Here is a 72,089-nt window from a genome sequence, read left to right as displayed (position 1 = left end):
AGTCATTTATTTGGAGCCCTGGTGGCACAGTGGTCAAGAGCTTGGCTGCTAACCAAAAGGTCTGCAGTTCAAATCCTCCAGCCGCTCCTTGGAAACCCTATTAGGCAGTTCTGTTCTGTCCTATTGGGTCACTACAAGCTGGAATTGGCTTCATGTCAGTGTTTTTTTTGGTCATTTATTTACCCACCAAGTGAAAGATGCTGGGGCTGCAAGTATAAACATGGCACAGCGTCTTCCTTGAGGAACTCCCAGTCTAGCTGGAGAGAAAAGCACATGCCTGATGATTTTTTCATGACATGATATGGGCCCGTTGGAGGTGTGCCTGGATGGGTTTGGGAACACTGATAAGGGAGAAATTCATTTTGTCAGGAGAAGACTTTGAGAAGGAGTCACACGAAATGTGGCATTTAAACTAGATGAGGCTGAGTGGCATATTCCCTGCTAGACAAGGACAAAGGGCACTCCAAAAAAGAAAGTTGTCAGAGAAATCCACAGAGATGCCACAACACATTTGGGGGAGTGGTGAACACATTAGTGTGGCTCTAGAACAGAGTTCAAGGTCAGAGAGTGCATCAGAATTACACGGGGTACTTTGGCCAAATACACCTGCCAGGACCTGTCCTCTGGAAATCCTAACTGGCGGATCCTGGGCATGTACATTTGAAAAAATTCCCTAGGTGATTCTGGTGTGAGCCCTTAGGTAAAAAGCAAAGAGTAGGCATGAGGGGCACTGGAGAAGAGATTGGGAATACAGGTTCCCCCGCAGTCAGAAAGCAGAGTGTTCCTATGAAAGCTTTTGTAAGCCAAGTAGTGTAAAATAAAGAGGCATTTACCATTAACTTATGTGGGAAAATTCTTGAGACCCCCGGACCCCCCAAAAACCCTACCAAATCATACAGAAAAACACATAAAGCCTAAAACAACGCTAACACATAGTGAAAGCAGGAATGATATAAACACATAGCTTATATAAAGTGGAAATAATGTATGTACAGTGCAATTTCATAGACACATTTCCAAGCTATGGCGGCTTGATGCTAAGATGCCCAGTGTAGTTCCTGGGGAAGGACCTTGGCAATGCCACTCTAGGTGCTTGGGGGCTTGCTGCAAAACAAACACTGAACGCTATGTCCCCTTTTTGCCTTTTTTCATAAAAGAGAAAATCCTCTTCGGATTTCTCTCAGTTAGGAAAATCGGGTATTAAGATAGGTCTTTCATAAAAGCGAAGTGGTATAAAGTGAACTTTCATAAAGCTGGAGACATCTGTATAGCCTGGGTTAGCCTATTTGGTGGTTTCAAAAATGTCCACAGACTCTTTGAAATTCCTCCTTTCAAGAGGTGGAGTTTAACCCTCTTCCCTTGAGTGTAGGTTGGACTTAGTGACTCATTTTTAATGACTAGAATAAGGCAGAAGAGACAGTATGTGATTTCAGAGACTAGGCCATAAAAAGGCATCGTGGCTTCCTCTGCTCTCCCTCTCGGAGCACTCACTCTGGAGGAAACCAGATGCCATGTCACGCAGAAGCTTAAGCAGCCCTGTGGACCAACCCATGTGTTGAGGAGCTGACGGTTCTTGCCAACAGCCATGTGAATGACCAAAGAAGTGGATCCTCCAGCCCCAGCCCAGCTCTTGACTGGAGCTCTGGCTGACATCTTGACTGCAACCTTGAGACGTCCTGAGCTGGACCCACCCAGTAGAGCTGGTTTCAAATTCCTGACCCACAGAGCCTGGGAGATAATAAATGTTTGTTGTTTGAAGCCACTGGGTTGTGCAGTAAATTGTTACAAAGCAATCGATGACTAATACAACCTGTGAGGGCCTAAAGCTTTGGAATTCAGGGAGACATCACAAGTTCGGGAAGGAGAACAACGTGCTCATGCTCCTCTGATGACAGTTAAGGGGATGACGAGAGAGCGAGTGGAGATAGAACAGACTATTGCACTGGATCCACCATTATTCTGGCCCCATATCCAAGTCTTACGCTCTTAGTTTGCTAACATGGAAACATTAGATGTTATAGTCTTAGCTTATAACTTGGAAAAGGGTGTACAGAGAACTGACTTTGACTGTTTTTATTGGTTATTTTCTAACGCTTTGTTTTTATCAATGCCTTTAAGGTAACTTCTACTTTCCCTTTGGGGGTCATCCCAAAGAAAGATGTCCAAAGAAACATAGACAAGTGTCCTGTTTCTCACCTTACTTCCCCCATCCCTGGAAGAGCCCAGAACACCTTGTGGCATTTTCTTTCCCTGCGGTTGTTTGCTTGGTTTTAGTCGGAGCCCTAGCGGCACTGCGGTTAACAGCTTGGCTGCTAATTAAAAGTTGAGTCCACCAGCCATTCCTTGGAAACCCTACAGAGCAGTTCTACTCTGTCCTATAGGGTCACTATGAGTTGAAATCAACTCTACGGCCTTTTTTTTGTGTGTGTGGTTCTTGCCTTGTTTGCTTGGTTTAGTACATCAGGAGACCCTACCTAAGGGTCAGAGCTAAATGCTTAGGGATGGGAAACATTCAGGATGCCCAAGTGGTGAGAGAGTAGGGAAATAAGACCAAGCAGAAGACGTGGAACCAAGGTTGATTTTGCTTGCAAAAAAGAAGTCCTGGGATTGACTTCATAGCCTTCTTCATGTGTATGAAGGGTTTACCCTCTGTGGAGAACAAAGGTGGGACCAGGCAATCACGTCTGTGGAAGAGAGAATAAGGTGAAAAAGAGTTAAGTTACTGCATGCAGGATTTAGCTTAGGAGCAGGGAATGATTTTATGATTGAGAGGGACTTACTTGCGGGAAGTAAGCCCACTCATCACTAACACAATCAACACCCATGGAAGCAAGAGTCAAGAAATCAAAAGACATGTTGCACTGGGCAAATCTGCTGCAAAAAGCCTCTTTGAAGTGCTGAAAAGCAAAGCTGTCACTTTGAGGACTAAGGTGCACCTGACCCAAGGCATGATATTTTCAATTTGCTTCATATGCATGCAAAAGCTGGACAATAAATAAGAAGGACTGGAGAAGAGCTGATGACTTTGAATTATGGCGTTGGCAAGGAATATTGAATATACAATAGACTGCCAGAAGAATGAACAAGTCTATCTTGGAAGACGTACAGCCAGAGTGCTCCTTGGAAGCAATGATGGGGAGACTTAGTCTTATGTACTTTAGACATGTCATCAGGAGATACCAGGCCCTAGAGAAGGACATCATGCTTGGTAAAGTAGAGGGTCAGCGAAAAAGAGGGAGATGCTCAACGAGATGGATTGACACAGTGGCTGCAACAATGGGCTCAAGCATAACGATGATTGTGAGGATGGCGCAGGACCGGGCAGTGTTTCATCCTGTTGTACACAGGGTCGCTATGAGTCCGAACCTACTGGATGGCACCTAACAGTGACAACACCCACTTTACTTCTTCTGTATCCTGCTCTTCTAAAGGTGTGTTCTTGTTATTAGGTGCTGTTGAGTTGATTTTGACTCACAGTGACTGAGGTGAACTGTCCCGTAGAGTTTTCTTGGCGTAATCCTTACAGAAGCGGATCACCAGGTTTTTCTCTCAAGGAGCCACCGTGTGGTTTCGAACTGCCAACCTTTTGGTTTGCAGCCGGGCACTTAACGTTTGTACCACTAGGGTTCCTTTCTAAAGGTATAACACCTGCGTAGTTTTAATGATTTCTTAAAATGTATTGTAGTATATAAGAAAAAAAAGCTGAACGAACTATTTCTAACAAAGATCAAAACCAAACACGTTGCCATGCAGTCTGTTCTGACTTGTAGTGACCCTGTAGGACAAAGTAAAATTGCCCCATAGGGTTTCCAAGGCTATAAATCTTCACAGAAGCTGAGTGCTATGTCTTTCTCCCACGGAGCAAACACCCTTGAGTTAGAGGGGTTGGGAGTGGGTGCCTTCCGATTTGGGGATAAATAACTCGATAGAAGGCATTTCTGAAGTGTGTGCTTGGGGCTTCAGCTTGTGCAGCTTTCCTCAGGCACCAGGGACTATTAGCTACCTCTCGGCTCCCACCCCTGTTTGCCCTGGAAGCTTGGAGGATGTCTGCTTTTGAGCCTAGAGACCACAACAACTTGAAAGCTGTTCCAAATTATTGCCATGTCATCCCAGAGCCAGAAAAAACGTTTATGAAATAAAATCCTTCTCCAAAACGCTTCTGTAACGGTCCTCTTCCTCTAGGTGGCAGCACACTCCAATTGGAGTAGGGCTGAGCCGGGAATGTCTGCCAAAGAAATGCCCTTTCTCAGAGTCTCAGTGGTGCTGCAGAGAGAGAGGTAAGACTAGGTCGCTGTCCCTGTGCCTCCTACCCTCATTCTTGTTCCTCCTGGTTTTCCAGTCCACCTTCCATTATCCCTCCCAGGTCACACACACCCACTCACACTCAAGTACACACACAAGCACGAACCCACCCAAACACCATTGCCAGCACCTCCTGTGGGTCACCCTGTTCCCTTCTAAAGGTTAACAAAATGGCAACTCTGGACTCCCTTGCCCTCAGGTCAGTCTTAATTGTTTGCTAATATCTTGTTAAAGACTCCTCAGCGTATTAAATGACAGGAGAGTACATTTTGCTTCCCCAGGGTAATCCCCAGACAAGAGGGCTCCAGTTTGTCAAAGTGACATCAGGGTGCTGACATCGGAGCTGCGTGCCCTGCACCTGCCTGCCATGTCTATATTAGGGGACGACTGCGTCCCCTGAAGCATGCTGTCTCCCGTGGCCAGGGCCTTGCAGCTCGCAGCTGGGATGCCCTCTTTGGTAACACACACAGAGTCCACAGGATGCCAGAAATGCCAACAACTCAATCAGTGCACTTGGCATCACACTTTGAACTTGCAAATGCCCAAAGCATGTGATTGTGGGCAAAGATGACCCAGGAGCCTCCTGGGTCCTAGTTCTTACAGCCGTTTATTGGATGGTAGCTGGTGCTGCTCTAAAGTGTCTCTGAGTACAGGGTCACCAGGGAACACTAAACATGTGGAATGTGTATAAGACCTTCATGGATCTGGGAGCACTTTGTTGTACTGGAAAGAGCCAGGGTCTGGGCATTGTGAGAAAAGCCTCCATGCCAGTCTCAGTGATGCTACCTCTTTGTAGAATAACTTTGGCAGTCTGAGCTTCACTCTCTGGAAAATGAGAGTTATAATGCTTTGTAAGGTTATGTGGTCTAGAGATTACGCATGACTGAAGGTTATTACTGAGTCTGTTGTCTACAGTGTTGTTACAGGTCCTCCAGGTTTGCTGGGCACAACAGTGAGACAGAGTCAGGTGAAAGCAAAAGAAGAAAGCTTTATTTGGTTGGCCAAGCAAAGGAGTACACCAAGACCTGCGTTGCCAAGATGGCTCCTTGACGGGCAGGCACAGGGGTTTATATGGAGAGGAAACAGAGTAGGGGTGGGCTCTTATTCAGGGCTTGTTTAGGGGCGTGGTCCATCAAGATTGGAGGACAGCTCCTGTTAGGATGCCAACATCGCTGGGTCAGCGCAGTTGCTCTGCAGCCATGATGGAAGGAAAATGGCAGCTTAGCTCCTCCCATTCGCCATCCAGTGACTGCCCATTTCAGTGTTTTGTTCAATACCAAAGCCACTGCCATCGAGTGGATTCCGACTCAGAGTAATCCTATAGGACAAGGTAGGACTGCCCCTTTCAGGTTTCCAAGGATATAATCTCTTTATATTTATTTTTTTAAATTTTATTGTGCTGTAGGTGAAAGTTTATAGTTCAAGTTAGTTTCCCATTAAAAAATTAATACACATATTATTTTGTGACATTGGTTGCAATCCCCACAATGTGACAGAATGCTTCTCCTTTTCACCTCGGGTTCCCAGTGTCCATTCGTCCAGTTCCTGTGCCTTCTTGCCTTCTCAGCTTTGCTTTTGGGCAAGTGTTGCCCATTTGGTTTCCTATGTTTGATTGAACTGAGGAGCACATTCCTTACATGTGTTACTGTTTGTTTTATAGGCCTGTCTAATCTTTGTCTGAAAAGTGGCTTCAGGAAAGGTTTCAGTTCTGGGTTAGCAGAGCATCCGGGGGCCATAGTTTTGGGGTAAATTTTGTAAATTTGAATTGTTTTCTATGTTTTTCTCCCACTCTGTCTGGGGCTCCAAGGCTGTAAATCTTTACAGAAGCAGACTGCCACATCTTTTACCGTGGAACGGCTGGTGGGTTCCAGCTGAGTGCTTTAACCACAGCACCACCAGGTTCCTTGTTCAATACTATAATAAACTATGTAAATAAAAGAAATAATAAGCTCTCCATGGGGCTGCCCACCAGCCTGTTCCCTGGGACCCGAGAACGTTCCTGGGACTGTGGAGAGCTCAACCTGGAGCCGGCCTCAGACACCTCACCTGCATTCCTGCTCCTCCGCCAGGTGAATTCTGTTTCAGGGTCGGCTCAGCTTCAATTTCCCTGGGACTCCTCAGAGGTTTGGCCCTCTTCTAGTAAGGCTGAAGGACCCTAAAGATGGGGTATGGAGTAGAACCACTTTTTTATTTTTTAAGAGTAGCTAGCTTTGTGTTGACCCAAGTAAAAAGCGGCCGTCTCCAGGACCTACCTCAGTCAGCCCAACAGTGCAGGACCTCTGCCCACTGACCTAGGGCTTGGGGGTCCAAGCAGCAACTCCTTGCCTCAGATCAAGTGCCACCTTAGTCTTCAAGAGTGTGGTCTGCAATTCAGCCCAGCCTCTCTGAATCCCAAACTGTAAAGCTCATCTTCAAAGTCAGTGGTTGCCTTCCTGGAGACACCCTGTTTTACTCACTTGTGGAGCCTTTGCCAATATGCAAAGTGTAGCATATAACCCCAGCTCCATCTCAACACTGGGAATCAGAGGGGGTGTCCCACGCTAGATTCCCACTGGTCTGTAACCTCATGAATATATATGAAAAATGCCTATTTTTATCAACCTTCAATTCTCCCCCTTGGACAATGGCTTCACAGAAAATACGGCATTTCCACATTTTCATCTTTACCAGGCATCTTTAACATAGGTTGTTACTTCCAGAATATACTTGTAAAATTACTGGTTACAATTGTTGTTGTACAGAAGGCTAATCCCCAAATTATATAGCAAGAGCAATAAGTACATCGATTAACCAGAACATAATGTCTAAATAATTTATACTGTTTTCTCTAAAAATCTGGTCTCGCACGTAGAAAGGATAAGAGCAAGTGATAATTAATTGGGAATTATTTACCATGTAGCTAATAAAACCCCAAAAACCAAACCCAGTGCTGTTGAGTCGATTCCAACTCATAGCAACCCTATAGGACAGAGTAGAGCTGCCCCATAGAGTTTCCAAGGAGCACCTGGCGGATTCGAACTGCCGACCCTTTGGTTAGCAGCCTAAGCACCTAACCACTAGACCACCAGGGTTTCCATGTAGCTAATAGGTTCCCTCAAACTCAACTCAATGAATTGTCATTGAGTTGATTCCGACTCATAGTGACCCTATAGGCAGAGTAGAGTTGCCTCATAGGGTTTTCAAAGAGCAGCTGGTAGATTCAAACTGTCAACCTTTTGGTTAGCAGCTGAGCTCTTAACCACTGCACCACCCCTAGACCTAAAATTTTCAATGCAATATGGTCTCCGAAAACAGAGTACTTAGTCTGAATCCCTGGCTTCATAATCTGCTAGTTTTGTGAATTAACCCATCTAAGCCTTAGTTTGATTATCTGTAAAATGAAATACTAATAGTATTTGTCTAATAAGTTGATACCCAACTCAGCTCTGAGGTAAATCCATGTAAAGCTTCTTAACATGTTCCGTGGCATGTAGAAACACTTAACAAATGTTAGCTATTTATTATTAATAATCTTGTCCATTAACAGAAATAAAGGATGAAAGCAAATAGTGTGATGGAAAAATCCTGAAAACTTGGGATTTAGAATTAAGTCTTTCACTTCCCAGTTGAGTTTCCTCAAAAAAGTTGTACAAGCTCTTCCAACCTCAGTCATCGCCTCTCTAAAATGAAGGTAATAGTGACACTTTTTCACATGGCTGCTATGAGTTTCCAGTAAGTGAAGAGATGAGAGAGGCTATCCCAGTGTTAGTAATTCCACATCTATTATATTCCAAACAAATAGATTGTTGTTGTTAGGTGCCGTCGTGTCAGTTCCAACTCATAGCAACCCTATGTACAGCAGAATGATACACTGCCCCGGCCTGCACCATCCTCACAATCGTTGTTATGCTGGAGCCTACTGTTATAGCCACTGTGTCAATCCATCCAATTGAGAGACTTCCTTTTTTTCGTGCTGTGTCTATCCATCTCAGGGGTCTTCCTTTTTTTTCTCTGACCCTCAATTTTACCAAGCATGATATCCTTCTCCAGGAACTGGTCCCTCCTGATAGCATGTCCAAAGTACGTGAGACGTAGTCTTGCCATCCTCAGTTCTAAGGAGCATTCTGGCTGTACTTCTTCAAAGACAGATTTGTTCATTCTTTGGGCAGTTCATGGTGTATTCAACATTCTTTGCCAATACCATAATTCAAAGGCATCAATTCTTCTCTGGCCTTCCTTATAGGTAGGAGAATTAAACATATATTTATTTTGTAGAATAAATGAGATCATGTATGCTGAAATGCTTCAAAGTTTGTCAGGCTTTATACAAAATAAGGCAACATGATGCTTACTAAATGAAGAAACTGAGCTAAAAAATTGTACGAGTGACTCTGAAGGCTAGGTCTTTAAAAGTAGGAGAGCCTGGACATGAACTCTAGACTTATGACTAGAGTCCTGGTGACTCATTCCTCTCAATTAAGTGCCACAATTGAGTAGTTATGCTTGTTTTGAGTAGAGTTACTTTGGGTCAATTGCTTCTGACCTCCCTTGGTGAGGGTAAAAGGGAACAAACACCACAGCAGTGCTATGTTCTGAGGAGGCTGGACTGGAACAGCATGGTCTCATTCTATGGCTCCTATCTGGTGGTTTCAAATATGACATCTAAGAAGTGGAAACAAGCTGGTACAGAGTGGAGTCTCCTGTTACGATGGCTGTATGCTTGGCCGGCCCAGAGAGGTCTTCAAAGATAAGTTTAAAGAGGGTACTATGTGGAGCTTTCCTGGGATACTGTGGGGAAAGATTTTTCTAAAATACTGTGAAAACTGTGTGTCAGGGTGTTGTTTCTGTCGTAGTTGCTGTTATTGTGTCTTGGGCAGTACATTACCAAGTTGGGAAAAAAATTCATAGAGGACATGTTAAACTACTATGGGAGCCACATAACTTGGGGGCTACCCTCTGAGAAGCAACAGCCACAGATGGGGAAGCTTTAACTGCAAGAGGTCGGAGCAAGGCAATATGGGGTGGTGAGTTGGATGGGTCCCCAAGCAGTGAGCAGGGTCCCTCCCTGAGGGACCTGTGGGTGGCCTTCCCATTTGCCCTGGCATACGCAGGGGACAGAAGCCTGCGATGTGGTCTCCTGAAGTTAAAGTGTAGTGCATTCAGAAAAAAGAAGACGCCAACTCTGCAATTATCTCCCTTCTCACCAAAATATGCAAACGGTTTAGTTCTGCGGCTCTCAAAGGGTGGTGCCTGGTCCAGCAACATCAGCATCTCCTGGGAACTTGTTAAAAAACAAAACAAAACAAAACAAATGATTGCCATCAAGTCGATTCTGACTCATAGTTACCCTATAGGACAGAGTAGAACTGCTCCATAGCCCGATAGGGTTGGGAGCTTGTTAGAGATAGGAATTCTAGGGCCCTACCCCAGACCTGTTGAGTTAGAAACTGGGGGTTGTGGCCCAGCAATCTGTGTTTAAGAAGCTCTCCAAGTGGTTTTCATGTCCACTCAAGTTTGAGAACCCCTGGTTTATTTAAACATCAGTCTGAAGACACAAATATTTATTCAAACCTTCATGGAGTTTAAACATAAATTTGTCTTTTATCCAGCTACTCCATTTCTAGGAATTTCTTTTCATTTCAAGGAATTTATTCTATGGATACACTTTTAGAAGTGTGCAAAGATGTGGATATGAGCTATATAAAAACAGAAATACCATAAAGGCCAATCAACACAATATAGTAGTCCCCCCTCATTCTAGGGTGATACGTTCTAAGACCCCCGGTGGATGCCTGGAACAACGGATAGCACTGAATCCTATATATACTATGCTTTTCCTGTATATACACACCTATGCTAAAGTGTAATTTATAAATTAGGTACAGAAAGAGATTAACAACAGTAACTAATAATAAAATAGAAGCACTTTACTGCTTCTCTTTGGCAAATCTGAGCAGCCAGCATCACTATTCTTGCACTTTGGGGCCATTATTAAGTAAAGTAAGGGTTACTTGAACACAAGTGCTTCAGACCCCAATTGACTGCAGGTAACTGAAACCAGGAAAGTGAAACTGTGGATAAAAGGGGACGACCTATAATGGTTCGAGCCCTGGTGGCTCAGTGGTTAAGAGCTCGGCTGCTAAGCAAAAGGTCAGCAGTTCAAATCCACCAGGCTCTCCTTGGAAACCCTATTGGTCACTATAAGTGAGAATCGACTCAACAGCAGTAGGTTTGGTTTTGGACTGTAATGGTTAAATAAGTTACGGTTTGCATATGCAATGAAATTAGAAGTTTTATTAAAATAATAAAGTACATGTATACCCAGTGCTGTCGAAATTACATGTATATATACTGGTTTATAAAGTTGCCTAGATATATTGTTAGGAAGAAAAAACAAAAGAACAAAAACAACCGAGTTGCACAACACTATATAGAATGTAACCCCATTTGTGTTTATGAAATGAGGCAATGTGCTCACACGCACAACACACACAACGATTCGTTTGTGTCTGGAAGAATACACGGCATGTGTTAATTAAATAATTAAAAAATTATCTAGTAAAAAAACCAAAGTTAAAAAAAAAATTGCAGAGAGAAAGAGAGCCCACAACATTTCTCCCAGGCATCTCCTCCCTTCTCTCCCCACCCCCACCCTCTGTACAGCTATTACTATCATTCTCTTCAGGCTAATATATGAGCTCATTTCCTCTTGTCTGTGCTCCATGGAAACCTAGATGTAAGGCTTCATGATGCTTGAAGACATTAAGCAGCCTCATAACCTTTATTTCCAGGCTAAATAGTTTAATCTCATTTCTACTCAGAAAACCTTAGTCACCTCTGAGGTTCTTCTGTGGAACTGCCTAGAGTTGTGTGGATTTGAAGGTGTCAGGCTGAGGCATAATTAGTTTCTCTAGGCAGTTTCATATCATTGGGATAGTTGTGAATCAATGGCTAATCCTGACTGCAATGCCCATAATAGTCATTTGCTGAAGGGTGATATTGGATTTATAGACCAACAGGGAATTTTAAAATCTGGTGTAACGAATGAATGTGAGAAACTAAGAAAGAGAGAGTTGTCTGAATATAAAACTTTTCAATTATCAGCCTCAACCAGGAAACGTGGCTGCAAAAGTACTTTGACAGAGAGAGACTGTGTATAAAGCTGATGTCCCAGGCCTTCTCAGGATGGCAAGACTAGGGATCAAAACACCCTGGTACAGAAGGACACATGCTGATAAAATACTAAGACCATCTGCTAATTTCTGACGTTGTGGGATTGGAAAGTATCAAAAATGCCAGCTGCCTCCACAAAGGAGTACTGATTACCCAGGCCTCTCTGTGTCCTGACTACAGACCTATGGAGGAGAGATTTGCAGGTGTATTTTATCAAAAGTGCCAGCGAAAGCAGCTCTCCATGCTCTGGGAATTTCAAGTCAAGTGTGCAGGAACAAATGCACGTACGTGTATCTATGTATTGTGACCGTGTATGTCGTTGTTAGGTGCTGTCAAGTCAGTTCCGACTCATAGTAACTACGTGGCCAACAGAATGAAACACTGCCCAGCCCTGTGCCATCTTCACAATCGTTGCTATGTTTGGGCCCATTGTTGCAGCCACTGTGTCAATCCATCTTGTTGAGGGTCTTCTTCTTTTTGACTGACCTGTACCTTACCAAGCATGATGTTCTCCTCCAGGGACCGGTCCCTCCTGATAACATGTCCAAAGTACATGAGGCAAAGTCTTGCCATTCTTGCTTCTAAGGAGGATTCTGGCTGTACTTCTGCCAAGGCAGACTTGTTTGTTCTTCTGGCAATTCATGGTATGTTCAATATCCTTCGCCAGCACCATAATTCAAAGGCATCAATTCTTCTTCGGTCTTCCTTATTCATTGTCCAGCTTTCACATGCATATGAGACAATTGAAAATACCATGACTTGGTGACAGTGAAAAGAGAGAGAAAATTGATAAAACTCAGCAATGAATAAATGTGTTAAAATTAGTATTCCAAGTCTGCTAGAGATTTTTCTTTATCATTCTTTCCTAAGTTATTCTATTAAAAACAGTATATTTACTTATTTAATTTGTGGGAGAAAAAAAAAAAAAGCGGAGCTGTCCAAACCAGGTACAATTCTCATTTGGATCCCAATTGTGTGACAAGTAGCTTGGCAGATAGTCCAATTTAATTGCATCTGGATGGGGTTCTTTAACTTGAAATTTTGTAAGTACAGTGAAAGAATTTGAAGTACAAAGGACCACTATAGGTGAATTACATCACAGCTTGATAGTAGGCTTGTAACCTACTTTAGGCTCATGTGAGGGTATAGAATCCAGGTGCCAGCTTCTCCTCCTTGGGGCCTCGTAAAACTTCTAACCACCAGCGGATGAGAGAATGTCTTATCCTTGGTTGTGACCTGTTCCTCCTTCGCGTCATCCTTTCTTAGTCTTCATGGTTTCTGTATTAGTTATCTATTGCTGCAAAACAAATTACACCAGGATTGGCAGTTTAACCACAAACAGCTGTTATCTCACCTTTTCTGTGAGTCAGGAATTGGGGGTGGCTGAGTTGGGTGGTGTGGTCTCAGCAACTCTTGTGAGGTTGCAGTCAAGATGTTGCCCAAGGCTGTAGTCATATGGAGACCTGGCTGGGGCTCACTCCCGTGGCTATTGGCAGGAGGCCTCAGTTTCTCACCACATGAACCCTCTTGTAGCGTTTCTAGATGTCTTTGTAGCATGGTGGCTGGCTTCCCCTGAGAGAAAAAAAAAAAAAATTGAACCAACCAAGAAATAGAGCAAGGAGGAAGCCCCAATGCTTTTCACGTCTTAAGCTCACAAGTCACGTGTCATCACTTTTGTCACATTCTGTTTGTTAGAAGTGAACCACTTAATGCTGTCCACACTCAGGGCGAAAGGGATTAGCCTTCCCTCTTTGAAGGAAGGGGTGTTGCAGAATTTGTGAACGTATTTTAAAACCACCTCAGCTTTCATGGGATGGTCACATTCACTCCATAACTTACTTGCTTACGCATCCATTTGTGCCTCTCTTCATTTATTCAACACATTTAAACATGTCTGCCAAGAACGCAGCACTATACTAGGTTTGGATTGAAGACACGGAAGACACACCCCTCCCTCCCCAAAGTCCATGTCTCATGGTTATACAGATACAGGTAAGAGTAGAAGGATTAGAAAATATTTTCTTAATACCTGCAGGGAAGTTTTTTATAGGGGTAGTGATGGTAGCAGTTTTTTTTTTTTTTTAACTTAGGAAATACGTGGATAGCCACTTTCAGTGGGAAAATAAGACCTTAAGGGCACACTACGAGAAGACTACAAAAAAAAAAAAAAAAAAAAAGGCAGGTAGTTAAGCTGTTCTGTGTAAGAAGTGAACATGGGTTGAGCCCTTTGCATGCAGTCCCTGGAGAGTGATGGCCAGCAATGTAATGGACAGCTGGGCTCTTTTGAAGAAGCGGACTAATGGTGGATACCACAGGGCATTTACAAGTAAGGAGTTCTGATGTTATAGCCTGAGTGATTTGTGTTGCTATGATGTAGCCGTTTCCCCCACCTTTTGCGCAGCTGTCCCCAATCTTTCTGTTTACACCCATGCCTTGTGTGAGAGGTTCTTGGAGCTGTGGGTCAGAATTGGGATTCCAGCTGAGGTTGGTGACTATGAATTTTTGACGACCCTGCTGGTCCTGGCATATTGTATGGTTTGAAAAATTCAGAGAAGCCAGAGAATTGAGCTAACTGGTGTTTTGTGAGGCACGTGGGGCAAAAGAACAACAACACAGGGAGCTGAGACACTGTCAAGTAGGTGGGAGATGAGTCTCGTTATGGACTCTCCAGAGAGAAGTAACTTGACTACTTGAAAGGAAGAAAGTAAATCAGTTCATGGATAGGACATTCAGAGGAAGTTGAAGAACTAGGACTAACTGAGGTAATGGCCTAGAAGGTTAGGTGATTATGACCAGAGTGACGTAAGTCTTAATTTGGGATATCAGAGGTGCAACTTTCCTGGGTGATTATAGGGTCTTAAGTGTGGCTGTGAAGTAAGAAGCTCAAGAGTGGAAGTGAAATTTGTTAGCGATGAGATCAAGTGAATGAGGGGAGTTAGGTGGAAAGATTTAAATAAAGAATATAGTGGTTAAGAGCTTGGCGGTTAACAAAAGGTCGGCAGTTTGAATCTACCAGCTGCTCCTTGGAAACCCTCTGGGGCAGTTGTACTCTGTCCTGTAGGGTCACTATGAGTTGGAATTGACTCAATGGCAGTGGGTTTTTATTGCTGTAAAAATATAAATAACACATTTGCCAATTCGGTATTTATAACATACAATTCAGTGACACCAGTTACATTAGTCACGTTGTACAGCCATCACCAATATCTGTTGCCAAAATGTCCATCGCCATAAACAGAAACTGAGTGCTTCCTAAACAATGATTCCTCCTTTCTCCCTCTTTCCGGCTCCTGGTGACCTCTGTTGAACTCTGGTCTCTGTGCTTTTGAGATGCCAAGTTTTTACGAGGGAGCTGAAGTCTCCCAAGAGCCCAGTACTACCTGAGCTGGATAGCAAGTGTGATCCAGTACAACACTGAATGCTTCAGTGAATAATGGGAGTAAATGGGTAGATGAACAACTGGAGGACTAAGGTGTGCCTGACCCAAGCCATGGTGTTTTCAGTCTCCTCATATGCATGCAAAAGTTTGAAAATGAATAAGGAAGATCAAAGAAGAATTGATACCTTTGAATTATGGTGTTGGTGAGGAATATTGAATATACCATGGACTACCAGAAGAACAAACAAATCTGTCTTGAAAGAAATACAGCCAGAATGCTCCTTAGAAGCAAGGATGGTGAGACCTCATCTTATGTACTTTGGATATGTTATCAGGAGGGACCAGTCCCTGGAGACAGACATCACGCTTGGTAAAGTAGAAGGTCAGGGAATAAAGGAAGACCCTTCATGAGATGGACTGACAAAGTGTGGGGAAAAAAAGGAAGTCTCTCAATGAGATGGATTGACACAGTGGCTACAACAGTGGGCTCAGACATAGGAAAGATTGTGAGGATGGCACAGAACTGGGCAGTGTTTCATTCTGTTGTAGATAGGGTCACTGTGAGTTGAAACTGACTCTGCCGCACCTAATAACAACAGTATTCCATTGTTTCTATGTACCAACCTTATTTATCAATTCACCAGTTCATTTACATTTGTATTATTTTCAGTTTTGAGCTATCAAGAGTAATTGCTTTGGATATTTACATAGAAGTCTTTGTGTACACGCAGCTTTTCATTTGTCTTGAATAAATGCCTAGGGCTGGCATTGCTCAGTCAAATTGGAAATGCATTTTTAAGTTTTAAGAAACTGCTGTACTCTTTTCCAGAGAGATTGTACCATTTTGTATTCCTACCAGCAGTGTATGAGAGTTCCAGTTCCTCCCCATCCTCATCAGCACTTTGTGTGGTCAGTCTTCTGAATGTGAGCTATCTCATTGTGGCTTAATATGCATTTCACAAAATATGTTAAACACATTTTCATGTGCTATTGGAAACCCTGGTGGCATAGCGGTTAAGTGCTACGGCTGCTAACAAAGGGTTGGCAGTTTGAGTCCTCTAGGCGCTCCTTGGAAACTCTATGGGGATGTTCTGGTCTGTCCTATAGCATCGCTGGGAGTCAGAATCAACTCGATGGCACTGGGTTTGGTTTGGTTGGTATACGATATTTGTGTATCATCACTGACGAAGTGAATTTTCATATATCTTGCCCATTAAAAAAAAATTGGGCTTTTTTTTTTCTTCTTGAATTGTAAGGGTTCTCCATTTTATTATTTTTTTTACATAACCTAGATACAAGTATTTTATTCTAATTTAAAAAATATTTTCTTCTAATCTGTAGCTTGGCTTTTTAATCTCTTAACAGCATTTTTCAAAAAATAGAAGCTTTTACTTTCGATGAAGATATTTAAAAATTTTAATGATTTTTGGTTTTTGTGTCCTAACTAAGAAATATTTGCTGAACTTCAGGTCAAAAATAAATATTTTTCACAAGGGGGAGAATCTTGAAACCTAATAAGCATCACTTTTTAAAATAAATTCCCTTGCTCTTGGTGCCCTATTCTAGTCATGTCTAAAAGAGTGCTGTGTGTAGTACTTGGATTCTATTTGCATTTCATTCTCATGCATAATGACGCTTTCTATCATAAATTCTTACATTAGTCTTCTGTCTTTCAACTTTGGTTTTTTACAGATTTATGCATTGTGCCTCTCTGCTGCGCTGAAGATACTCAACTCTTAATTCATTTTGTGTTGGGCTCAGATAGCTGAACATACTAAAGCATGCTCATTTTTGTGCTGCTTTTGTATCTGCATCTCGAATTTGTGTCTTCACCTTGGCCAATGTCTCTTACGGGTGATTCTCAGGTGTCCCAGTGGTCTAGGGTCTTTACACCTTGCCACATAGTTACAGAATCTATTACTTCCCTGGTCATTTCTTTCTGGTTGTACTGGTCTCCTTGGCTGCTACAGTGGCCAATAGGAGCAGTGTCTTGAGTGGTATTAATGTAAATATGGATGTCACCCTGATTGCCACTGTCTGTTCTGCCTCTCCCCCAGGTCTCTTCTCTCAGTGCCAAGAGAGTTTCTCCATTTACATGTAAATCATCTTCTATGGACGTGCTTCTCAAAGTATGATCTGTGGACCTGTGCTGATTCTTGAACTGTTTGCTATGACAAGATGTAAATAAAGCAATTAAGGGTAATTTAATAAATAAAAAAAAAAAATAAATAAATTTTTTTTTTTTTTTTTTTAATTTAGAAGTGTTTATAGTAATTTGACATTGCTACCACATCCAACCACGTGATCGGTTGATTGTATCAACATAGACTGAAGTAAAAAGTAAGAAGACTGAAGAAGGTTTTGTCAAATTTGTGTAGGAAGTTGAGTACAGTTTGCTCAGTAGTACTGCATATAGGTCCACGAAGGCTTGGAAACTTATAAATATGTAAATTTGTTGCTTTACCACAATTACTTTGAGAGGCACTGATCTATAGCTCTTAACGTGTTTTATAATATATATTTTTTTCTGACTCAGTCATTAATTAATGGCAAAGGAAGAAAAATAGTGGATACCAAATGAACATTTTCTCTTTATTATTAAATTACGTAGGTTCAGATTTTCCTATTCATGGTCCCTGGTTCCTTTAAAGATTCTGGTAGTCCAGTCCCCAAAAGTATGATTCAGTAGTTTTTGGATGGGGCCCAGGAAACTGAATTTTAATAAAGACCCCAGGTGTTACTGATGCAGGAGGTTGGACGAACCATACTTTGAGACAGAGACCCACAAGAAGGTGAACTCTAATGGTGGATTCTCGATTGGCAGGAAGTAGAGATATATTTGGGGATGAATAAGGGCATACCATGCATACTATGTTTCAGAAGGATAGAATCATGGGGTTTTCACTCTGCCTAGACTGAAGGCTGGTTCTGCTTGGAAACGGAAGAAGCTCCAATTGCAATCTGGAAGCCGAGACATTCATAACGTTTCTCCTGAACAGTTGACCTCATATCTGGAAAGAATGAGAGGCTTTGTGTAGTTCAATAGTAAATTTTTCCAAGAATAACGTGCCATGTTGGTAATGAGGTTCTTTTCTCAGTTATTGGTGAGCCCATTAAAATAAGGGGGAGGGAGGCATGCATAGCTCTTATTCCTCTTTTCTTTTTAGTCTCACTAGTATCTTGAAATGAGACTTATAACCATGCAGCTATTTGTAATATGTCATTTGAAACCGAAAACAGATTTAACAAGAAGATCTGGTTCTTTTGCTGTCATGGTTTTCCTAGAGCAAAACTGGAATCTAGTGAAGTCACTCTCTCAGATTATGTTGTCTCTACTGCCAATTTTAAATTTGCCGTAGAAATCCTCCCATTATTTGGAATTAAGATGACAAGAAAGCTCAAATAACCAGAGAATTGTTTGGGGGAAATTCCCCATTCCCCTTTTCTTTTCCTGTTCCTCCTGTTTTCATGTACTATTGAGACTTCAGTACATAAAGAGCACGTGGCCTCAAGACACAGCCCATTCAGCTGGGTTTACCAAATGCGTAGGAGGAGTCACACTGGTTTAGTCACTACAGGGAAGCCAAACAAACAAACAAACAAACAAACCCATTGCCATCAAGTCCACTCCAACTCATAGGGACCCTATAGGACAGAGTAGAACTGCCCCATAGGGTTTCCGAGGAGCAGCTGGTGGATCTGAATTGCCGACTTTTTGATTAGTAGCCGAGCTACAGGGAAGGAGGGTTAAATATCTACCCTCCCCTTGAGCGTTAATAGAAGGAGCAAACCCCCACCTTCCTTCTCCATGTCACAAGAGTCTTCCCTCTTATTTTCGAGAGAGGGAATCTTGGGAAATGGGAAGTCTATGGAATGAAAATCACAATAGTAACTCAATTCTAAGAAATGTTGTAAACAACTTAAAGGTATTAATTATTTTGTGTTTGGGTACATCTGTTTTTTGTTGTTAGCACTGGGTGGTTTCATTTCCTTTGGTTTTGGAAAAGTTACCTCATGTATGCGTGATTAACTTTCTTCCTTTGTAAAACGACAAGGAGTTGCAATTTAACTCTACCAAAAATGTTATTTGTGGAATGTTGTCTATGCGCTGGTCACTTTATATACCTTCTTATTTAATTAAATTCACGAAATGAGTACCATGATAACCATTTTGCAGACCAGCAGGAAGGCAGGTCGAGGAGCTTGGGAATGGCAGAGCTGGGACTAGAAGCCAGGTCAGTCTGAGTCCAGAACCTGTGGTTGTTCACCACTCTGCTGTTGTTGCTTATTATGGTGACAGGAGTGAGAAATTCGGTTCCCTTTTCACTTTCTTCCTGAAGCAAATTGCCTATGATCAGTCAGTACATTATGGTAGCAGCAGTATCCTGACTGTTGGTCATGCTTGTGGAAGGGAAAGAGACAGACAGGGAGAGTGGAGGCAGAAACTGAGGACCAGAGAGAGACAGACAGACAGAGACGGAGTGACAGACAGAGAGGGAGAGACAGACGGTCTGTATTAGTGGGAAGAAAGCTTTAAATTAGGAGCTGCAGCTGGGACACCTGGATTCAAGCCGAGGTTTTCTGTGCCCTGGACTAATCCTCTAGACTTTACCTGTTTTTTCTGTTTTTCATGTATAACAAGGAGTTGATTTCAATGTATCTAATTTCGTCACGAGTCTAATTTTCTGCAAATGAAGAAAAGATAGGAAATCCTGCAATTAAAGATAGAAATTTCCAGCACTGTTTTTGCTTTCTCTCAAAGGTATTGTGAAATTGTAAAGAAAGTAAAAAACAAAAACAAAACCAAAAAAAACACTATCCCGTACATTATTAGATTTAGGAGTTAGGTTTCAAAAAAAGAAGACCATAAACCTGCATTGAATTTTAGTTAATGATATGTAGGCTAAACCATTTTACGGGCAGAGTATACTTATGTTTGCAACTTACTTCAAATTTTATAGAAATAAAATTGATTAATAGGTGGATAAAAGCCCGCTACTGTTGAGTCAATACGGATTCACAGCAATCCTGTAGGACAGAGTAGAACTGCCCCATTAGGTTTCCAAGGAGTGGCTGGTGGATTTGAACTGCTGACTTTTTGGCTAACATCGGAGCTCTTAACCACTGTACCACAGGGCTCTGATAGGTAGACAGAGGGATGGATAGATGAGTAGATGTGTGAGAGATTCTAGCAAAATGTAAGTTGTAGACTCCAGGTGGTGAGTATATGAGTGTTCATAGTATATGCTTTTTCTGTTTGTTTGGCAATGTTCATGGTAAAATGTTGGGGAAAGGTGGTGTGTATCCAGCACTTCTGTGCGGAGGTGGAGGAGAGCTAGTGGGAGAGAGAAGAGGGGAGATGCGGACAGAGCAATTTGCCACAGAGGCAAGGATGGAATATCACCAGGCTCCCCAGCCCTGGGCACCACTGCCCTGAAAGCTTCTTTGCTAAGCTGGAGCTCTCTCCCTCCCACTGCCCATCCCGAGCCCGGCGTTTTTCACAGAGGCAATGGTGCTTTTGAACTATTAATTACCAAACACTTGCAGGCTGGAGAAAACAAATGCTCTCACAAGCAAGCACAGGAAGGTGTCCCTGGGATTGTGTGCATTGGACTGGCTTCTCTTTTTCCACTTCACTCATTTACGGTGCCTGGTGAGGACACAGCAAAACAATCACTAGGCAGTGCATCAAGTGAGGTGATCATCCTCCACGCCTGTAAGAACCTGGCCTTAATGTGAGCCCGGTGGCCAGGTCCTGGGGGCCCAGCAGAAAGAATGATCACAAGGCACAAACCAGCGATGATGCTAAATAAAAGCGAAGGCCTGCTAGTATCAGTGTTTGCGCCTTTTACGACCCTGACATTTAGCAGACAAGGGCAGGCGCAAGAGTGAATGGCAGCCTCGTTAATTTGTGGCAGAAAATGAGAGCTGTTCCAGCCTGTGAGGCCGGGGGAGCAGGGGGAGGAGGGGGGCACATTGTCTCCTGAAGTCAGAGACATTTGATGCAGGTGAGAGGTTCATGCTCCACGCTGGAGCTGTACTCCAGTTCTAGCACAATCGCGCCTTGTTCCAAAGAGGTCCAGGCCTACGTTGCATCAGCTTTCAAAGGACTCTGACTAACATGTTCCTGCCACGATGGGAGATTCTGAGAATGAACATGAGGGAAGTAAATGTCACTATTGTGTTGGGCTGAGTTTTTGTTTACCATTTCAAATAAGACCTGGCTGGCCTTGCCAAGAGCTCAACTGACAAGGCATTGTGTAGTCCGGAGGGAGACGAAGGCTGAGGAAGCTTGGGCTGGCAGAAGGGCGTGATTCAGTAGTAGTGCAAGAGAAATTACCCCGATTAGCTATGGGAGCCAGATGTACGCAAACTACAGTTTTAAATCCAATGTCCTTTCTTTAGCCAAATGCCCCAGCCCCAAAATCGTCATCATTGTCATTAACGCTTATCAAGCACGTTCCAAGTGGACATTGATTGGTATCAGGCACCTTATTATTAAATATGTTAAATATGCTAATTATGGCAAATATTACCAGAATATAGGATCAAAATCTGTTCCTTTTGGAGGGGACCTTAGAGATATGTTGTTTCAACCAGCTATTTTATTGATGCAGGAACTGAGGTCGAGAGAGGTGTGAAGACTTGCCAAGGTTATAAGTCAGGTTGGATGGAGAGCTTGATTACCTTGACATTTATTTCCGAGTAACGTCCCCTGTTCCACTGGTTCCTGCCTGCAGGGTTGACAATGAGGGAAACACCCCGTGAATTTTTGAAGTTTACTGATTTCTGGGCTCCTTTTAGAGAGTGGGATTCAGGAGGTCTGGGATTAGTGCTGGGAGTTCTCACATCGTTCTGCTACTCAACAAGGATTGGAAATCACTACTTCTAGAGCAAGGGTCAGCAAACTGCCTGTAAAGGGCCAGATCGCAGATATATATTTGGCTTGTGGGCTGTACCATCTCTGCCTCAACTGCTCTACTCTGTTGCATAATTTTGAATTATAATTCTAGTTTTCAGCTAGTGACTACCAATGAAAATATGGATTCTAAAAGTTCAGAAGACATCCAAAGAACTGGAAAAGAACACAGAAGTGTAAGATCAGGTTTCTAGGCACAGGATACGATGACCTAGCTGGAGAGATAAGACATATGTGCATATGTATAACAAAGATAAACAGCCACATAGTTAGTTCAAGGTACATATCAGGACAGTGGTTTCCAAACCTGAGTGCTGCAGAACCATCTCAGCAAACAGTAAACATTCAGAATCTTGGGTCCTGCCAACTAAGATTCTCATAGTGTTCGTCAGTACTTGAGGAATCCGTGTTTTTAACAAGTCCTACGTGTAGCCAGTTATGAATCCATGTTTGGGAATCAACTGGAATACGAAAACAAGTGCTTTTGAAGCTTTGATGAGGAATCATGTTTCTGAAGGTACTAGGGAAGTTTTTATAGAGAAGATGGAGCTTGAGGGCTTCTGGAAAGTTCAGTTGGACATGGAGAGGAAGAGAGAGGTTGTCTTAGGTAGGGCAATCATTGTGTCCAAGGTGGAAATGTGTGATGCATTCCAGGTACTGAGAGTAGACCAGCCTGGCTGGAGAAGGGTGTTCTCTCCTTGGAATTGTGCCAGTAGGTTGGAGAATCAAGTGGTTATATTACGGGTGCACATTAAGCCATTTAGAGTATATTCTGCAAGTCAGTGATTTTTCAATATGTAAAACAGATAAGAGCAGAACTACTCTGCTAAAAAGAGGGCTAGGGAAATACCCAAGACAAATTTGAAAAAAAAAAAAAGAAAACTGGAGAATGTACATGGCCTGAATTCAAGACTTACTGTAAAGGTGTAGTAACCAAGACAGACACAGAGACCAATGGGACAGAAGAGAGAAGAGTCAATGATCTCTGACAAAGGCGCAAACACAATTCAATGGAGAAAGGTGCTGGAACATTGGATAAACACATGCAAAAAATGAACCTGGCCCATACCTCACACCTTATGTAAAAATTAATTCAAAACGGTTCATAGATATAAACGTAAAGTGTAAATTCATAAAACATAAAGACATAGGAGACAATCTTTGTGATCATGGGTTAGGCAAATATTTCTTAGATGTAGCACCAAAAGCAGAATCCATAAAAAAAGATTAATTGGCTTTCATCCAAATTAAAAGCATTTGCTTTGCAAAAGATGCTTTTAAGAGAATGAAAAACAAGTCACTGACTGGAAGAAAGTATTTGCAAATCACACATCTGACAAAGGGCTTATACCTCAGCATTCAACAATAAGAAAATAACCCAATTAAAAAAAAAATAGGCAAAAGATTTGAACAGACACTTCACCAAAAGAGATATGGTGATGGCAAATAAGCACATGAAAAATGTTTAACATCATTAGTCATTAGGGAAATGCTAATTAAAATCAGTGTGATACCACTACAAATGGGTAAAGGTAAAAACCCGAAAATATCAAGTGCTGGCCAGGATGAGGAGCAACTAATCTCTCACACACTGGAGGTGGAAGTGAGAAATAACAAGCCACTTTGGAAAATAGCTTGCAATTTCTTATAAAGTCCAACATATAATTACTGAATCAAATTCCACATAGGTATTTAGCCAAGTGAAATTAAAACTCTGTTCACATGCAAAAAAAAGTACATAGATGTTTATAATGGATTTATTCATAATCGCCTCAAATTGGAAATGACACAGAAGTCCTGTGACAAGTGAACTGATGAACAAAATGTTGCACATTCACACAAATGAATACTGCTTACCAATAAAAAGGAACAAACTGTTGATTTAAGCAAAAACATGGATGAATTTCCAATGCTTTATTCTGAATGGAAGAACCCTGTCTCAGAAGGCTTCATTCTGTACGATTTTATTTATATGACATTCTGGAAAAAGCAAAATGGATAGAAAACAGATTGGTGGTTGCCAGGGGTTGGAAGTGAGGGGAGAAAATGACAGCATGAGGAGATCTTTTTGTTGTGATAGAACTGTCTTCTTTTATTTTATTGTGGTGAAAATACACACAAAAATGCCAATTCAACAATTTTTACATGTTTAATTCAGTGGCATTGATTGCATTCTATAAGTTGAGCAACCATTCTCACCGTTCTTTTCCAAATGATTTCACCACCCTTAACATAAACTCAATGCCCACTAAGCAAAAACTTCCTTTTTCCCCCTTCCTCTCGCCCCTGATAACCACCAATACTCTTTGGTTTCGTGTATTTGCTTATTTCTTATAAGTGAGATCATACAGTATTTGTTCATTTTGTGGCTGACTTATTTCGCTCAGCATAATGTTTTCAAAGTTGATCCATGTGGTGGCATGCATCAAGATTTCATTTCTCTTTAAGGCTAAGGAGTATTCCATTGTACACATATACCACATTTAGTTTATCCATTCATCTGTTGATGGTCATTTTGGTTGCTTCCCCATTTTGGTTGTTGTGAATAGTGCTGCAGAGAACATTGGTATACAGGTTTCTATTTGCGTTCCTACTTTAATTTCTTCTGCATATATACCTAGGATTGGGATGGCTGGGTCATATGGTAGTCCTGTGTTCAACATTTTCAGGAACCACCAAACTGTTTTTCACAGTGGCTGTATATGTACCATTTTACATCTCCACCAGCAATGGATGAGGGCTCCAGCTTCTCCACAACCTTGGCAACTTATTGTTTTTTTTTTTTTTTTTAAATCATTGCCATTCTAAAGGGGTGACGTGGTATCTCACTGTGGTTTTGATTTGCATCTCCCTGATGACATTGAGCATCTTTTCATGTGCTTGTTGGCCCTTTGTGTATCCTCTTTAGTGAAATGTCTGTTCAGGTCCTTTGCCCTTTTTTGATTGGGTTGTTTGGTTGTTAAGTTGTAGAATTTTTTTTTTTTTAATGGATTTTGGACATTAGATTCTCGTTGGATATGTTGTTCCTGAAAATTTTTTTCTTAATCTGTAAGTTGTCTTTTCACTTCATTGATGAAATCCTTTGATAAACAAAAGTATTTAATTTTTATGAGGGCTTATTGATTTGTCTTTTGCAGCTTATATTTTTGTTGTTATAGCTGATAATTCATCATTAAATCTAGGCCCCATAGCCACACCGCTATAGTTTCCCCTAAGAATTTTATGGTTTTGATTTTCACATTTAGGTCCTTGACCCATTTTGAATTGGTTATGGAGTCAGACATAGATACTGATTGATTCGGCTGCATGATAGAAGTGTCTTCGATTTTGATTGTAGTGGAAGTTACATTACACTATGTATTTGTCAAATCTCCTAGAACTGTATACTAAGAGAGTGAATTTTACTTATGCAAACTAAAAAATAAAAATTAAAAAGAGGGAAAGGAAGTCCAGATTCCCCCTCCTTAGCTTGCTGTAACCATTCATTCACCCTCTTCCACTGTGGCCCTGATTACCTGTGGGGAGCCAGAGGACTCACTGGGACAAACAAAATATCCTTGCTGCAGATCACAAGTTATATCTGCACATTTTTAGGCCATGATGTGAGTAGATGAAGACTGTTTTAGGAAGAAAAAACATGGTGGAAATAAATCATAAGCACCGTTGTGCCTGTACTCTAGTGCTACAGTTTGAAGAGGGTTTTTTAAAAAGTGGGGAGACAGGACATCATCTCTATTGCTGGAGAATCACAGAGCTTTGGTTTTGAAGGGATTTTACTTAACATCTCCTTTGGTTTCTCTTATGGACTGAATTATGTCCCCCCCGAAAATGTGTGTCAATTTTGCTAGGCCATGATTCCCAGTATTGTGTGATTGCCCACCATTTTGTCATCTGATGTGATTTTCCTACATGTTGTAGATCCTGCCTCTATGATGTTAATGAGGCAGAATTAGAGGCAGTTATGTTAATGAGGCAGGAATCAATCTATAGGATTGGTCCTGTTTTATGTCAATCTCTTTTGAGATATAAAAGAGAGAGGGGAGCAGAGAGACAGGGGGACCTCATACCACCAAGAAATAAAAGCCAGGAGAATAGTGCATCCTTTGGACCCAGGGTTCTGTGCTGAGAAGCTCCTTGACTAGGGGAAGATTGATGACAAGGACCTTCCCCCAGAGCTGACAAAGAGAAAGAGCTTTCCCCTGGAGTTGGCACCCTGAATTCAGACTTCTAGCCTCCTTGGCTGTGAGAGAATAAATTTCTCTTTGCTAAAGGCATCTACTTGTGGTATTTTTATTACAGCAGCACTAGATAACCGTCTTAGTCATCTAGTGCTGCTGTAACAGAAATACCACAAGTGGATGGCTTTAACGAAGAGAAGTTTATTTCCTCACAGTAAAGTGGGCTAAAAGTTCAAATTCAGGGCATCAGCTCCAGGGGAAGGCTTTCTCTCTCTGTTGGCCCTCTCATCAATCTTCCCCCAGACTAGAAGCTTCTCTGCCCAGGAACCCTGGGTCCAAAGGACATGCTCTGCTCCTGGCACTGCTTTCTTGGTGGTATGAGGTCCCCTGTCTCTCTTTTTTATATCTCAAAAGAGATTGCCTCAAGAAATAGTCCAATCTTGTAGACTGAGTCTTGCCTCAGGAACACAACTGTTGGTCATCCCACCTCATTAACATCATAGAGGCAGGATTTACAACATATTTGTTGGGTTAGGAAAATTACACAATACCGGGAATCATGGCCCACCAAATTGATACACACATTTTTTGGGAGATATAATTCAATCCTTGGCAATAACTAAGACACCTTCTCCAGCCACTGCTCACTATTTTGTCAGGGATCCTGATGGGAAGCTAGAGCTCCAGGATGGTTGGCCTCCTGCCTCTACCATTTACTGCTCACGGGGGTTCCATTGTATCCCTTGTCAGCTTGAAGAATAGATTTTAAAGTTGCGTGCTGGAAATCCTTCAGGGATGGTTGAAAAGTTGGGAGCGGGGTGCGTACAGAGAAAAGAAAATGGAGAAAGGCTGAAGGTTCCCATATGTGCTTAGATCAGCGTAATCCAGGCTTATCTGTTTTACTATTGGGCTTTTTCCAAGTTTGCCACTTACTAACAATATGAACTCAGTTTTCTTATCTGTAAAATGGGCGTAATAATGCTAATCGCTATATAACGTAATTGTAGGGATAAATGATATATGCAGAATACTCCTGACACACAGTAAAAGTTTATAAAAATTTAGCAATTATTATGGCTTATAAGCTTTTATTAGAAGGAAATACTCTCTAAACAATATAATCTTGAAATCATCCTACTGAGACAGGAAGCAAAGGCCCTGAGAGCGGAGGGTGCGAAGAGACTGGTGTGGTTAGAGGAGAAGCAAGTAAAAGAGAAATGGACTATACTATTAGGGAGATAATAGAGGGGGTTGGGTGGAGAACCTAGACACTTAGTAAGACAGGGAACAGAGCAGCCCCCAAATCTGTAAACAAAGTAACAAGAAACGGGCCAGGGCCCGGAAACAAAGGCATTCCCCAGAACAATGGGGCAGGGTATCTAAAAATAGCCACAAACTTCTTTAAAGTTGCCTTTCAGAAGCAGCTGGAGAAGACCAGCCCCAAGGACACGCGCAGAACATTCACCTGTGACCACTGTGTGACCTTACACCAGGGGCAGTGAGGTGCTACAGCCCCAGCCGGGGAATCGAACCCGGGAGTGAGAGACTATGCAGGTGCGACACCCCATAATAAGTCCTGCTACGAATCCCAAAGGCCTCCAGGACAGGAGTCATCTTGGAAAGCTACTAAGCGCACACCTTAGTTAACATATCCCCTCCTGTGTCTATGAATAAGCGTAAATCTTTCCCCCTCAAGAACTTTTGAAAACTCCTGCTGTCTTTTGTTCTATGAGATGAGAGGAAGCGTTGTTCTAGACCCTCCTCGTATCTGCCTGCAAGCCTCTTCAATAAAGCTTTGCTCTTGTGGAAAACCACGTGCCTTACCTGCTCATACTTGACTAGTGAGAGGCAAGAACTTTATCCCGGTAACACTACTAGATATTCGTTTTATTGTGGTAAGTATGTATATAATAAGACATTTTCAGTTCCTACTAGATGATATTTAAGGTCCCATCTACCACTAACAATGCATGGTTTTCTGATTTCGCTCATGGAGAAATTAGCAGGACTTCGAATGGGTTCTTCCTGGTTCAGTCATGGCTGAGAACATGAAACTGGAACAGACCTGAATTTTTAAAAATTGGGTGAACTAGAAGGGTAACCTGAACGCGAAAAGTTACAGATAGAAGCCCTGCTAGAAACCTAACCTGCCTCTTAGAAAACAAGGAAAAAAGCAAAGCAACCAAATCTCTTGCCCATTGGATTTTGAGCAGAATCAGAAATAGTTGTGGCTCACTCAAAGATGACTACTGACCATGCCACTTTGAATGTGTGTTGCTCTCCACACTCCTGCCAATGATCCAGTCTCATGCATCAGGCTCCGGAAGGGGTTTACTACACCTCTTCCAAGTCTCCCATTCCAGGGCCTCGACCCGTAATTTTTCCCTTTCTGGTTTTTGTTACGGATCACCCAAGTAGTAAAAATTCAGGTCTGTTCTGGTTTCGCTTCGTTGGCCATGACTGAGCCAGTTCTACTCGGTTCAAAGCCTCAGAAATTAGTAATAGTTAAGACTTTCTTTTTTATTCAGAAATTTGTCTTCCTTAGCACTAGTTCTTCCCCCTGGAAGGACACAATATGAATCTATTAGTCCTTCCTAAGAAATCAAATAATTAAAGACAGCCAGCCTTGAAAACCCTGTGGAGAGCTCCTACTGTGCAACATGTGGGGTCACGATGAGTCAGAATGGACTTGATGGCAACTGGTTTTGGTTTATCATGATTTCTCTTGATAAGATGGCTCTAACTCCATCGTTTGTTCACAGCTATCCAGATGTCAACATTAATTGCACGTGTACCATATACTGAGTGCTGTGGTAAGCACTACGCAGAAACTATCTCATTTAAGCTCTACAAAACTCTAGGAGTCAGTGCTAGTACCACCCCATTATTACGGATGAGAAAACAGGTATGGGGAAATGAAGTAACTTGTTAAAGACCAGTCATCTATTAAGTGGCAAAGCCAGGATTACAATCTAGGCTATGACTCCTAACAACTGCCATGTCATCTTCTCTGAACTCTCTATAATCTGGTGTCGGTTCTGCTATATACATATATTTTATATTAGAGTTTTAAAATCTGCCTTTCATGTGAAAAACGTGGCCTGTAAGGAATGACATGTTTTGTGTGCATGGTGTAAAGTAAGGATTTACTTTCATGTATTAAAAGTAATGGAAAGTCTAAATTTCCCCATAAATCTAGAGTGGAAAAAAAAAAAGTAAATCGTGGTTCCAATGATTATGGGTCAACTTAAGCTCTCTCTTTGTTCCGTTGTTCTGTTTATCTACTCATATTCCAGTACTACACTGTCTTAATTATTCTAATATGTGTGTCATTGGGTAGTAGCATGAGTCCTCTCACATTTTTTTTCAAGAGCACCTTTGCTATTTGCCGTTCCATTACGCTTTAGAATCATGTTGTTAAATCTCATGAAAAATTAATTGGGACTTTTACTACAATTGGTGCATTGGTTAAGAGCTTGGCTGCTAACCAAAAGGTCACCAGTTTGTATCCACCAGCTGCGCCTTGGAAACCCTATGGAGCAGTTCTGCTCTGTCCTATAGCATTGTTATGAGTCCGAATTGACAGCAAAGTATTTTTTAAAATTAGAATTGGACTAATTCTATGAATTAATTTGGGAAGGAGTCGATGCAGTTCCAGTATTGAGTCTCCCTAACCATAAATAACCATAACCCTGAAGGTGCATGGGTTAAGTGCTCGGCTGCTAACTGAAAGTTCACCGTTTCGAACCACCAATCCCTCCCCAGGAGAAAGATGTGGCAGTCTGCTTCCATAAAGATTAAAGCCTTGGAAACCATATGGGGCAGTTCTACTCTGTCCTATAGGGTCTCTATGAGTCTGAATCAACTTGACAGTAACCGGTTTGGTTTGGTTAACCATAAGTATGGCGTGTCTCTCCATTTAGTTGGATCAATTTTTTAATACGATCTTTCAGCGTAGTTTTAGAATTTCCTTTGTTAAGGTCTCATACATGTTTGTCACTTTTATTCTTAGAAACGTTGTTGTTGTCACGCTTGTAGATAAAAAAAAAACCTCGTAGATAGTATCTTTTAAAAAATTAGATTTCAGCTTGTTGTTGGTATATAGAAATGCAATGGACTTTTGTGAATTGATATAAGTCAGTATATCCTTGCCAATTTCTCTTATTAATTTTAATAATTGCACCATAGAATCCTTGTTTTAGGGAGAAAGATAGATATATTCAATGAATATGTTTATTTTTGTTTCTTTACTTCCAAGCCTTACGTCCTTTATTTCTTTTTTCTTGCTTTATAAAAAAGAAAAAAATTTTCTTTTTTTTTATTTAAATGGCCAGAACCTGCAGTGAAATGTTCAGTAGAAGAAGTAGAGGCAGACATCATTAGAATGCTTTTGGGTTTTCTTTCCACATCTATTACAGTCATCATATGGGTACTTTCCTTTCATATATCAAAGCAATAAATCATGTAAGTGAATTTGCTAACACAAAACTCATAAAATTCATCTTGCGTTCCTGGAATAAACCAATTTGGCTATGCAATATTATCATTTTTATGCATTGCTAGATTTTTGCAGATCGTAACATTTTGTTTAGTGTTTTTTCATTGATATAAAATTTTTTCTTGTATTGTCAAGTTTTTATCAATGGTATATTATTATTATAGAATGAGCTGGGAAGAGTTTCTTCTTTTCTATCCTCCAGAAGAGTCTGTGCCAGGGTGGGATTTTTTATATTTGGTAGAATTCATGTTTAAAATGCAAGAGCAACAGGTGCTTATTTTTGTGAGATTTTTCAAAAATGATTAATTCAATATATTTAATAGTTACATAACAATTTTGATTTTTTAAATTTCTCCTGTCAATTTTGGTGATTTATATCTTTCTAGGAATTTGTCTGCTTTTTCCTGTTTTCAAACATATTGGCATGATTGTTTATAATTTAATCTTACTACTTTTACAATATCTCCTTCAACTATACTTAAGACCTCCTTTTCACAGGTAATATTGTTTACTTGTGGCTTCTCTTTTTTTACTGGTTGATTTTGTCAAGGGTTTGTCACTTTTATTTGTCATTCTAAAGAATCATCTTTTGTCTACTTCAATCCTTTCTATTTCTATATTCCTCTTTCATTTATTTCAAAAAAACAAACAAAAAAAAAAAAAAGAGGAAAAAAACCCAAACCCATTGTCGTTGAGTCAATTCCAACTAAAAGTGACCTATCTTTATTATCTTTTTCCCTCTGCTTTGTTTAAATTTTCCTTGTTCCTTTCTACCTTGATACCTTGGATGTTTATCTAATTTCTTTTTGCTTGCCTTTTTTAATAATATGTTTTAAGGGTTGCAGATTTCCCTACAGTTATTGTCTTACTGCGTTCTCCAAGTTTATATGATCAATATTCTCACTATCACTTAGTCCTAAATATTTTTACTATGATTTATCCTTTGACCCATGAATTATTTACAATTTTTATTAGTTCTCTAGGACTTCCACGGAGCCCCGGTGGTACAGTGGTTAAACGTTAGGCTGCTAACGTACCACAAAATGGGTGAATTAAAAATGACATAAATTTATTGTCTCCCAAGCCTGGAGGCTAGAAGTTGGAATTTAGGGTGTCAGCGGGGCCATGCTTTCCTGGAAATCTTTAGGGGAAAATTCTTGTACTCTCCCAGCTTCTGGTGGCCTCTATGTTCTTTGGCTTGCAGCTGCAATCTGTTTCCATTGTCACGTAGTGGTCTTCCCTCTGTGTCTGTCTGTGTCTCTTTCATAAGGGCACCAGTCATACTGGATTAGGACTCACCCTATTCAGTATGGCCTTGCATGTAACTTAACTGGTAAGATCTTCAAAGATCCTATTTCCAAACAAGGTCACATTCACAGGGTTGTTGTTCGTTGCCATCAAATTGATTCTGACTCATGGCAACCCCATGAGTGTGAAATAGAACTGCTCCATAAGGTTTTGGCTGTGACCTTATTTTGACTGTGAACTTCCAGAAGCAAATAGCTGGGCCTGTCTTCTGAAGTGCCTCTGGGTAGGTTTGAACTGCCAACTTTTTGGCTAGTAGTTGAGCTTAATTAACCCTTGGCACCACCCAGAGACTTCTGTTTATAGGGTTAGGATTTCAAAAAATCCATTTGGGGGAACATAATTCAATCCATAAAGGAATGTTATCATTTACCCTTGATTTCTAACTTCTTTGAATTTTTGTTAGACGTGGTCTATAAAATGCTGATTCTCTCAAATTTGTTGAGTCTTACTTTTTGGCTCAGGCCTTAAATATTCCTTGCATATTCAGAAAGAATATGCATTCTTTAGTTTTTGAGTGTAATGTTTGTTGTCCTTGTTCATTAGATCAAGCTTTTAGTTGTGCTTTTCAAATCTCTATCCTTACTTATGTGTTGCTTGTTTGAGCTCTCAAGTTCTAAGTGCATTTTTTCAAAGTTCTGGATTTATACTTATTTTTATTCCGAATATTGAAGATATATTTCTACTGTTGGCTGGTTTCCAATGTTACTTTTGAAAAGTAAGCAGTCTGTCTGATTATTATTGCTCTACGGGCATATTTTCTCCCTGACCACTTAGGACGTTCTCTGTGTCTTTGGTGTTCTATCTTTTTACTGTGGTAGGTCTCCGTATGTCAATATTAGTGAAAATAGGAGAAATGAACAAATTCTTCAAAAAAACAAGTATAAGAATAACGTTATAACAATTCATATTTACTTTTTTATTTATTTAATAAGTTTGCATTTGGGAAATGGAAGCAAACAAAAAAATCCTTATTTTACCACCTTGATGGAACTCCTACCCATATTTGTGCATTTTATCAATTCTATATAGTGCATTCCTTTACAGTTACTGTACGATTTTAACGAAATTTTTCCTATGCATTTAGAATCTACTAATCACTAGCATTATAAATGAAAAAGGAAATTAATTTTTCTTCCAGGGAACTGTTTTTGTGCTACGCTTAAACGTAAGTATCCATGTTGACAGAAATGAAATGATGGTCAGTATATTTTTATTGTCTCATTTTAGGATTCAGCCTAATTTTCTTTAATGGAAAGCACAAATACTGCGTGGTAATCCCACAATATAAGTAACCATTTAAATTATTGTTAGTCAACTCTCCTGGGCATGATAGCAAGGGCAAAAAAAAAAAAAAAATCCAGAACTGTGCAGAGTGAAGGAGCAAATGAATTCTCCTTGGAAAAATCTATGAAATGTCTAATCCATATGTGGCCAATCAAGAGTCAGCTATTAAAATTTATAACCTAATGCTGGTGCCCCAGATTGAGTTGCCTTTCATTATAGTATTAGCAGTGGCTATGAAAAAGGACTCACCTCTCGACATCATGCTTTGGAAGGGTGTCTTGTGTTGGAGTGCCAAAATGCTGAAACCCCACTGGCAGGAGAGTGGGAATCTAGATTGTCGGTGTACAGACCACTGGGGCCCCAGCCAAGGGGTCAGAAACTGAGGCTCTGTTGCTTTCCAAAGACAGAGATAAAGCTCTCTCTAGATTGTACTTACTGAATGAAAGGCTAAATGACAAAGAGTGTCCATTTTGGCAGACCCAAAGATGCAAACTTGGGTCTCTGGTCCTTGAGGGAACCAACTGATAATATACATCAAATCCTCTGACTTGGCTCTTGAATCAGGAATCTTCTTAAAAGCACGTTTGATACTGTTCTGCTAGTCCATCCAGGCTTCTTCAGGGGAGAGGAATTATTTATCTATGTGAAAGCTCTTTTTCTGGGAAATTTTCTAAGGTAGCTGGTGCACTATTAATATGACCATACGTACTCCCATTTCTTTGATATATACTCTAAATGTGGGTGGAATATATATAGATTTTTTATGCGTTAAGGCAGCATTTTAGAGTTTCTGGAAACACTCCAAGAGAACTAACTTTTGAGAGGCATGGGGATTAGCATATTTTGTTTCTGACACCATTGTTCCTGACACATAACTACCTCTGTGGTCTGGACAGAGCCACTTCATCTCTCAGGTCTGTTTCTCTACCTGTAAGTGAAGGCATCAGGCGATGGATCTCAAAATCTCTCCCAGTTCAGAAAGTCGGTGGTTTTGTTATAAGGTAGAGATAGAAAAAGGAGCCCTGGTAGTGCAGTGGCTAAGTGCGTGTCTGCTGACCTAAAAGTCAGTGTTTCAAACCCACCAGCCACTCCGAGGGAGGAAGATGTGACAGTCTGCTTCCATAAAGATTTATGCCCTTGGAAACCCTACAAGGCAGCGCTACTCTGTCCTATAGGGTTGCTATGAGTCAGAATCAACTTGACTGCAACACGAAGATACATAAACAGTAACTGGATAAAAATTTATGAAGTTTAAGGTAGGGCAAGAAAATTGGTATCTATACTAGAAAGAGAGGAGTAGGCAGTACAGTCCCCAAAATGAAAGTCTTCAGACTTTTCCACCCAACAGCCCTAATGGCAGAGGTGAAGGAGCATGGTAAGAACTCCTGGTGCTACCTGAAGTGTCCTGCAAAAAACAGAGAGTTTATTTGAAACCTTATGTTTTATCTTTTAATGTTAATGATGTATTATGTTCCATAATATATCCAAAAACCCAAAACACCATACCTGGTGCTGTTGAGTCAATTCCAACTCATAGCAAACCTATAGGTCAGAGCAGAACTGCTGCGTAGGGTTTCCAAGCAGCGGCAGGTGGATTTGAACTGCTGACCTTTTGGTTAGCAGCTGAGCTCTTAACCACTGTACCACCAGGGCTCCTATAATATATCCAGGTGGCTAAAATATAAAATCAAGTTTTTCCCAAGTATTTTTAAAAATTATAATAGCTTTAAAAAAGACTAAAAACTGAGTTATAATTCACATACTATACAGTTCACCCCTTTAAAGTATACAATTCATTATTGTCTTTTTTTTTAAAAAAAAATTCTTACTGTGTTTTGGGTGAAAATTTACAGAGCAAAGTAGTTTCTCATTCAACAAATTGTACACAAAGTGTTCCATGGCATTGGTTGCCATCAGCACTCTCCCCATTTCTGCTCTGGGTTCCCGTTACCTTACATCTGTTTTTCCTACCCCTTTCTGCCTTCTCATCTTTACTTTTGGGTAAATGTTGCCCTTTTGGCTTCATTTACTTGTTCTATGGAGCACGTTCTTTTTGGGTGTAATTTATTTTATAGGCCTGTTTATTGTTTGGCTGGAAGGTGGTTTCTGGGTATTATGGATTGAATTGTGTCCCCCAAAAATATGTGTCAACTTGGCTAGGCCATGATTCCCAGTCTTGTGTGATTGTCCACCATTTTATCATCTGACGTGATTTTTCTCTGTGTTGTAAATACTGCCTCTATGCTGTTAATGAGGCAGGATTAGAGTCAGTTATGTTAATGAGGCAAGACTTATTCGATAGGATTAGGTTGTATCTTGAGTCAATCTCTTTTGAGATATAAAGGAGAAAAATGAGCAGAGAGACAGGGGACCTCATACCACCAAGAAAGTAGTGCCAGGAACAAAGCACTCCCTTTTGATTCAGGGTCCCTGCACTGAGAAGCTCCCAGCCCAGGGGAAGATTGATGACAAGGACTTTCCCCCAGAGCCAACAGAGAGATAAAGTCTTCCCTGGAGTTGGTGCCCTGAATTCAGACTTCTAGCCTTCCAGACTGTGAGAGAATAAATTTCTGTTTGTTAAAGCCATCCACTTGTGGTATTTCTGCTTTAGCAGCACTGGCTAACTAAGACATCAAAAATGGCTGCAGTTCCAAGTCAGAGCGATGTCTTAGGGTCAGAGTCCAGGCGGTTCCTCTAGTCTATCAGGTCAGTAAGTCTGGCCTTTTGTTGTTGTTGTCGTTTATAAATTTGGTTTCTTGTTTTACATATTTCTCCTGCTCTGTCTGGGACCCTCTGTTGTGATCCCAGTCAGAGCGGTCAGTGGAAATAGTCGGGCACCATTTAGTTCTTCTCACCTCTGGGTCATGTAGGCTGTGGTGCGTGTGGTCTGTTAGTCCTTTGGATTAATTGCTCCTTTCCTCTGTATTTTTGAGTAAAAACAGATGTTCTTAAAAGCTGCCACATGCCTGTGGTGTGGCATGAATGTACAGTGTACTCATTAACAGCCACCACAGTCTGAGAGTCACGGGCTCACATAAAATTTTCTGCTAAACAGAAGTTAAAAACTAAAGTGAAATGAAGTTTCCATTCTCCTTTGTGGCATATGAACATCATTTTTCACAGATTTAAATTTCTATTTGAAAGCCTTATTTTAAATTATTAATGAAGGCCAAATACTTTAGCAGCTATTACCAGGTGAATCTCTGTGAATTTTTGTCTATGAATCTATTTAAAGTGAGATTCTTGGAAGACATATACGCACAAGGAAATTTACTGATTTTCGAGATTTCAGCAGTGCCAATGGCCTCAGGGTATCCTATAAATAGGTTTATTTATTTGTTTTGGTACTATCTACCGGAAGTGATAACTGTTTCTCCGTACCGATCTCTAAAATCTCTTCCTAGATAGATCACAACATCAGACACTAGGATTCTTTGGATTTCCTTCCATTTTCAACACAAAGTCAGAGCGTCTGTATTCTCTCACGTTACTTGGATGATGGTATCAATTCTCTTATTTGCTAGAAGACCTGATGCCCTGGAGTGCCATCAGGAGGCTGTTCTTTGGAGAGGCATGTTTGAATTAGATTGCGCTGAACCAAAATTGTAATGGACCACTCTGTCTTCATCATGGGCCAACAGGCAAGGACAGGGAAGCTTCTTTACTATTGAAGACACTACAAGAAACATCAATTAGTGCTGCGTATACTTTTTGGTTGATTTTTTTAAAAAGCAATTTAAGCATTCTAGTCATCAAACATTTAAGAAAAGGGAGCAAAGACCAAGTTAAAATTAATAAAAAATATATACTCCGGTTATGTACTTTGACCAGCTAAAAGGAAAAGGAGAAGTGCGAAAAAGAGAAATGGAGCCATTAAACAAAACAAAACAAAACAAAACAAAACAAAACAAAACAAAACAAAACAGAAACGTAGAGGGAGAACCAGAGACAAATGAATATCAGAGCAGATGGACATACAGGGACTTACGTTGACATGTATCCAAAGGTGCGCACTGTCAACACAGGGCATATTGGAGTTCATCCCCTTCTTGTGTCTTTAGGATACTGGCAAGATAGACTTTTAACATCCAGTTGTCTTTTCCCAACTGTAGAAATTAACTTCCTGTCATTACCTGTTCCATTTATTGGTAGATCGATTCAGTCCGCTAGCAGAAATGTCCCACTGCTGCCTTAAGGTCTTAGGGGAAGAATGAACAGAAATGTTTTAGCCGGGAGACAGTAAACGGTGAGGCATCAAGCGATGGTAAGAAGCTAGTTTTACAGGTAAAAAGACTCAAGTTACTACAGGACTGCAAAAATGGGGATGGTAAAATACAGGTAAATAGATGTTCAAAGGCAGGGAAACTGTAGGAAACAGTAAGCCTTAATACTGCGTTAAGCAAAAAACCAAAACCCCCATGCTGCCCAGTCGATTCCAACTCATGGTAACCCTATAGGACAGAGTAGAACTGTCCTATGGGGTTTCCAAGGAGTGGCTGGGGGATTTGAACTGCCAATGTTTTGGTTAGCAGCTGTAACTCTTAACCACTGAGTCACCAGGGCTCCAACACACCCATAGGCTCAGCCGTATCTTCAGCAGTGCCTTACTCTGGTACTGCTCTGGTCAGATGCTTCATAGATTTGTAGGTATTAACTGTGTAAGTCTCTCCTACTCATACTCAAGGCAAATCTTAGAAAAGGGCTGACTCACCCTTGTTGTTGTTGTTAGGTGCCGTCGAGTCGGTTCTGACTCCTAGTGACACTGTGTACCACAGAACAAAACACTGCCTGGTCCTGCGCCATCCTTAAATCATGGTTACGCTTGAGCCCATTGTTGCAGCCACTGTGTCAATCCATCTCACCCTTAGACAGGTGGAATATTTGTGTTAGGGACCTCATCACCAGACACCTAGTTCATATTGCTTCTGGTGCTGGCTTTAGATGCTGATTTGGAACACCTTATCACAAACAATGGAAACCCTGGTGGCACGGTGGTTAGGTGCTATGCCTGCTAACCAAAAGGTTTGCAGTTCGAATCCACCAGTCGCTCCTTGGGAACCAACCCTATGGGGCAGTTCTACTCTGCCCTATAGGGTTGCTATGAGTCGAAATCGATTCAATGGCATAGATTTTTTTTTTTTTTTATCACCGACAAATGTCTCCTATACAGGCTTGAATTCTTCCCTTTACTTTTTTTTTCGGCCAATTGATTTTCTCAGGCACGTCCTCCACCCCCTCAAATTTTACCCTAAAACTCTGTAGCCATCTTGCTTGGTCTCCGGACAATGATAACCATCAGGCCTCTCTCTGTAAGGGCAGCTTCCTGGGGTCCAAGGAGCATGGCTTTTGAAGGCAGGGAGCGTTAGGCTTGCATCTTAGCTCCGACATTTATTAGCTGAATGGCCTTGAGTTAGTTGTATATACTCACAGCTTTTCCGTCATAAAATGGGATTATATTGCTTACTATGAGGACCAAATGAGATAATGTCTGTAAAGTCCCGTCTCAGCCACTGGCCTGGCAACTCTAGGTCCTTAGTGAGTTCAGATCCTGCACGTCTAACCTTCCTTTCCACACATTTCTCTGCTCCAATCGCTTCTCTATTTTTCCCTGTCTCTGCTGATGTCCTGGAGCATTCTGATTGCAGCTTTTGGCCCAGGACACACCTCTGGGAGGGGCCAAAAGGCAAAGGATCTACCGAATGACTTTGTACTGGGTACTGTGTCAGTTAGATTTCAGTCTAGAAGCTGAAACCGTGTCTGTCTGCAACTGCCTCCAGAGAATGAGGGCCTGTCTTTTGAAATCTCACTCAAGGGCTTTGCTTTCATACGCTCTAACCTGGAACCAAATGGGGAAGGAGATTCTAGGAAACGTGTTGTTGTAGTGTGCCAGTTGAGTTGACTTCAAGTCATGGAGACCCCATGTGGCAGAGTAGAACTGCTCCACTGATTTTCTTGGTTGTGATCTTTAAGGGAGCTGATTGCCAGGTGTTTCTCCTGCAAAGCCACTGGTGGGTTTGATCACCAAACTTTCGGTTAGCAGCCAAGCACTTAACCATTGTGCCACCAGGGTTGCCACCAGGAAGTGGTAGTCCCTGGCTATTCCTTGGTGGTGCAGAAGAGACCACAGAAGAGGATGGGGTGAAGTCAATGAGGCCACAGTCCACAGGGACAGTGGAGCTAGTGAGACAGTGCTGGGTCCTAAAGTCCTGTTATAAAGCCGCCTGAGATCTATTCTCCTCATTTGTAAGTGGACAACAAGTCCTATCCATGGGCTTTTTCTGAGCAATAAATGCAACAGCGTGCCTAAAACACTTAACATAGTGTTTATATGTTGGCTGGATACAAAATGTTGATAGTAATTCTCTCTGGATGGTGAGATTTTGATTTTGATTCCCTTTTTTGTTTTGGTTCATTTTTTATTTTCTAGCCAAGTTAATAGGTGCTATTTGTTTAACAACAACAACAACAACAAAAGGTGGAGGGGGAGAATTTCTAAAAATTAGACCTACAGTTCACCCCTGTTACATATGAAATTTAATAATAAATTATCTCTGGGACATTCACGATTAAACTATAAAGTATGATCATAAAAATGTAGTTAACTGCTGACCAGACTTAGAGAAATAAATAAACTCCCTCAGAAGTAGACTGAAGTGTATTCATCTTCTACTGAGTGCTCTGCAAGCAATGGGAGTAGATAGTGTGGTAGTTTTGATAAATGTTTGTTTCCTTCTGTCATGACAACGGCACAGAGTTTGAGGTCCTTAGGCATCAGAATCTGTCATGGTGAACAGGGGGAAAAAAAGGAATTTAAACAACTTAAGTAAAGTTTCCTAATACTCCACTTAACCCATACCCACTGCTGTCGAGTTGATTCCAACTCATAGCGACCCTACAGGACAGAGTAGAACTGCCCCCATAGAGTTTCCAAGGAGCGCCTGGAGGATTTGAGCTGCTGATCTTTTGGTTAGCAGCCGTAGCTCTTAACCACCATGCCACATGCCACTTAGAAGTGATTTATTTTAATCTATTTAAAAAAAAAAAAAAACAACCTCACTGCCTTTGAGTTGATTCCGACTCAGCAACCCGACAACACAGAGTAGAACTACCCCATAAAATTTCCAAGGCTGTAACTCTTTATGGAAGTAGACTGCCACATCTTTCCTCCATGTTGTGGCTGGTGGGTTTGAACTGCTAGCCTTTCGGTTAGCAGCTGAGAGCTTTAATCATTGGGCCACCAGGGCTCCTCTTTAGTTTATTAAGATTCTAATTTTTCCAGAAGTTTCAATATAAATTCTGCTATGAAGCCTTATGAGCTATCAGATGGAAAAGAGATTATTATTATTTAAATTAGCACAATCAATATCTTTACATTCTTTCTAATTTTTCTGTACCTACCAATTGATGACTGCCAATGAATGGTGAGCAACTCTTACAAACACAAAAGTAAACACACTTTTAGATACCTTGGCCTCTGTTCAGGTGAGCGCACTCTGTCTAGTCTACTCAGTCTCAGCATTTGAAATTCTTCTTTCTAGACGTGTGTTAAAAGTGCCTATTTCTTGGCTACTTTCTATGCAACAAAAATAACATCAACAAAAACCAACCAACCAAACGAAAAGCAGTTGCCATGAAGTGGATTTCGACTCATGGTGACCCTATGCATGTCAGAGTAAACCGTGCTCCACAGGGTCTTCAGTGGCTGTGATCTTTCAGAAGTAGATCGCCAGGCCATTCTTTCACGCCTCTGAGTGGACTCAAACCTCCAACTTTCGGTTAGCAGCTGAGCGCATTACCCTTTGCACCACCAGGGGCTGCACTTTCTATAAATCATGTAGGATTTACAAATCATGCCTTTTTGATACATTTTTTACAGAATTGGCCCTCCCATTATTTAAATGCATACAATCATATCTTTTACAGTCTGTGAGGCCTCGCTTGGAACAAAATGTGGTGGAGCTTGTAGTGCCCATTCTCCTCTTCAGGAGCCACGAGGGACCATAGAGAAGAAAAGCTGAGGAGTGGGGTTTTATGGAATGTCAGGGTTGAAGGAGAAAGCCCAGGTCTGTGGGAGACACATCAGGGGCTTCGAAGCAGCCTTCTTTCCCTACAACCCAGCCAGTTTTGGTGCACCGTAGAATTTTGGACTTCAGCAGTGGACCAAGCGTGCGGAGATGTATTGGACCTTTCCAAAGGTTTGCCTTGAATCTGTAGGGTTGGAGAGAGCCTGTCCTGGAGGATTCTTTTCTTGCCATCTTCTAAAATACTAACAATTCTTTTTTAAAGCATACAAGAAGACAGCAGCAACAGAATGAAAAATGGGGGAAAGTTACTGAAGTAAATTCGCCCTGTCAGGGTGGTGTAAATCCTACCTGAATTCAGGTGAAGATTAGAGCCTGGTCTCCTGACTTTTCTGCATGGCAGATCACGGCAGGCCTGTGGTTTTCTGCATCATTTATTCTCGCCCACAATCATTTCAGGGTCCGACTGGGCTTCTTTGAGTTGAGTTGTCAAGGGTGAAGACAAAGGTGGGAGCCACAGGGGATTGCATGCATGGGGGGAGGCAGGTCAGAGAAAATGCTGGTTTTCTGGGGCATTTTAAGCAGTTAGCAGGGCCCCAAAGGTACAATATTATTTTTTCCTTTGTGTCTTTTTGGTCTTTGAACAAGGATTTCTCAAAATTTAGCTTCTACTGAAGACGGCCAAGTCCATAGTGCTTTAAGACAATTGTCTTCCATCAGAGTACTGTAAAGGCCCTAGAATATTTGTGCTTATTCTTAAGTAAGCAGGGATTTATAGTTCAAATCTTATTTTGTTTTTTTTTTCACAATCAAAATATCACCAAGATCATTTTTGTCCTCATATTTCTAAAAAATACAGGTGAATTTATCTAATCAGAAAAAAATCATAGGCTAGACAAATTCATAGAGACAGAAAGGAGATTAGAGGTAACCAGGGGCTGGGGGAGGAGGATTTGGGAGTTATTGCTTCACGGACATAGAGTTTCTGGTTGGAGCGATGAAATGTTTTGGAAATAGAAGTGATAGCTGCCCAACAATGTGAATTTAACGAATGTCTCTGAATTGTACACTTACAAATGATTAAAATGGCAATTGTTTTTGTTATACGTATTTTACCACAACAAAAGATGATAAAGAAAAGAATCCAATACATTTATTTCAAATATCTGCTAAGGACTTCCTTCCCTGTTATCTCACCCTGAACAATGGTCCCATCTTGGCTTTTGTTCTTTTCCTTTGTTTTAATTAGATTTATACCTTTTTTAAAAGTAGGTAAAGTTAGGGGTGAAAAGATGTTGTATTTTACTGGGCTAAGACTAAAAGCTTGGAAGGTTTTCTTGACTCCCTGGCAGACTAGGGAAAAATGACTTACATTTGGTGTCTTATGCTTAAAATGGGTGTAAAAGAGTTCAGGGGTCGCTGATTTGAATAAGAAGGGCCCTTCTGGGATTTCTAAAAATGAATCTCAAGCCTTATGCACCTCATTGTGTTATGAGTATGTGTTTCTAAATCTTACTCAAATGAAGAGTCATCCAAAGTTGATCACATTAATCTTTTTAGCTCACAATCTAAAGGAGAATAATTGCACTTTAAAATTTTCGTAGTTCAATTGACAAACATCAGATGAAATACATGAATATATTAGGCTACAGAAAAAAAAATACTGTTAGCTGTCTTTCACCGGATGAAGCAAAGCAAATAATTAGCGATTTAGTGGGTTAAGGAAAGGTTGCCAGGAAGGAGGAAAAGAGGTAGCAACTTTTCAGAGGGAAAAATTATAATTCTCATAAACATGCTTTTCTTGTTAAAAAGTACCTGAAATCTGATATCTAACTTGAGAAGTAAAAACCATGATTCCATTTCTTAAAAACACATTGGTATAACTTGCTCGATAATGACACCATTTCTCCATGGCTGATGTTCTGCTCGAAGACTTATTTCTTGATATCAGTTCTTGAATAGCTTTGCATCTCTTAGCAGCCACAGTTCTTGCTCTCTTTTGGTCTTCAGATATTTCTGCTGTCATTGTTATGATTTCTTCTTGGTGGACATCATCTGAACATAAAGTCAAAACACATTGTGTGCTTTTACTTTTTTTAAATAATCTACTCCGAGTTCACCTGGGAATCAAGTGATGTTAGTAATTGTAATTCTATGACTCGACTAAGTACTTGTCTTAGTTTTTAGTGCTGCTATAACAAAAATACTGCAAGTGGGTGGCTTTATGGGACAGAAATTTATCTCCTCACAATCTACCCACCCAGTGCCCTCGAGTCGAGTCTAGGAGGCTAGAAGTCTGGATTCAGGGCTCCGGCTGTGGGGGAAGGCTCTCTGTGTTGGCTCGGGGAAAGGTCCTTGTCTCTTTCAGCTTTTCTTCTGGTTCCTTGGTGTGATCTCCAAGTGGCATCAATCTTTCTCTGTTTGTGCTTGCTTGAGTCAGGTGTACCTTAGTCCTTAAAGTGACATCTTTGCTTTGTAACACTTTAAAGAAATCTTTTGCAGCAGATTTGCGCAATGCAATGAGTCATTTGATTTCTTGACTGCTGCCTCCATGGGCATTGATTGTAGATCCAAGTAAAATGAAATCCTTTACAACTTCAAGAAATTAGTTAAAAAATATTTTATGTAGCACCAAAACCCTGAAACCCCTTGCCATTGAGTCGATTCCAAAGCATAATGGCCCTTTAGGACAGGGTAGAACTGTCCCATAGGGTTTCCAAGGAGCAGCTGGTGGATTCAAACTGCCAACCTTTTTTCGTTAGCAACTGAACACTTAACCACTCCACCATCAGGGCTCCTTACATAATACAGCTGATCTTTAAGACTTTCTTTTTAAAACCTCAGGCTAAAGTCTAAGGACTGCTTCCTAAAGAAAACAGAATCCATATCTACAAAGGGCTTCGTGTTGGTTTAAAGGGACCTGAGAAAAAAGTATAATGAAATTATACTCAACTGTTATCTCCCAGAGTAGTTTTTCTTACAGTGGCCATTGTGAAATTCTTGACCTTCCTGGTAATTTGGTAATTATGAGGCCATTGGTGGCTCAGTGGTAGAATTCTCTGCTTCCACCTGGAAGACCTGGTTTCGATTCCCAGTCAAGGCTCCTTATGCCAGCCATTACCCATCTGTCATTGGAGGCTTGCGTGTTGCTATGATGCTGGGCAGGTTTCAGTGGAGCTTCCAGATTAAGATCAACTAAGAAAAGCCTAACAATCTACTTCTGAAAATTAGTCAATGAAAACTCTATAAATCACAACAGCCCAATCCCATTGTGCGTGAGGTCACCAGAAGAACAGAGGCCAACTCAGTGGCAGCTAACAACGATAACACCTACCTATACATTCTTCGGAGCCCTGGTGGCAAAGTGGCTGAGTGTTTGGCTGCTAACCAAAAGGTCAGCAGCTCTAATCTACCAGCTGCTGCTCGGAAACCCTGTGGGGCAGCCCTACTCAGTCCTATAGGGTCACTGTGAGTTGGAATCAACTCTATGGCAATGGGTTTGGCTATTTTTTTTTGTATAAATTCTTCAAAGAAACTTACCTGCCAGGATTTAGACAGAGTATTCAGGCAGCCACGGAAGAGACCTGTTAGAAATACAAGTCAATACAACCGCGAAAGAAATGTGTATGAGCTAAACAGCACAGTCCTTCATTCAAAATAATAAGAAAAAAAAAGGATCACCAGATATTTGAAAATATTCAAGAGCATAAAAAAGAACAAGATAATCAAGGAGAACAACTGCTGAAGGAAGCACACATAATTCACAGAACAGAAAAGAATTAAAAAAATTTTAATTAGTGCTCAAAGGGTGATTAGAGGATACTGCCTTCATAAAACATGAATAAGTTGTTTTGAAAGAGGAGCTGTCAAAGAATTAAAGACAATGATTATTAAATATGCTTATTTGAATTAAGAATTTTAGGGTGGGCTAATGATAGGATGGATTTGGCTAATGACTCAGCTTTGATCTAGAAAATAATTTTGGAAATATATTCAGATCATAAAATAAAAATAGAGAAATTTTTTAAAAATATTGAAGAGTTGGAGAAGAGATTCAGGGGTTTCAGAGGTGAGGATAAAGTTCACGAGGGTTGGGAGGGAGAGTGGACCAAAGTAATAAGAGGAAAAAAAATGTCCTTTAGTTGAAAAAGGCTCAAGTTTTCAGACTGAAATGGCCAGGCTGAATAACTTACGAAAGTCTTCTTTCAAACGTCTAATGGAAATGTAAAAGAGCAAGGATGAAATGCTAACCCTAAAATTTTACAGAGTGAATAGAAGACAAATAAAATAAACAAGTAAAAAAACGTATACCACGTTATCTAAAGATGAACTAAAATCACTCTGACACCGGACTTCTGACTTTATACAGGACGCTAGAAGACAAGAGGGCAGTAGCTTCACAATTTACTTGTTCATTCAACAAATGTTATTCAGTGTTTTCTATGTGCCAAGCACTGTTCCAGGCAAAAATTCTGTTGTTACGAAGCTTACGTTCTAGTGGGAGAAGACCAACAACAACCAAGATGAATACGTAAGATACATTGAATGTAAGATGGTATTAAGTGCTTACAGGAAGAAAATAAAGCAGCTAATCACCACCACCAGCTGTTGCCATGGAGTCGATTCCGACTCATAGAGACCCTATGGGACGGAGTAGACAAGGTTTCCAAGGACTGGCTGGTGTATTCGAACTGCTGAACTTTTGGTTAGCAGCCCTAGCTCTTAACCGCTGCACCACCAGGGCTCCGAAGCAGCCAAGGGAAATATGAAATGTCGAGGGTGGGCGGGAAGCTGCAGTGCTAGATACGGTGTCCAGGCAAGGCCTCAATTAGACATCACTTTTAAATGACCATATGAAGGAAGTAAGGGCAGATTCTGGAAGAAAAATATTCTCGGCACAGGCAATAACAAGTGTGTTTTAGAAATGGAATTATGAGGTCCCAGGGCACGTGTATTCCATAGACTTTAGATTCGTATTGTTAATTTTCTTCCCAGAAAGTTTGTACAAATATTAACTCTGACCGGCTATGTGTGAGAGTGCCCATGAACAAACACCACTATCATGGATTGAGTTGTGTCCCCTCAAAATGTGTGTCAGTTTGGCTAGGCCATGATTCCCAGTATTGTGTGATTGTCCACCATTTTGTCATCTGATATGATTTTCCTATGTGTTATAAATCCTACCTCTATGAAGTTAATGAGGTGGAATTAAGGGCAGTTATGTTTTTTATGTTAATGAGGCAGGACTCAATGTACAAGATTAGGTTGTGTCTTAAATCGATCTCTTTTGAGATATAAAAGAGAGGAATGAACAGAGAGCCAGGGGGACCTCATACCACCAAGAAAGCAGTGCTGGGAGCAGAATGTGGAGGGTGCTTGCACAGAGAAGCTCCTAGCCCAGGGGAAAACTGATGACTCTGAGAGAATAAATTTCTCTTTGTTAAAGTTTACCATCCACTTGTGGTATTTCTGTTATAGCAGCACTAAATAATGAAGCCAAAACATAAAGCGCCTGGAGTAGGAGACTGTCTAGCAAAGTTCTGAAGAAAACAATTTTGAATCTAGAATTATATTTTGAGCCAATATCCAACCAAGAGTTAGGACAAAATAAAAACATTTTTTTACACACACCAACACTCAGGAAATTTTCTGCCCACACATCCTGTATGTAAAAACTTATGTAAGAATGTATTCCAGCAATCTGAAACAGGAATTAAAGAATATAGGAAATAGTGAGAGCTGAGTATGATTCAAAAACAAAAAATAAAAGCTAACAAACTGTAAACAACCAGCAAACGAAACATCAATTAAATTAAGTCAAAGCCCTCCCCGCCCCCCCCCCCTGCAAAGTCTGATAAATGGGCCATTCGCTGTCAAGTGGCACTGGTTTAGTGAGGATGTTATGAGGATATTTTATGTTCCAAGAGTCCAGTCATAGTACTCATTTCTGCAGTTCAAATCCACCAGCTGCTCCTTATAACGACCTGGTGTTGTTTCTAAGGAGCCCTGGTGGCACAGTCGTTAAGTGCTTGGCTGCTAATCGAAAGGTCGGCAGTTCGAATCTACCAGCTGCTCCGCAGAAGAAAGATGCGGTAGTCTGCTTCTCTAGAGATTACAGCCTTGGAAACCCTATGGGGCAGCTCTTCGCTGTTCCGTAGGGTCGTTATGAGGCAGAACTGACTCAAAAGCAACGGGTTTGGTTTTGTAATAGTGTAAATACTGTTTATAGTGTTTTAGTTTTAAGACAATCATTTAGATAAAGTGTGAAAAATTTACTGAGGATTACAGAGTAGAATGTAATTGTTACAAACTTATATAAACCTTGAGGAGCCCTGGTGGAGCAATGGTTAAGAACTTGGCTGCTACTCAAAAGGTCCACAGTTCAAACTCACCAGCTTCTCCACGCGAGAAAAGACCTGGCAATCTGCTTCCATAAAGATTACAGCCTAGGAAATGCTATGGGGCAGTTCTACTTTGTCTTATAGGGTCCCTTTGAGTTGGAATTGACTCAACAGCACACAACAACAACAATATAAACCTTATATAACATTAAAAGAGTGATTAAAATGATATAACCTAAAGCAACAGAGTTAAAAGTGTGTATTTGTTGCTCTCAAATCTATTTTGACTCATAGCTACCCTGTAGAACACAGTGGGACTGTCCCGTAGGGTTTCCAAGGAGGGACTGGTGAGTTTGAACTCTTGACCTCTTTGGCTCATAGCCAAGCTCTTAACCACTGCACCACCAGGGCTCAGTTAAATGTGTAGTTTAAAAATTTATAACAGAAAACACCAGAAAATTTAAAGATAGAATTGTGAATTTTAAAAACTCATTATTTTTATAATTAAATAAAAAGTAAGGTGAATTTTCTAATGTTCTATAGTGCAGAAGTGTAATTAAAATGTGAAGAATTTCTATATGTTTTTTTAAACCACACTGAAGTAAAATACATTAGAAATCACTTTAGGTTTGCAATACTTTGTGGAAGAGTTGCTGATAAACCTCAAAACAGATTGAAGAACATAGAAAAAAATGAAATTTATGGTTAGACATATTTTACTTACTGGAGAAATATTAAGAAGATGAGACTATGCTTTTTCATCAGCAAGTAATCTTAATTTTTGAAATTGTTAAAAATTAGAATATAAAATATTTCAACATGTTCCAGAGCTTTAGGTAAAAAAGGCTGCCAATTGAAAAAGAAAGAAAATGTGATGTCAAGAACAAAATATTGCAAGACCTCAGAATGAAATTACCATTTTCTCAGATTATTCAGTACGCTGTAATGCATGTAATAAGATTACTGATAGCTCGATGAAAGGGCAACTGTCAATTTGTTCAAGATACCCACAAAAAATGTCAAATGCTGTCTTAATTAACGAGAGGGTCTAGGTTTTGTTTTTGTTTTTTCAATGTTGTAGAGCCAACAGGGGCCAATTTACATCAGGTTGTAAAAATCTATTTGTAGCAAATCCAAATTGATGTCAATAAAATGGGTTGCTAGATCAAGGATGGTTTTAGGAACATTAAATGGGAACGTTAATAATGTTGCAGAATAAGGAGTGTTACGGATTGAATTGTGTTCCCTCAAAATACGTGTTGTAAATCCTAACCTTATATCTGTGGTTATAATCCCATTTGGGAATGGGTTGTCTTTGTTATGTTAATGAGACAGGATTAGTGTAGGGTGTCTTTTAAGTCAATCTCTTTTGAGATATAAAAGAGATTAAACGAGCAAGGCAGACAAGCAGAGATGGGGGAGAGAGATGCCAAGCCACATGAACATTGCCTAGGAGCAGAAGCTCAGAAGGGACAAGGACCTTCCTCTAGAGCCATCAGAGAGAGAAAGCCTACCCGTAGAGTCAGCACCCTAAATTCGGACTTCTAGCCTCCTAAACTGTGAGAAAATAAATTTCTGTATGTTAAAAGCTACCCGCTTGTAGTATTTCTGCTTATAGCAGTGCTAGGTAACTAATGTTCTTGCCTCTCGCTGGTCAAGAATGAGCAGGTAAGGCAGGTAGTTTTCCACACAAGCAAAGCTTTATTGCAAGGGGAGAGGAAGAGGGCCTAGAGCAACACATACCCTCATCTCACAGAACAAAAGACGGGCCTGAGTTTTTAAAAGTTCTTGGGCGAGAAAAGATTCATGTTTATTCATAGGCCCAGGCGGGGATATGTTAACTAAGGTGCACTCACAGCAGCTTTCCAAGATGGCTCCTGCCCCGGGGGCCTCTGGGATTCATAGCAGGACTTATCATGGGGTGTCATGCCTGCCCAGTCTCTCGCTCCCCAGATTCGATTCCTCAGCTGGGGCTGTAGCCCCTCACTGCCCCTGGTGGAGGGTCACACAGCGGTCACAGGTGGATGTTCTGTGCATGTCCCTGGGCCTGGTCTTCTCCAGCTGCTTCTGAAAGGCAACTTTAAAGAAGTTTGTGGGCTGTTTTTAGATACCCTGCCCCACTGTTCTGGGGAATGGCTCTGTTTCTGTGCCCTGGCCTATTTCTTGTTACTTTGTTTGCAGATTTGGGAGCCCCCCTGTTCCTTGTCTTATTAAGTCTCTAGGTTCTACACTCAACCCCCTATTACCTCCCTTATAAGTGTAGTCTGTTTCTCTTTTACTTGCTTCTCGTCTAACCACAGCAGCCTAATCGCTATTTATCAAACAGGCACCCTCCGCTCTCAGGGCCTTTGCTCCCTGTCTTAACTAAGACAAGGTGGAAGAGCCAAACACTTTATGTGCACAATGTCAGGTACAGCACAAAGTGATAAATTGCCTAATGAGTAAAAAAAAAAAAATAGGGTGGAACATTTAATTGTGGGATGGCCATGGAAATGCATGGCGGTTTGCAAAAGCAGAGAATTTTGCCCACTGAGCAGTTTCCAATGCCTTATGGGTAATGATATTTTCACAAAAAGAAATTAAGTTAGCAGTTGTTTTGATGGCAGAAATTATATGGCAACACCATTTATGACACCCTAGTTGTGCTGCTGAAGCATTGACAATTGATTTTCCTAAAGTTCCCTTTGAAAAATATTCTGTGCTCTAACAATTATTTCTGCCAACACAAACAACTGCGTAGCAGCAGAATTGCCATTCTGCTCGCACATTTACCACTGGCATGTCTTGGAAATTTTCTTTATTTTAAAACTTTACAAATATGACAGGTAATTTTATTATTACAACTTATAATGGAATTTTACCACTTGATCCTTTGAACAGTAATGTATTGACCATTATCACAGAAACAATGAGTACTTCTTTTGTGTCCATTATTTATGTCTTAATTTTTTTGAAGGAAAGGAGAGGCCAAATTTGAAATACATTTCTGAGCTAGAATGTACATATTTTGGTAACTTATTAAAAAACAAACCAAGCCTATTGCTGTTGAGTCAATTCTGACTCATAGTGACCTTATAGAACAAACCAGAGCTTCCCCTTAGGGTGTCCAAGTTGTAATCTTTACAGAAGCAAAAAACAAACAAACAAAAAACCATTGCAACTCACAGCAATCCTATAGGACAGAGTAGAACCGGCCCACAGGGTTTCTAAGGAGCAGCTGGTGGATTTGAACTTCTGACCTTTTGGTTAGCAGCCAAGCACTTTAACCACTGCGCCACCAAGGCTCAGATTGCCACATTTTTCTCCTGCAGAGTGGCTGGTGGGTTGAAACTGCCAAGCTTTCTGTTAGCAGCCAAGTGCATAACCACTCTACCACTAGGGCTCCTTGGTAATTTATTAGAAGTGTTTATTTTAGGAGAGAGAAGAATCTGGACTGAAAGCAAGATTTCTATATTTAAGATCCTGAGTGTATGATGATTTCACTAGCCAAGATTGAGAATACGAAAGTTAGAGCACATTTTTGAGTAAGGAGTAGACAAGTTAAGTCTGCCATTACGTTACCCAGTAAACAAACAAACAAACAAACAAACAAACTGGAAGTTAGGCCCTGAAGGATATCAGGATGCATACATGGCTAATAGGCACTTGCAAGTTCAATTGAAAAAGCGTCGAATTGGAGAGCAAGATATGGGCACAGCCATTACGTCAGTGGTAGTTGAAATCATGGCAGTGGATGGAATCAGCTAGGGAAATGGATGTCATGACACTGAATAGGACTAAGGACTGTCTTCTGGGAAATCATTAGTTTAGGCACTGGCGAAAGTCTGAAGAGGGAGAGAGAGAGAGAAGAGGCAACATATAAAAGAGAAGACAGACTTGTGCCATGGCAGTTACGAAGGTCAAGGTTTCAAGCAGGGATCCGAACTGGTTCGAACCCTTACTGAGAATTTATGTTTCTACTCCAGATACACTGAATCAGAATCCACATTTTAACAAGATCCCCAGGTGATTCTTAGTGACGTTTAAAAAATTTTGAGAACCATTGCTCCACTCTAGTAGTGGCTCACAGAATCGGTTCCTAACCAGCAGTATTAGCATCAACTGGGAACTTGTTAGAAATGTGAATTCTCAGCACGGGTTCGAAACTGGAGCTGGTTGGAAGCCCTGGTTTCAAGAAGTGTGAATGTGTTTGGAGGGTGTGGACAGGCAGGAGCAAAAGTGTGAAATGCTGTAGTAGGAACATGCCTGCGCTAGACCTTTGGATTCTGTAATAAGGAGACCGTTGGGTTTCTTCTCAGTTCCTGTGCACGCTGAGATCCTCTGAATAAACACTGTTCCTAATACTTCATGTTAAGACGAGAATAATCAGATGTGACCTTTTTTTTTTTTTTTTTAAACTCTCACGGTACAGAAGATCATCAACAACTGGACCTTTTCTTTGAAATGAAAGAAAATACACCCTAATTTAGATTGGGGATGAGGGGAATTAGTATAAATTTTATAGTGGTTGTAACAGGCAGAATAAAGGCTCCCCAAAGATGTCCACCCCCTAATCCTTGAGACCTGTGAATATGTTACCTTGCATGACAAAGAGAATTTGCAGATATGTTTAAGGTTCAGGACCTGGAGACAGAGAGAAAATCCTGGGTCATCCAGGTGGACCCAGTCTAATCATATGAAAAAAAAAAATTTTTTTTTTCAATCATATGAGTCCTTAAAATTGGAGACCCTTCATGCCTTCAGAGGACCAGAGAGATGACAGTGTGAGGAGAACTAGACCCATCGTTGCTGGCGTTGAAGGTGGAGGAAGAGGACCATGAGTCAAGGAATGTGGGTGGCCTTTAAGAACTGGAAAAGGCAAGGAAACATATTATCCTCTAGAGCCTCCAGAAAAGAATGTATCCATGCTGTCACATTGGTTATAAGAAGATGAGACTCTTGTTGGACTCCTTACGGACAGAATTGTAGGATAATTTGTATTGTTTAAGCCACCAAGTTTGTGGGAATTTGATACAGCATCAATAGAAAACTAACGCCATGGCTTTTAAATACCTAGTTGTGGTGAAGTTTGTATTCTTAAAGCTGATGTTTGAATACATATGTGAAGAAACTGTATATTTCTTTAACTTAGAAGAGCCCTGTTCAATTACACATGACTTTCTCTATAACAGGAAAATTTTGCCTTAGAAGTGAGAAAAAGAGAAATCACTGCTAAATAGGAGGAATACTTATTTTTCTCAAACAAACCTAGCACTTTTCTCCCAGGGAGAGAAAAACAAACCTGGCCTAATTTTGGGCCACCTATGTCACAGTGTGATCATGTGATCCTGAGAGCGTTTCAATTCCTGGGCTAAAAATAAATTGATGACACTGTGTTCTATTAATGAGTACACTGTCTTATCAAAGGACTCTGGGCTTTGATCTAGAGTTCATAAGCTTAAAATCTTTATAATTTGTTTCTCTCGTGAACCTTGGACTTACTTTCTTTGCTTTTTCTCCATCTTAATGGTTAGTAAATACCACCTACTATTGCAATATGAATGTTGTTTTTGAAAAGAAATATTTTTCCGCTAATGTCTTAGATGTAGTAATTTTTGTCCCTGTCTTATTTAGAACACCAACAATTCCCGTCACCGTCAACAAAGAACTAGACCAGACTGTTTTCTTCAGTGGAGCCAGTCTGATGTTCTCCTATCCAGACAGCTCCAACTTACAAACGGGCCATGTCCCACAGTTCATTTTCAAGTCTGTTGTTTGGAATTTGGAGATTTCCCTATACAAACGAGGTAATAAAAGGTGACTTGGTCCCTGGGCTACTCACACATGCTTTTTAAAGTGTAGTCAAATGGCACAAATCTAAGTGTTAGGATCTGGGAATGATGGCTATTCAGTGTGGAGAAGAGAGAAACAGATTCGGAGACTATCTTTCCTATTTCTGGGTAACGGTACTGGCCCTAGACTGTGTTTTGAAATAGGTTGTTTTCCTCTGCTCAGCTCCCATCTGCCACTAGTTTGCTCCCCAGACTATCAAGCCTTTGTAAGGCTCCTTTTGAGGTACAAGACCAGGGACGGATTACCCAGTAACGAGGTACGCGGGGCTTACTTGTGCCTATTTACTGATCTGTAGTGCACAATTTCACCTGCTCTTTCACCACATCTTTGTAATTTCAGAATACCTTCCCCAGAAAATTTATTTCTCCCTTGAGATAGGATGGTGAGCATTCTAATGAGCTCTACATTATATATTCTCTGGGATACGCAATCCTTCAATGAAACTTTGCAAACCTGCCCCATAGCTGATGGGTAGGTACATCTGAAATAGTGCTTTGCATATTTAATTCCCTAAAATGCTTTATAATCGATTCTTATATGAGATGAGTAGGGTCATCAAAACCAGTTGCCGCCAAGTCAATTCCCACTTACAGTGACCCTGTAGGACAGAGTAGAACTGCCCTGTAAGGTTTCCAAGGAGCAGCTGGTGGATTTGAACTGTTGACCTTTGTGTTAGCAGCTGTAGCTCTTAACCATCATGCCACCCGTGGGTCATAGATGGAGATGTTTTTCTGTTTATTCCACTTCAAACTCTTTTTGGGATTGGAGTAGAAGAAATACAGAAGTGACAGAGGAAAGAAATTAATAAATCCAACTCTGGAAGCTGTGGGATGAACTGAATAGTGAACTTTCCTAAAGCAGGAAATGCAAGAGAAGATATGCTCTGAAGGAGACATTGCTCTTCTTGCATTTCTACAAAGAACCACAATCACCACCTGAAATCTTCTTCATTAAGGGAGCAAACGAGTAAGGACAACGCCATGGACTGGCTAGTTTAGGAATAGACCTTCAGAGCCAGATGGAATGATAAGCTTCTCATCACAGAAATCTACAAGGCAGCTGCCCAGTTTGTCTGAATATGCTTTGAGGAGAATGAAAATCAACTGCATCTTCCAATCTCCCTTTGGATTTGTGATAAAAGGCTTGTATCTGGCAAACTGAAAGAGCTGCGAAGAATATGTAATGTTCAGGAGAGGGAGAAGCCATGCTAAGTTTAAGGTAAGGTGGTAAAATAAATTCTTGGTTATTTATCGTCAATAAATATCTGACAGACATCTTCCTTCAGTATAATGGGGTGCCATATAATGTGAGTTGCACAAAATGTGGTATAACATAGTATGCTAGAGAAATATTATACTTTAGCTTTTGAGAGGACATATCCTTCCGATGGTTCCAACGGCTGTAATTATTCCCTGTTCTTCCCCCTGCCCCACCATCTTTGGGCTTCAGAACAAACTATTGCCTCTCTCCTTCTGAAGCCTAATGGTTTCTCTAAATAAGCTGCAGGGCTAAAGAGATGCAATTTGAGGCTAATAATTCTGGGCTGGCGCCCCCATGTTTGACTATACCCCACATCCCCTCTGCGGGGGATCCGGTGGGAAAACTTGCATTGCACTCTGTGTAGTGAAATACACAACCTCTGGAGTATAAAACTGGGTGGAGGAAGATCCTCAGGGTCCTTTCTTCACCCAAGGTGCAAAAGAGGGAGCGTGTGTAGATGTTTTCCACCCGGCTGTACAGTTGTTCAGCCAGGGAGGACCCCTGGTGATGGAACTTTTCATGTTGTTCAAGGTTGTCATCTGTGAGTAATTAAAATGGCTTTCACTCTTGCCAACACAGTGTACCTGTCTCATGTGTACAACTTGATCAGGCTAAATGGACTTAACACCCATGAAGTGGTTGGTACCACAGGGTGGAATTCTCATCCCAGTACTTTGGTGGCTACTTGGGATCTAATGGTAGTGGGTATCTCATTTAACATGGATTACTACTAAAAATGCCATGTTAAATGGGCACTTTCACCCTTACGTCTTTTCAAAGACAAGACATTTCTTTAAATTCAGAACTGTTAAATGTATCAATATGCAAGGTTTATTTTGTTTTAACTTAATTTTTCTAATTTTAAATTCATTTCTTATTATAAAAGTAATGTATGCATGCTTATGGGCAAAATTGCAAATGTTTCTCAATGGTGTAAAGTCATAAGTAAAACTTCTCCTTCTGGAGCCCCTGTCTTATCCCTCAGTGTGAACCACTGTAGATTTTTTTGTTCAGCCTTCCAGAAATTTTGATTCAAATACGATTATACTATGCATTCTGTTCTGCCATTTGCTTTTGGTCACTTAATAAGCATAGATTATTTTCCATATCTACAAATTTAGGTATACCTCATGCTTTTTTTTTTTTTTTTGATCATTGCATGTTGTCTTTTTTTTAAAAATTATTTAGTCTATTTTGTTGTTTTTGAGCATATACGCAGCAAAATATACACCAATTGAAAACTTCTTCGGTTGTGCAAACATTGGCATGCTCCTTTTCTGAGTTGCTCCTCCCCCATTAACATAAACTCACTGCCCCCAAGGTTCCTATTTAATCTTTCACGTTGCTGTTGTCAGTTTGATCCCATATAGATAGATTTTAGAAGAGCATAATGCTCAAGGCAGACAATTTTTACTAGTCAAGCTAAACTATTGTTTAGTTTTAAGAAGACTTCAGGGGATATTTTTGGTTTAAGGTTTAAAGCTTATCTGAAGGCAATAGTTTTGGGGATTCATTCAGTCTCCATGGCTCCAGGAAGTCTGGAGTCCATGAGAATTTGAAATTCTGTTCTGCACTTTCTCCTTTTTGATCAGGATTCTTTTGTGGAATCTTTGATCAAAATGTTCAGAAATGATAGCCGTTCACCATCCAGTTCTTCTGCTCTCTTGGCAAATGTGGCAGTTGTTTATGGAGGCAGTTAGCCACACATTTCATATTCTCCTCCTATTCTTGACTTTTTGTCTTCCTCTGTTGCTTCAGGTGAATAGGAACAAATTATTGTATCTTGAGTGGCTGCTTTCAAGCTTTTAAGACTCCAGGAACTACCCAATAAACAAGGAGGTGGAACACAAGCACTGAACACATTATTAGGCCGATTAACTGGGCGGGGTCCCATGAATTATGACCCTAAACCTCCAAACCAAGGAACCAAATCCTATGAAGTGTTTGGCTGTACATGAACAGCCTCCATAGCTACTTTTGTTTTGTTTTGTCATTGCTGTAAATACATCTATCACAAAACTTTTGCCAATTCAACTTTTTACAGGTGTACAACTTATTGACAGCAATTACATTAATAGGCTGTGTAACCCTACCCTTAATCAATGCAATGTTTCCATCCAAACAAAAAACACCAAACCCACTGCCGTCGAGTCGATTCTGACTCATAGCGACCCTATAGGACAGAGTAGAACTGCCCCATAGAGTTTCCAAGGATAGAACCAAATCTTAGTATTCCATGAGCAATAGGCCTCCATTTCCCCCTCATGCTCCTGGTAACCACTAATAAACTTTAGTCTCTGCACATTTGCCTGTTCTTGTCTTTTTATATAATTGTGCCTCATGCTTTTGAAAGGCTGAATGGTATTCCTTAGAGAAAATTCCGTAAAAAATTTAACAGATACCTATTTTTTTATTAATGACCATTTAGCTTGTTACCGAATTTTTTCCCCCGAGTTTCAAAGAATGCTGAAGTAAACCTTGTGGCACATATACCTGCATACTTCTTCAAGCATAAGATACATTTTTGGAAGTAGAATTGTTGGGCACAAAGTAGGTGCACTTTTAAGGGTTAATCATTAATGTAAAATTGCCCTCCAGGGAAGCTTCAGCCAATTCCACCAAAATGTAAGGAAAAAAACAAACCAAAAGTGTTGTCCTCGAGTTGATTCCAACTCTTGTGTTTGCTTGTTTGTAGCCTTACTGAAAATTGGCTTTATCAAGCTTTTCATTTTTTAATCTGGTAGATAAGAACACAGTTCTTGTTTTGATCTAAGTTTATTGAATAAGTTATGATGATGAATATCTTTACATATTTTGTGGTCCATTTATACTTTTTAAACAAGGTGGCTTAAGATTTTTCTTTGTTGATTCACAAGAAGTACTTTACAGTAAGGAAATTAGGTCTTGGTGTGCATGCTTCTTTTATGGTAAATGTTTTTTCCAAATGGTTTTTTGATTTTGTTTATGGTATTATTTAAGACATGCTAGCTTAAGGCTTTTTTTGTGTGCATTGTCACATATATTAATCTCTTCTTTCCTGACTTAGGGGAGACATTGTCATTAAAGATCATTTGATTCTTCTCTGTCACCCTTTTCTCCTGCTATGTTGGTCGGATTTTGTTATTTGAAAACAAAAACAAAGACAAAAACCCTCTTCATCTCATATTTTCTTTTTTATTCTTTTTCCCTCAGAAGACAATATTAAGGAGTACAATAGCCCTGTTGTGCATCAGTGAAGTACTGCTATGGCGTTAATGTGGGCTTTACATTTGCTAAGGGCGCGATTAGCTTTTCGGGGCCCTCGAATTAATACTATCCCAGACCAGAGAGGTTAGGCAGCATAGTTAGGGGGCAGAGGAGGAATGCAATCAGGGACCCAGGGAGACCCCTAAATTTCAGGTAGGCTTTTGTGTTTGTCACCCACATATAACTTAACATTTTCATTTATTTTCTGCTGTGTGAATAATCACACTGCTTCAACCTTTAAAGTAAGTAGAGTGAGGGAAAGAATCTTATCCTTGCCATCCTGGGGTCCTAGCATCCCTCTCCCCGGAATGAAGTAAAAAGCAGTTATGAGTCAGTTTTGACAATGATGACGTTTGCTAGAGGTGTGGCTCGCTTGGCATAGGTCAACTGTGCCTTCTGGTCATTTGGTTCCTGGTCTCTCCAGATGATGGAAATCCCTCCCTCGCCTACTTTTTCAGATGCAGGAATAAGCTTGCTTGGCTCCAAGTCACAACATGGATAAGAAGCTTTGAATGAAATGTTACGGATAAAGTGGTGGATGACAGTCCATGAATGCGGCTTTTGAGACAGAAGTAGTCCTACAAGCAAAGTGAAAAGTGGGGTCTTGCTTTAATATGTATTTCTTTAATGGCTGAGAGGGTTAAAGTCTTTGTATATGTGATGATCTTTTGTGTTTCTTCCCATGAACCTTAAAACCCATCCCTTTTCAACTTGTTTTTACAGACTTTTTGCTTAAACAATTCTTCACCTTATACCACCTTGGTATAATATAGTGCATTTTACAAGACCAGGAGTGAAAATGCTGCTTCAAAAGGCATTTATTCAGGTCCTAGTCCACTGCTCTGTATGACTGGGGGAAATCTTCACCCACACAATGGCAGTAATACCAGAACCAACCTGTTGATATTGAGTCAATTCTGACTCAGGCCGACCTCGCGTGTGTCAGGGTAGAACTGTGCTCCGAAGGGCTTTCAGTGACTCATTTTTCACAAGTAGTTCAGAGGACTTCCTTCCAAGTCATCTCTAGGTGGTTTGGAACCTCCAACCTTTTAAAGCACATATGTTGTTATGAGGTGCCGGGGAGTCGGTTCCGTACAACAGAATGAAGCACGGTCCAGTCCTGAGCCATCCTCACGATTGTTGTTATGCTTGAGCCCATTGTTGCAGCCATGTGTCAATCCATCTCACGGAAGGTCTTCCTCTTTTTCTCTGACCCTCTACTTTACCAAGCATGATGTCCTTCTCCAGGGACTGGTCCCTCCTGATAACATGTCCAAAGTATGTGAGACGAAGCCTCCCCATCTTTTCTTCTAAGGAACATTTTGGCTGTGCTTCTTCCAAAGCAGATTTTTTTGCTCTTCTGGCAGTCCATGGTATATTCAGTATTCTTGGACAACACCATAACTTGAAGGCATCAATTCTTCAATCTTATTCATTATACAGCTTTTGCACGCATTTGAGGCGATTGAAAACACCGTGGCTTGGGTCAGGCACACTCAAGCATGTGTAGATGACATATAAACTTAGAAAACTTAACCCATTCCCTATAATGACTATACAAAATTGGCAGGATCCTTTATAAAGGCTTTTCTATTTAAGCCAACTCAGACTCCAAACCTCTATTCCTAAGCCAATTCAGGATGCTGATTCTAAACTCCAACTTGCCTAAACAAGGGGCCCCAGGACTTTCTCACTGATCTAAATCCTAGAGCTTCTCAGTGAAGCTCAACACCACCTTCATACTCATGATTTTTCTCTTATGCTGAATTCCCTGAGTGCAAGCCTCACAAATTTCTAGTAAATACTGTTGAGTGTGTGACTTGAAAACTGAATTTTGTTTCCTATTGTTTTCTTATATAATGGTTCTAGGATTTATTTTATTAGGTGCTACTTTTTTGCTCCTCTTTGTAAGATAATGGTCAAAGATCTGCAACTCCATGGCACCTAAACTCTGACATAGGCATGAGGGTTTTGAAATGAATTTCACTGCTGCTGCTAATGCATGTCTTCTATTTGTGGCTCGTATCTTCTCTATCAACCAACAGATTGCTTGGCTCATAAGAAGTACTCCAAGCCCATAATTGGTTGTTGTTTTACAAGCTCAGAGAACAAAGAGCTGCCATTATCTTAACCACTTCAGAGTCTAAATTAAAGGCTGCCACTGGAAGAGAAAAATGGCCTGGATATACGGAAGGGGCAAGTACAATAGTTCACAACTCCAACAAATTCCTTCTGTGCCAAATTTCAATGATCCAGGGTCTAGATTTCTAGCCCAGAATTTCAACACGGAGGGGTATAAACATTTGCATCAGCCCCTATACTCTGTAACTGCCAAGAACATGATAATTTACTCTCGCTGAGTCCCTTGATTCAAACTGTTGGCCAAGTTTCATAATGGGGAATCAAGGGTCACTGATTTATCCTTTCCCTGTCCTGGTGCAGAGGTGTACAGCAGTGCTGAAATGGAGCAGGCTTACTATGTGAGCAATCTTGGTGGGAGCGTGCCCTTGATTAAGCCAAGGTTTTAATCTAAAGACTGCCCTATCACATTAGTGCATTGAATAAATATTTATTGTCTGCCTGGCATGTACAGGGAAACCTAGTGGAGCAGTGGTTAAGAGCTACGGCTGCTAACCAAAAAGTTGGCAGTTCAAATCCACCAGCTGTTTTTTGGAAACCCTATACGGCAGTTCTACTCTGTCCTATAGGGTTGCTGTGAGTAGGAACCAACTTGATGGCAGTGGGTTTGGTTTGGTTTACTACATGGGAAGACCGAAGAGGACATAGCACAAATCTAAGACACAGACCAGCTGTGGTGGAGTTTTTGTTCTGTTAGACACATGAGAGCAAAGTAAGTGCTTTTTTCTGCAGAGATTAGAGAGTTGTTCATTTTGTTGCATGAAGAGATAAGGAAGACTTGGTGGTGTCGGCAAGGCTGGTTAAGACACGACAGGGATGTGAAGTAGAACGGCGACAATATGAATAGAATGGAAAGTACTGACTTTATTGATGAGGCTTGTGTGAACTCAATTTTTATGGCATCCATTACCTACAGAGTTTGTAAATAAAATAAAAATTAAAGTAATAAAAAAAAAGGGCAAGTAAGTGGGCAAACCACAAGGGCAAATATTGTTATGTTTAACCATCTAACCCTCTGCTGAGCTTCCTGATAGCCTGAACATAAAAGGGAATACACAATAGGTTATTAAGCTCTTGTTTTCAGAAGGGTGGAAAATACTAATTAAAACCAATTTATGAGGACAGGACGGAATAACTGATCCTGGATTTTCCCTCTTGTCATAAAAAACTAAAAACCCAAACCAAATATACAAAACAACTGTCTTCAGACATAGGATAACAGGCAGCAAAGGACCACCATCTCTGAGAGGAGGATATAAGAAGTGAGCCTCATAGTCACCCTGGTTTTCAGCCTAGGGACACGTTCTGGACTGTGACACAGGGAAGTGGAGCCCAGGTGTGGTATAATAGCCTTACTGAGGTGAGGAGACAGGTTAGAAGTGGGTTTCTGAGGCAACTGGAATGTGTGTGTAGTAGGGTACCTGAGAAGATCTGAGGAAATCCGTAGAGGAGCTTCTTCAAGTCTTCAGAAGCCACAAGGCCTAGGAGAGAATAGCTAAAGGGGAGCTCTGAGTAGAATGGAGTTCCACAGGAGCCCAGTGCCGGAAGAAATAGGAATTCCCACTATCAGAGTGGAAGGACGTCATTGAACATCCAGGCATTCAACTGAAACCAGAGAAAAGATAAGCATTTTGAATAGGTTTGCGCTGTTGATAGCTGCCCTCCAGTCGGCTCCTGACTCTTGGCGATCCCACGCACTGTGGAAAGAAACACTGCCTGGTCTGGTGCCAACCCCATGATCAGCTGCGGATCAGACCATTGTGAGCCATGCTGTTTTTGTTGTTTGGTTTTGAGAAGTAGATTGCCAGACCTTTCTTTGTTCCTAGTCCATCTTAGTCTGAAAGCTCTGCTGAAACCTGTCCAGCATCACAGAAACATGGAAGCCTCCACTGACAGAGGGGTGCTTGAGTTGCACTGGCTGGAATCAAACCTGGGTCTCCCGCATGGACGGTGAGAATTTTACCATCTGACCACCAGTGCCCCCCTCACGGGTTTGTCTTATCCCTAGAGTAGACCCACACCAAAAACTTAGAAACAAGCCTTGAAAAGGACAAACAGCACTGCCAATAAATTAACTGCCTGCCAGAAAGTTAACCCCTACTTTAAACATTTTAGCACCTACAATGTTTGTTGTTGTTACACATTCCATTTGCCGTCGAGTCAATTCTGACTCATAGCGACCCTACAGGACAGAGTAGAACTGCCCCACAGGGTTTCCAAGGAGCGCCTGGTGGATTCGAACTGCTGACCTTTTGGTTAGCAGCTGTAGCACTTAACCACTACGCCACCAGGGTTTCCTTGTTATCAGATCAGTTCTGACTCATAGAGACCCTGTGTACAATAGAACGAAACACTGCCCAGTCTTGTGTCATCCTCACAATCGTTGTTATGTTTGAGCGCCATTGTTGCAGCCACTATGTCAATCCATCTTGTTGAGGGTCTTTCTCTTTTTTGCTGACCCTCTACTTTACCAAGCACGGTGTCCTTCCCTAGGGATTGATCCCTCCTGATAACATGTCCAAAGTACATAAGACAAAGCCTTGCCATCTTCCCTTCCAAGGATGTTTAAAAATATATATATAAGGATGTTTAGCACATAATAATAATAACAATAGCTACAAATGCAAAGAAGAAGGAAAATGTAACCCATGATAGGGGGCGGGGTCAATAAAAATAGACCTGGACATGACAGACGTTTTTGAATTAGCAGACAAGGGCTTTACAACAACTGTTATAAATACAGTCAAAGACTTCAGGGAATATATGGACAAAATGAGTGAATGGCTTCAGATTTAAACGGAAAAATTAAAATTATTAAAAGGAACAAAATGAAAATTCTAGAAATGAGAAATATAATAATATGTGAAATGAAAAATTGTCTGTATTCATTTCACAGCAGATTGAACACTGCTGAAGAACAATTACCTACTTGAAAAAAATTTACAATTCCAGATATCAGGTAGGACCTATGCTGTCAGTTTGTTATAAAGGTTGGCCAGAACCAGCCTGGAAGTGTCAAAGAGCTTCTCAGAAACCTTCAGGCCATGCTTTGAAATGTTTTCAAGTATTTCATGAGCTCTCAAAAAGGTTGTTTAAATATTTTTTGAGGTGTGGGGAACGGGGCTTGGCTAGGGATAAGAGAAGTTTTTGTTATTTTGCAGACTCAAAAATATTTCTAGGAATAACAAATATTTTGAAAGAAATTTAGAAATGGTCTTCTTTCCAAAAGGTTTTATGAGTAATAATGAGCTATATGTTTGTACCATAGGTCAGTATGGGGGCTGTATAGGGTCAACTGAGCTGAAATGGAGCTGGCTTACTAAATGAGCTATTTTATTCAAAGTGTGAGTTTCTCTAAGCAAAGAATTTAACCTCCTCCCTACACACACACACACACACACACAAACACAGTGAAACTTGTGAGAGCTGGAACTTGACAGGACTGCTTTGTTTTTCTGGGTGTCCCAAGTTTTCTGCTTTTGACATGGTGCAGTCTTACCACTTTTCTATCACTCATTTTAATGAAAAATATTTGAGTTTTTCTTCTCAGACAGGTTTCCACCTTACAGAGGTTCTGGCTTTTGCAGGTTTTACCGTCTGTCTATATATCATATATGTTGTTGTTGTTTGCTGCCGTCAAGTCAATTTCAACTCACAGTGACCCTATAGGACAGAGCAGAACTGCCCCATAGGGTTTCCAAAGCTGTAATCTTTATAGAAGCAGACTGCCACATCTTTCTCCTGCAGAGTAACTGGTGTGTTCAAATCCCAGACCTTTATACATAATATATACCCATCACCCACCTGTCAGTGTGTCATATGTGATACTGTGGTGGCATTTGTGTTGTGATGCCGGAAGCTATGCCAGGAATATTTCAAATGCCAGTAAGCCACCTAGAGTAAACAGGTTTCAGTAGTTCCCAGACTAAGACAGACTAGGAAGAAAGGCCTGGTGATCTATTTTCCAAAATTAGCTGGTGAAAACCCTGTGGGTATCAACAGAACATTGTTTGATATAATGCTGGAAGATGAGCCGCCTGGGTTGAAAGACACTCGGAATACAGTTATGGGAGAGCTGCCTTCTCAAAGTAGTCAAAAAAAAAAAAAAAAAGTTGCCGTCAAGTCAATGCCAACTTATGACGACCCTATAGGACAGAGTAGAATTGCTTCATAGGGTTTCCGAGGAGCACCCGGTGGACTCAAACTGCCAACCTTTCGGTTAGCAGCCATAGGTGTTAACCACTATGCCAGCAGGGTTTCCAAAGTAGAGTTAACCTTAATGACTCAGATAGAGTAAACCCTTCAGGACCTTCATTTGCTGATGTGGCATAAGTCAAAATGAGAAGAGGAATTGCTCACGTGCACATCAAATTTGAAGTTGAAGAAAATGAAAGCCAGTTCATGAAGGCCAAAGCATGACCTCGAATATATCCTGCCTGAATTTAGAGACCATCTCAAGAATAGATTTGACACACTGAACACTATTGATCAAAAACCAGAAGAATTGTGGTAAGACATCAAGGTCATTATACATGAGGAAAGTGAAAGATCATTAAAACTACAGGGAAGAAGGAAAAGACCAATATGGATGTCAGAAGAGATTCTGAAACTTTCTGTCAAGTGCAGAGTAGCTAAAGCGAATAGAAGAAATGGTAACGTAAAAAGCTGAACAGAAGATTTCAAAGGGCAGCTTGAGAAAACCAGGTAAAGTATTATGAAGAAATGTGTAAAGACGTGGAGTTAGAAAAACAAAAGGGAAGAACATGATCAGCATTTCTTGAGCTGAAAGTTTTGAAGAAGAGATTCAAGCCTCAAGTTGCAATACGGAAGGATTCTGTGGGTAAATAAGTGAATGACACAGGGAGCATCAAAAGAAGGCAGAAGGAATATACAGAGTCACTGTACCAAAAAGAGTTGGTCAATATTCAACCATCTGAAGAGGTAGATTATGATCAAAAGCCTCTGGTGCTGAAGAAAGAATTTCAAGCTGCAGTGAAGACACTGGCGAAAAACAAGGCTTAGACGTGAGGATGGCAAGGTTCTGACCTGCAAACGTTGGATGTGTCATCAGGAAAGAACAATTGCTATAGAAGGACTTCATGTTTGGGAAGGTACAGAGCCAACGGATATGAGGGAAATCCCCAGTGAGACGGATTGAGACAAAAGTCACAACAATGGACTCAAACATACCAACGATCATGAAGATGGTGCAGGACTGGGCAACGTTTCATTCTGTTATACAAAACATTGCTGTGAGCTGGAGCCAACTTGATGGCAACTGACAACGCCAACATACACATATATGTATGTGTACGTGTTTTGTTGTTGGAGGAAGATAAACAGCTAATGTCTAGGATCTATACTAATCATTACCCAGTGCCGTCAAGTCAATTCTGACTCATAGCGACCCTATAGGACAGAGTAGAACTGCCCCATAGAGTTTCCAAGGAGTGCCTGGCGGATTCGAACTGCTGACCCTTTGGTTAGCAGCCATAGCACTTAACCACTACGCCACCAGGGTTTCCCATACTAATCATTAAAATATATCTATTTATATAATGGAGCCCTGGTGGTGTAGTGATTAGGAGCTCAGCTGCTAACCAAAAGGTTAGCAGTTAGACTCCACCAGACACTCCTTGGAAACCCACTGGGGCAGTTCTGCTCTGTCCTATTGAGTCACTATGAGTCAGAATCAACTTGACAGCAATGGATTTTGGTTTTTTTTTAATTTATGTAATATTAGTCAAGATGAAAAATTGCTTTGGACTCCAGAGAATCCTATATGGTCTCCTAAAAAGCAGTGTGCAACAGTGTGCATTGAATGACACCAGATAAATACAAATGGTAAAGGAAGACAAACAGGCTCTCTGAATTATCAGTGAGGAAGTACTTGGGTAGCGTGGAGACATCAGTCAAAAGACTGGCAGCAAGATATCTCTGTGTTTTCATGGGCCTGCCCTGTCGGGGTGTAACTTGGCTTTTCCTCGTGCTAACCATTTCAGAGTAAAGGTTTTCATATGGTGCACCAGAATAATAACGTGGTTTACAAAAATGTTAACCCAGCTCTGTAATCCTGAAACTAACAGTCATGAAATCACCTTCTCATGAAGAAAATCAAGGTCATTAATTTTTAGTATGGTCATATTTTCAAGCTAAAGAAAAGATTGGGGGAGGCAGGCTGGAATCAAACCAGAATTCTGAAAGAGGATACTTGGAAGAGTAGGTCAGATGTTAGACCTCTTTATTTTTACTCTCTCCTCTGAGGACCAGAAACTACTGGAGAAACCAACAGCGGTATTTGATATGAGCAACAAATACGTCACGTCTTTAATTACTGCATATCACAGACAGCGAAATGAGAATAGTAATGATTATTATTCAGCTCAAGAGACCAGGGAAGTAGTCACCAGGGCATAATTAGGCAAACGGTTGCTATCTAAATACATAACTTAGTGTAGGTCTCAAATGTTACACACTTTCAAGATCTCATTAATTTGCGAAGTGGCGGAGGATCCTGTCATATGCTTTTAGGAGCTACTTTGTCTGAATGTTCCCCCCAAATGGTAGAGGTCTGGCTGAGAGTTTTAAATAAGTCTCTTTTCAATTAGATTTCATCCTATATAAACAGTTCTATTAGGTTCTTAAAGTAAGTTAAATGCTGAAATGAAACTCATGTTTGCTTGTGAGTTAGATTTGCCAGTGGTAACGGATGCTGTTGGAAATTTTCTCCTGGGGAGGGGGCAGAAGCAGGGAGATGGGAGGGTGGCTAGTTGAATGAAAACAGAATTGGAACTTCAGAACCCTACACTCATCTATGATACACTAAAAGTCATTGTACCTCTTGTGTCTAAACTGACTTGGTCCCTTATGCTTAAGGAAGGGAATCGAAGAATCCCTGTATCATAAATGATTGATTTCTAAAATTCCCTAGATGGTTGGAGCTTTACTAGCATTTTCTAAAGACTAAACATCTTTAAATGAACCAGTACATCAGATCTACTACGACAACCAAGGAAGAGAAATGGTGAGAGAATACAAAGAGAGTTTTGTTTTTAGTGTTTTTTCAAACATAGCCAGTGAAGAGGTGAATGATCGCTGTGATTTTAAATATATTCCTTCAAAAAAAAAAAGTTTCCTGTTAATCAGGTAAGAATTAATAATATGGTTTCATTTATATATATATATATATATTTTTTTTTAGTGAAGGTGTCCTAAGATACTTTTCCCTTACGGAGGGAGCAAGATTTCACTCATCTTCAAAACAATTTCTCGATGCTGGGCAGTAGAAGGTGGGCCCTAAAGTTTTGTTCCCATTGTACTTGTGGCCTGTGGCAAATATTGAGAGCTAAGAGATAGGGAAGAAGGAAGGCTTGTTTTTAGTACAGGCTTGTTTTCTGTTACTGTCATATCTAGTTTCTCTGGCTATTTGGGATTTCGGAAAAACTGGCAATTGAAGTGAAGTATTTACTGTAGCCCATTTTAGTTAAGCACTCCACTACTGCCCGAAAGGAAGCATTCCACTACTATCTGAAATGTTGGCTGTTGAAATTCACCCAGAGATGCCTTGGAAGACAGGCCTGGTGATCTGCTTCTGAGAGGTCACGGCCATGCAAACCCTATGGAACAGTTCTACTCTGCACACGTGGTGTTGCCATGATTTGGAATCCACTCAATATCAGGTCCTTATATGGTGATAACAGTTCCAAAGTACAATGTTTGGAAGGTTTACAACAGCTGCCATCCTCTCCTGACAAGGTTGAGAAACGAGGAGCCGCCTTGTTCAGTCTTTAAGTGATAGTCTGCTCACACTAAAGAGAAACGTTTCTTGGAGACTTTGTTGGAGCCTGGTAGGATAAATGTCAACTGTCCAGCCAGCAACCTTGAAGTGATCCACTAGCGAGGCCTCTGCAGTCACCACACATGGAGAACAGGGATCAGGTCCTTTGTCTTCCGTTCATATGGAGAGGCTTAGAGGTAGTACAAAAGCTCAAGAGTTAGTGAGGGTTGGCCAGGGTCCCAAAGCTGTAGAGTCAGCCAGAAGCCATAATAAATCTCCCTTTGGCTTAACCCCCCAAGCTCTGTTTCTGTTGAGTGCTCTCCCATTCTTTACATGCATAGAAGTTAAGGGCACAACTAATCCCCCAAGGGGTACAGTAAGTAAGGGACTCACAAGGGAGCCGATGATCCCCTTGTTTGGGAGGAGGAGCCTGAGATGTTCTTTTCTGGTTTGAGTTGGGCAAGCAAAGGAAGCCTTTCTTAGACAAGGAGATGTGCTTTAAGATCACAATACCTCCTCTCTTAGATTTTAGCATGGCTAGAAAAAAGTTAATGCCTTTATCTTTGGATTGTTCCATTTAAGGTGGAAAAGAAACATCACTCCTGGTGCTTTGAAGAAATCAGAGCAGTGATTCAGGCATGAGAATGGTGGAGTCAGACCGCTTATGTTCAATTCTTGTCTCTACAACTTAGTAGCTGCAAGACCTTAACCTCCCTGCCCTAATTTTCCTGGTACTTGCAATGGGAACATAAAAATCCCTAATTAATTGGTTAATTGTGAAGGTTCATTGAGAAGTTTCAGGTAAAATTGCACAATACTCTGCTTGATACATCGTGGTGTTGTCGTTAGGTGCTGTCAAGCGGATTCTGACTCATAGTGACCCTATGAACAACGGAACGAAACACTGCCCAGCCCTGCACCATCCTCACAATCATTGTTATGCGTGAGCCCATTTTTGCAGCCACTGTGTCAATCCAACTCGTTGATGGTCTTCCTCTTTTTTGCTGACTCTCTATTTTACCAAGCATGATGTCCTTCTCCGGGGACTGGTCCCTCTTGATAACATGTCCAAAGTAGTGAGACAAAGTCTTGCAATCCTTGCTTCTAAGGAGAATCCTGGCTGTACTTCTTCCAAGACAGATTTGTTTGTTCTTTTGGCAGGCAATAGTATATTCAATATTCTTTGGATACACAGTGAGTACGTTATAAATGTTAGATATAATGATGATGATGATGGTGGTTATGACTATGAGAATGATAAGACAGGGCTTAGAGCACCTATATACTAGTCCTATTGGTGCATTGTCGGGCATTTCTTTTTTTGTTAGGCAAGTTCTATCAGATCCCTGGTTCCTCATTTGTTTTTTAAAAATGTAGATAGTGAATCACCAAAGTCCTGGAAAGCATTTTCTTTGATTCTATTAGAAGTATATTAGGGCCTGAGTGGATTCTGATTCAGTACTGCCCATTATACCTTCCCAGTGAGAGGAGAAAAGCAGCCCCTGACATCTGGGAGCTGGCCTGGCATTCACAGCTAGGCTGTGGCGTTCTCTTGTTGAACTTAATCAAGTCCATAGAACGCAACCATCACAGAAGAGCATTCTGGAGCTGTGATGTATTAAGACAAAAACAAGACCACTCAATGCTCATATGTAAACACAGACAAAAGCGTAAACATTGTTTAAATCACTGAAGTGACCTAACATCTCTCCATCCTGGCTGATATGAGTGACTGTTGCTTCTTTGCATATTATAGTGTTACCCTTGGTCTTTTGTCTTTATACACAGGAATTATTAAGATATCTAAGAATTACTCTTGTTTCCTGACAATATCTGATCCAGATTCTTTTTTGAACCCTTTGCAAAATCAACTAATGCAATTTAAATCCTACAAGTTCTTAACACTTTCTTGCTGAGATGTCCCCTAGTTCCTTATGGTGTATCTTCCCTCATTGCAGTAAGTCAATAAATCCAGCTTCTGTCAACTGCAGGTATGTTCCTGGTGGTCTTTGGCTGGAGGACATTGATGTCATCCAGCAAATAGATATTTATGTCCATTACAGAAAGTTTTCCTCAGTCTGAGAGACAGGGTGGCATGGTAGAAAAGAAGAGGATCTTTGGAATATGACAGAGTTGGGTTCAGGTTCTAGCTCCACCATTTACCCTGTTTGAGCTTCCATCTCCACATCTCTTATTGGAGCATTCAACATAAAGTACCTTGCACCTTACCTCTCATGTGGTTGGCACTCGATAAATGGTAGCTCTCATGTAATGGGATTAACTATAATCATTACTACATAAAAAAACAAAAACTAGTTTTCTTGTGTTGTCACTTACTTTTATATATTTAATGACTTTTTTAACAGGTACAGATTAAGGAGGCTCTATGTGTGTGCATATCACATATATGAGAAGCTCCCAGCTGTGAATGGGTTAGAATTTCTGAAAAATCCAAATTCTTAAGAATCTCGAGAACAGAAAAGGACCTTGAGTATCAAGAGTTTTTCTTCTTCCTTCTCAAATTCAGAAATGCAGTATCAAGTCTGAAGAACTTAAGTGAACTTCTCTGCAGTGATTTATTCTGTTTGGAGCATTTTGCAGTTAATTTGTTGAATGCAAGGTGGGGCAGCTCTTTTTTTTTTTTTTTTTAAATTCCTTCAAAAAACATACATGGCACTTGGCTCATCCAATGACCAAAGGAAGGAGGATATCAATGGGGTTGATCATGGAAGTGTTATTTTCCTAATTTTAAACCTAGGATTATATTCTTTCCCCACAGATAACCTCAACGAATGATCTGTGTTATCTAGGACTCCTATTTTGAATAAGGAGCAAACACACTATTGAGCCACAATGGTCATGGAAGCCTTAATACACGAGAAGTATGCTTGTGCGTGCTGGCGGTAGATTCAGAGCAGATTTAAACTGAAAGAGAAATGCTGTGTTCATTTTAACCAGGTGACCTATTTGAATTCCTTTTCTCATCTGATGCGGTACTGCCTGCCAAAGGATCATCCTCGCATAAAGTGACTATATTTCAGAAAAGTAAATTAATTCCCCCATGCTCCATTTGTGAATTATTTTTTAAGTCCATTATCATTTCCTTTAGCCTCCTTTAGAAGAGTCTGTGTGTATATGAGGATTAAAAAATTTAACCCTCTCTCAATTTTATTTATATATTATTTAGAAAAAGATTATTATGAGTCTACAAGGCTGAACTTAGATATTTCATTGTCTACTTAGGTAACAATTCTCAACCAAACTCTCCAGATAATTTTGACAAGGACTTTATAATTTTTACTTGATTAACTGAATAGTCTGTGTGCCTAGAACTTTCTGTGGCTTAGTGATTGCTTCCTGAGCCAAGGAAACAGAGGAAAAGGGAATCATGTAGTTAGATCCCTGGGGAGCCAGATCCCTGTGAAAAGCCTGCTTTAACTGCTTACACGGTTTTGGAATCCTTTATGTATGGATCAGGAACCCTGGTGGCAGAGTGATTAAGAGCTCAGCTGCTAACCAAAAGATCAGTGGTTGGAACCAACCAGCTCCTCCACGGGAGAAAGATGGGACAGTCTGCTTCTGTAAAGGTTTACAGCTTTGGAAACCCTATGAGGCAGTTCTGTTCTGTCCTATAGGGTCGTGGTGATGAGTTGGAATCGAATCGACAGCAATGGTTTTACGTGTGGATCAATTGGGTGGCAAAATTGAAGGTAGAATCATCTCTGTTTGGCATGACTTAAATTCACAGCATCCCCCGTCCCATTACTGTAGAGTTGATTCCAACTCCTAGTAACCCTCTAGGGCAGGGTAGAACCGCCCCATAAGATTTCCAAGGAGCAGCTGATAGATTCTAACTGCTGACCTTTTGGTTAACTGCAGAGCTCTTAACCACTGTGCCACCAGGGCTCCAAAATTCGCAGCATGTTTAGATAAAAACTAATCACAAATGTATTTACAGTCTATTGCTCAACCATGTAAAACCAAGCTTTGTCTCTCATGGCTATCTATCCCTGCCGTTGCCTCTTCCCTCTCTATTCTTGTGCTCTTGCAAATACTAGTTCAGTGGACTGACTTTTGGGACATTTATCAATTATTGCTCTTTAATCCTTTCAACTTGTGCATCTGATCAACTTCCTCTCTACTTGTTTTTCATGTGTTTGTTTCATGCTTTGTGTTAATTCTCAAAATCTGCTAAAGGAGTGGAAATTCCACAGTGACCATATGAGTTATCTTCCAAACCAGCACACTTTTGAGAGTGTTAAAATGCAAAACCCAATGAATGCCAGCAAAACCACACTGGGGTGCATGGTTACCTTATCTTTAGAGCATTGGAATTTTGCTTTCAACGGAGTTTAATGTGAAAATAGTTAATTGACCAACGTGAGTATCCCTGACTAGAGTCAAAATTTGACAATGAAATCGAGTGAGGTCAACAAAGCAAAGGCTGTTTACT

The 72,089-nt window shown here is 40.7% G+C and overlaps 2 long non-coding RNA genes across 2 annotated transcripts; both read left to right on the top strand.

The window, feature by feature from the left end:
- Window positions 1-27,504: 27,504 nt before the first annotated feature.
- LOC126066438 (uncharacterized) lies at window positions 27,505-41,084 on the top strand. The gene is made up of 3 exons (XR_007515086.1): window positions 27,505-27,825; window positions 28,693-28,835; window positions 40,944-41,084. It is a non-coding gene; the product is annotated as an uncharacterized LOC126066438 (long non-coding RNA).
- Window positions 41,085-53,149: 12,065 nt separating this feature from the next.
- Window positions 53,150-70,069, top strand: LOC126066419 (uncharacterized). Its single transcript, XR_007515078.1, has 3 exons — window positions 53,150-53,168; window positions 54,076-54,432; window positions 70,003-70,069. It is a non-coding gene; the product is annotated as an uncharacterized LOC126066419 (long non-coding RNA).
- The last annotated feature ends 2,020 nt before the right edge of the window (window positions 70,070-72,089 follow it).

The sequence above is a fragment of the Elephas maximus genome, chromosome 23 (genome assembly GCF_024166365.1).
Source record: "Elephas maximus indicus isolate mEleMax1 chromosome 23, mEleMax1 primary haplotype, whole genome shotgun sequence".
NCBI lineage: Eukaryota > Metazoa > Chordata > Mammalia > Proboscidea > Elephantidae > Elephas > Elephas maximus.
Note: the sequence above shows the minus strand (reverse complement) of the source record. Positions and strands in the feature narration are given on the sequence as shown.